The 60,948-nt window shown below is 33.1% G+C and overlaps 8 protein-coding genes across 8 annotated transcripts in view; 5 read left to right on the top strand and 3 right to left on the bottom strand.

Annotated features, from left to right (window-relative positions):
- Positions 1–564, bottom strand: part of LOC149422563 (uncharacterized) — a 1,607-nt gene extending 1,043 nt beyond the window's left edge. Inside the window, exon 1 of the mRNA XM_089633370.1 lies at positions 425–564. Within this exon, the coding sequence (XP_089489496.1) occupies positions 425–436 (12 nt within the window). The 5' untranslated portion in view covers positions 437–564. The remainder of the gene's footprint in view (positions 1–424) is intronic.
- Positions 565–6,137: 5,573 nt separating this feature from the next.
- On the bottom strand, positions 6,138–7,231 carry LOC149422564 (uncharacterized). Its single transcript, XM_089633369.1, has 2 exons — positions 7,123–7,231; positions 6,138–6,578 (listed from the first exon to the last, which is right to left on the bottom strand). Exons 1-2 carry the CDS (start codon positions 7,132–7,134, stop codon positions 6,261–6,263), a joined length of 330 nt encoding a protein of 109 aa, XP_089489495.1. The 5' UTR covers positions 7,135–7,231; the 3' UTR covers positions 6,138–6,260.
- Positions 7,232–13,361: 6,130 nt separating this feature from the next.
- Positions 13,362–14,465, bottom strand: LOC149422565 (uncharacterized). Its single transcript, XM_089633368.1, has 2 exons — positions 14,350–14,465; positions 13,362–13,789 (listed from the first exon to the last, which is right to left on the bottom strand). The coding sequence occupies exons 1-2, from the start codon at positions 14,359–14,361 to the stop codon at positions 13,472–13,474; spliced, it is 330 nt and encodes a 109-aa protein (XP_089489494.1). The 5' UTR covers positions 14,362–14,465; the 3' UTR covers positions 13,362–13,471.
- Positions 14,466–29,990: 15,525 nt separating this feature from the next.
- Positions 29,991–37,843, top strand: LOC149422566 (uncharacterized). The gene is made up of 4 exons (XM_089633588.1): positions 29,991–30,147; positions 30,706–31,048; positions 35,848–35,915; positions 37,163–37,843. Exons 1-4 carry the CDS (start codon positions 30,136–30,138, stop codon positions 37,715–37,717), a joined length of 978 nt encoding a protein of 325 aa, XP_089489714.1. The 5' UTR covers positions 29,991–30,135; the 3' UTR covers positions 37,718–37,843.
- Positions 37,844–41,684: 3,841 nt separating this feature from the next.
- Positions 41,685–42,889, top strand: LOC149422567 (uncharacterized). The gene is made up of 2 exons (XM_089633362.1): positions 41,685–41,730; positions 42,139–42,889. Exons 1-2 carry the CDS (start codon positions 41,719–41,721, stop codon positions 42,760–42,762), a joined length of 636 nt encoding a protein of 211 aa, XP_089489488.1. The 5' UTR covers positions 41,685–41,718; the 3' UTR covers positions 42,763–42,889.
- Positions 42,890–48,667: 5,778 nt separating this feature from the next.
- On the top strand, positions 48,668–49,826 carry LOC149422568 (uncharacterized). The gene is made up of 2 exons (XM_089633367.1): positions 48,668–48,746; positions 49,187–49,826. Exons 1-2 carry the CDS (start codon positions 48,735–48,737, stop codon positions 49,709–49,711), a joined length of 537 nt encoding a protein of 178 aa, XP_089489493.1. The 5' UTR covers positions 48,668–48,734; the 3' UTR covers positions 49,712–49,826.
- Positions 49,827–55,054: 5,228 nt separating this feature from the next.
- LOC149422569 (uncharacterized) lies at positions 55,055–56,068 on the top strand. The gene is made up of 2 exons (XM_089633364.1): positions 55,055–55,136; positions 55,398–56,068. Exons 1-2 carry the CDS (start codon positions 55,125–55,127, stop codon positions 55,956–55,958), a joined length of 573 nt encoding a protein of 190 aa, XP_089489490.1. The 5' UTR covers positions 55,055–55,124; the 3' UTR covers positions 55,959–56,068.
- A 3,215-nt stretch (positions 56,069–59,283) lies between these two features.
- Positions 59,284–60,243, top strand: LOC149422570 (uncharacterized). The gene is made up of 2 exons (XM_089633366.1): positions 59,284–59,334; positions 59,575–60,243. The coding sequence occupies exons 1-2, from the start codon at positions 59,323–59,325 to the stop codon at positions 60,133–60,135; spliced, it is 573 nt and encodes a 190-aa protein (XP_089489492.1). The 5' UTR covers positions 59,284–59,322; the 3' UTR covers positions 60,136–60,243.
- The last annotated feature ends 705 nt before the right edge of the window (positions 60,244–60,948 follow it).

Below are 60,948 nucleotides of genomic sequence, written 5' to 3' on the forward strand. Positions count from 1 at the left end.
TACAATTTTTTTAAAATATTGATATTAAATATTATTTACGTAAATAATAATTTCGCAAGATTTTGACAGAACACCGATATGAAGTTCGCACATAATACGCGTTTGTTTGTAGGAAGTGTCGGCACTACCAACCCAGTAAAAAAAATGAAACACAGTCGGAAGCTAGAAACGCTTCGTTGATTTTAAAATTAGCCAACAAATCTCTAATCTGACACGTTCTTATATGTTAAATAAAATGATAGGTTAGGTTAAGTTATTATGAGTTAGCTGTTGTTAGTATCACTTAAACTGGGCGAAGCCCAACCAAGTGCCGCCCACAGGGCCTAGCAGCAGAAATCCCGCGGAGCCTGTTTTTGACTGCTAGTTTTACATTAATCTAGTACTGAAATATTTACACTCGAAGTGGACAAAAGTAAGTACTTACGAATTTGAACATTTTGCAGGATTGGGTTGATTCGTCGGAATACAAAGAACTTGTGATGATTACTCGGTAACAACGATCGGCTTTTATACTTGTCGATTATGAAATAACACTGCACAGATCCACAAAAAGTCCAATTAAAGCATTGCCCTCTTCCGCCAACTGGTTCCTCGGACAAGAAGACAATAAATTACCATAAATAAACTAACCCAACTACAGCCATGCCAGTACATAAGGTTTAGTCTGCAAGTTGTCACAAGGCCAAACGCGCAAAAAATTCACCTGATATTTGACCGAAGAGCACAGAACAAGCTTTTTTAAACACGAGCAGAGACCTAAAACATATGTGGTAAAAGGTATCCATAATCCAATCCCTTAAATATAAATATAATTGATTCTTTAAATTTGGCAAAAGCTCGCTAATATTTTTTCTTGTATCGAAACCTCGGTACAGGGTCTTTAGTATTTAACAATTAAATCCAATTTTTTTGATGTCTCATTGGTCATACACAAATTATGATACCCCTGAGATTTGAAAAAAAACTTCGTTTATTCCAGCCTCTTCATATTATGATTTAACGTATTTGAGGAGCAACGTTGTTTTTATGTGGACGATGTTTTTAAGCATTGACACCAGCTTTTGAGGCATTCTCAAAAGATAATAAAAAATAATTACTTCCTTCTTTATAAACATGATAACATGGTTATTTTTTTCTATGCTTTTTGGTCAATTGGCCCAACTGAAAAATATTTAAGTCTCCCTCAAGAGGCCTAAAGCTTAAAATTTTCTTCATAAAAATTGATTTTTATTTTTTTTTATTGGCACAATTTTTTGATACATACAGGTACATATACAATTGACGCGTGTTGAAACAAAGACAGCAATCTCCACCATTGGTGTAAAATGAGTTAGATATGGCGATGGATAGAGAATCAAAAATACTATCGACTGCTGCAAAGGTTTCGGAGCATAAACGACAATATTCCATACATTTTTTAATTTTAATATTTAGTTCCACAACAAACATTGCGATTTCCTTCAGGTTACGGGACAAAAACAGCAGTTTTTGTTTGAGCCAATCAGAGACCCAGAAATATGATATTTAAAACCGCCACCCCATACAAAGTGTGAACAGCTGGTGTGATACATAAGGTATTGGAAAAATACAAAAAAAAAACATTTATTGCATTTTACTCAAAATGAAAAGAAGTGGAGATTGCTGTCTTTGTTTCAACACGCCTCAATTATACAAAATATAAGACTGTAACAAAAAAAATCCCCCAAAGGCGAAACCTGTGCGTGGGTATTATAAATTATGTATACAAAGCAGTGGTGGTTAAATAAGGAAAAAAATATAGTGCCCATAGATAGATGAATTTGATTTTACTGGAGTTTCTGCGAATTTAATAAAAGCAGTTAAAGTTAAATAGAAATTAAAGGAATTTTAAACGTTTTTCATCATAGGCGTAGTGCAAATTATAGAAAAAACTTTCTCACTTCCAGATTTTTTCTTATCCATCTTTTAACATTTATTTTATACGAGTTTAGGTTTTGGCACATATTGATGGAATTCATTAAGGAATTAAACAATTTTGGGCCAGTATAGTTAATGTGTCTTTGGCCAGCCTAGTTTTGCAATGGGGCACTGTATACACGCATATGTTATGTCTCTGGCGTGAACAGCTTGGGTTTTTACAGAAATTATAAGGACGAGTGTATATAAATTTAAGACATTGGAAACAGTAGATCCGCCTTAATTCCATTATATCTTGGTCTTTTCATTATCTTAATGATAGACTTCTCAACAGTTTTGGAGGTTTCACATGGTTATTGTATGTTCCTCCCCAGGCGATTATTTCGTAGGAAATGGATGAAAGTACCAATCAGAGATGTGCTTTATTTCAAATAAATCCATTTCAAATAAAAATGCAAAATGGGTATTTTCCATTTTGCATTTTAAATGCTTTTCTCAATGCATTTTCCATTTTAAATGTTTTTTTGCAACATACTTCCTACTATCTCCACTCATCTTTTTTTCATTAGCCCCAAATATCAGTCGGTCCTCAACCTCGCTATGAGAGATAATTTACATTTGTCAAGTTGCTCCCTGGTAGGAGCCCTGGCAATTGAGTGATACCATTACAAAAAATAGTGATTCAAATACTGAACATGGGGCCATGACGCTGTAGTATTTTTTTTATTTGGTACAAATTTTTTTACATTTCAAAGGTTTCCAGTAATGTTGGCCTCACTGGGTGGCTTGCCCGTGCTGAGGCCTTCATTTTATAATATGAAAATATAATCTAAATACAATCTACAATATAAGATAAAATAATACATTTAATTTATAATCTTGTGTGTTTGTGAGTGATGTGTGTTTATAATGGTTTTGTGTGTTACGTGTAGGTTTTATTTTTATTTTATGCTATAACATTTTGGTAATATTGTCTTTTTTGTTATTTAATCCATTTTTTGTAATTTTGTGTGTGAATTTATTTTTATTTTCCTCAATTTTAATTGCAATTTTTACCCTGTTGAAAGCTTTTATAGCATGGTATTGGTAGTGTCTTTGTCCAAAGCTAAGTTAAGTTAAGCTATTAAAAGTTAGATAGCAGTTTCTATGTTTTTACGTTGGCAACATTAGTCCCGCGCAAATTTTTTGTGGTTTCACAATCTGTAGTCGTGGTGTTTTTGGATTTACCATCATGTAATATGTTTGTTCAACATTGATGTCCATTATTAAATGACAAAATTGTTTAAAAATTCTATAATTATTTGAATTGTTTGACCTGAGAAACCATTTTGCATTTTCAATGCATTTTGAAAATAGGTATTTTGCATTTTGCATTTGAAATGCTTTTCTAAAAACCATTTTGCATTTTGCATTTTCAAATGTAAAAGTTTTGACCTATTTCCATTTTGCATTTCAAATGGTTTTGGGTACCCATTTTGCACATCTCTGGTACCAATGCATCATAAACAAACCTTATGGTTCCTGTGTTAACAATATTGCTCATACGTTTGAATTAGATTTTTTTTAATTGCTGGCAACCCGGGCGTTTATTGCAATATCATAATCATATACAAACATGAAACTAACCCGCCTCACTAGAAGATTTCTGTTCTGAGGCGGGTACATATATATTATATATGCTACAATGCATATATTTATATATACGTATATATGCTTATTAATCAAAAAATATAAATCAATATATACATGGAACATTCCATATATAGTTACATAAAAACAGTAATTTTGTAGGAACTTTAAATTTACATAAATGCTAGCGTCTAAATCTAAAAATAATAACATATCAAAAAATAATTTAAACAACAGTAGTAGGTATTGATGAACTAGGCATGCGTAAAACATAAGCAGTTTTAATAAGAAAGAGTGAATCTCTTTAAATGTAAATAACACATGTATGTAAATAGAGAATGAGAATTAGACTAAGAAGGGATTACTAGTAACTTACTGATGCATGTTTAAGTAAACTTTTTGGGTTTTTTTGAGTGTTGCAATAAATGGTTTCATTTAGGAAGGTGTTGAAAATGAGAGGTGTTAGGAAGGATTCCTGCTTCATGCCTAAGTTTATCGACAATTTTTTTCTATGTGGTTAGTCCATTTGAGTTGACAGTAAATAGTTACACCTAGGTATTTAATACATTTTCCTAATTTTACACCTTTGCAGTTTGAGCATGTTGCATGGTTACAATTAAAATTTTGGAACTTCAGGTTAAAAATATTTTTAGAGGATGACTTAGATGGGTATTTTCGGTATAAAAGGGAATAAAAATAAATCCATAGTTTTTCATTTTAACTGACACTTTAAAATAATAGAAAAGCAGTTTCTGATTCTACTAGTTTTGTCGTTTCCAGCAGCATTAGCACTAATTTATAAAGAATAAACAAAATTTGTTAAAATTACTTTATATTATTTTATTTTAAGTGCAGGAGAGCTAAGCCTCGAATTAGAGTATTTTTCGTATACTTTTTTCAAAATTTAAATCAATTATGGTTTTTCTCCTCGTGACTTTAACTCAATTATAAGACATGTTTTTCCACAAAATATTCTTATTTTAAGTAGAAGAACATAGGAAGAAGCCCCAGTTAAACATTTACGCTATGATTTGTTTTAAGAAGCACCCTAACATGGACATAATATATGTACTCAGGAAGATTTATTTTTAAATGCTTGAACAAGATTTAAAACATGCATTTAAGACATTATTTCTTAGATACCTATGTAGGTAATATTATAAATTAAAAAAATTATATTCGAAGCTTTAAAGCTAAATTATTGCATAAATTAACAAAATAACCATCACGCTTTTTCCCACATTTTGGTATAGAGAACAGATCACCAAACAACATTGTCTAGGCAAAAATTCCTTGCTTCATCCACATCCATACATACTCCTTTTTTATTCTGGTACTTGACATAGCCCAAAGCACGTATTTTTTAATCGTATAAGTTTTTTTTATGTGAATATCGCAAGTCCCAAATGCTCCAAGCCGTCTGGAGCCAATGAGATTATAGCATCCCCAAATGGGGTATGTTGTGAGGCTGAAGGATAGTGGGGAGCGAAAGGAGATGGGAAAGAGAAAGATGGGGGAGTACCTGGCACGTTTCAATTTTGAATGGTGGTCTTACACCAGGGCGATACTGAGTGTATCTTCCGCTCTGTAAGGTACGGCAAGTAAATAATTTATCATTAAAAAAATAATAAATTGTGAAATAACACAAAAATAAAATTTAACACATTTAAAATATAATATAAAATTTAACACATTTAAAATATAATATAAAATTTAACACAGATAAACCTGCAACCTTCTTCTTGTACCCCTCGACCTGATGACCCTAACCAAAAATCTATTTGTATGTATGGCCAAGATACGTTACTCACTCTGGCATCACCATCAGCAAAACCTCGGATATTTCAACAGTAAGACCATTGCATCAACCCTGCACATGACGCAGTCAAACAAGCATTACACATTACAGATAAATTACATTTAATGAATTCACCACGGCAAATCCAATAGTGATGTTTCGTAGCTCATTGGTTCGTTGCTAAACAGTTCCTTAGAACTTAACAATATCTTCTGCATGAACTTCTTAATCAAGGAAAGCAAGAATGTTAAAGTTATTTGACAGACAAATATTAAATTGAATTAAATTCTTAATTAATTAATTAAATATTAAAAAGAATTGTTGTGTTATCTTTTGTGACTGTAACAATTATTTGTGTTCATACAGGGTGTTCGGGGTAAATTACGCTAATTTTGGGGGATGACTCTACACGATAGTACGAGTTGAAAAAGCGACTTATTTCTAAATTCCAAATTCGTTTTTAGGTACTTTCAGGTTAAAAACTTGAATTGTTCGTATGTGAAAATAAATATTCTTCCATGGAAAATTATTTTTTTTTATGGAAAAATAAACATTGGAATTTAGAAAAAAGTTAATTTTCTTTTTTACTTCTACCATCATGTAGGATAACGTCACAAAGTTAGCGCACTTAATTATTAATAATTATTTTAAGTAAGTAGTTTCATCAAAAATAATTGGAGGAAAGATAAGTTGAATTTAAAACAACCCCATGTGGGATGATGACCCATCGACTTGACTAGTATCTGGGGTTGAATAATGCTGTAAAAAATCTCAATGTAAAAAATAATTAAATGAAACATAATTATAATTTTGGCATAGGTAGATTTATTGCATTTGTTAAATTTTTATTGTTTATCGTTTGCCAAAAGAAGGAGGTTGGTTGTTCTGAAATATTTCTTCGTTTAAAAATCACGTTCAGTCAGTTTTTCAGTGATATTTAAACATATTGAACTCCGTTGTATCCGAGGGGTAATCCAGCTGTGTAGGCAAGGGGAGATCCGACTACAGACTTGACCAGAGGTGCGTTGTAGGCAGACACGGAGGACACTGCGGGGTAGCCGGCGTAAGCGGGGTGAGCGGAGTAGGCAGACAAAGCAGGGTAGGCGGAGTAGGCAGACACAGCAGGGTAAGCGGAGTAGGCAGACACTCCGGGGTAGGCGGAGTAGGCGGACACTCCGGGGTAAGCGGAGTACGCTAATGGAGCCACTAATCCGGGCTTAGCGGCGCATACGGCCACGCAGGCAGCGAAGAAGAACTGTAAAAAATGTTACAATTAGCTTCATTATTATATATCCACATAAAAAAACATACTTTAAAAAACGCAAAACATTATTTATTTCGAAAGTTATTTTCTGTGTTTTCAAAGTTTGGGCGGTATCTGAAGGACTTATTTAACTGTAGCCTCGAACTGAACGTCCATTAAGTTAGCCTTCGGATGGTTGAAAGCTGCTTTTCTTAATCGTGGTATCAGAAAATATCCTTGAAACTTTTCCATTTTTTCAAATTACATAAATTATAATAAAATTCTTTGCAAACATCTGAGTTCTGATATCAAAAAGTTCATCACGTAACTACTAGCACGATTATTTAAAAAAAAACTTCTTTTATGATTTTTTTATTTAGTTTTTTAGGTATAACATTTTAGTCAGATCCAATCTAAGGCTACAAGATACTAGCGCAATTATTAGAAGAAACAAAATGTTTACAAATTTATTGATCGATTTTTTAATGAATTTAGTTAGTGAGGTATTACAATGTACTCAGATCCAATCTAAGGCCACTAAAAAGCAAGCACTTACGAATTTGAACATTTTTGTAGGATTGGGTTGATTCGTCGGAAGACAAAGAGCGTGTGATGATTCTTCTGTAACGACGATACGCTTTTATACTTGTCGGTTAAGAAATAACAATGCACGGATTCATGAAAGCAAACGCCCAACTAAACCATTGCACTCTTCCGCCAACTGGTTCCTCGCACAGGAGGACAATAAATTAACATAAATAAATTAACGCAACACCGGTCATACCAGTGAACACGGTTCCAGTATTATCTTTATGGGATCCATCCACTTTAAACCGCAGATATTTGAGGATTGATATTATTTAAAGAATATTTAAACAAATTTTTAAACATTAAAAATAGGTTATTTTTTTTTTTTTTTTTTTTTTTTTTTTTTTTTTTTTTTTTTTTAGTTTATTTAGGAAACATACAGTTTTACAAAAAATAATTGAACATAAAATATAGAACATGATTTAAACCAGTTAAGTTCCATTTATAATATTTATAAAAGCTATAAATTAATAAAAAGTAATAAAGTACATAGTGTGTGTGAAAAATGATTAAAAAGAGAATACTAAACAATACAGAAGTAATATTTTTAACTTAGGTACATAATAGTACCTTTAAGTTTTGATAAATGTAATATAATAAAATCTGAGATGGATGTATTGTGAACATCGTAATTTTATATAATATGTAAAGTACCTTTAAATTTTGATAAATATAATAGTATATAAGTTTAGAGAAAAATTGTAAAGAAATAGTAAAAGTGATTAGGAAAGTAGTAATGATAATAAAATAGTAAGAAGTATGGAGAAACAATTTTAAAAAGAATATGTCAAGAGATTTTTTTTAGATCTGCCTCGCAAGAAATCCGCATCACGGGGGAACCATCATTTTTTCTTAAAAATATGTTGCCGTTTTTTGTCCATAAATATTGGAAGTGGTTTTTAGTCTTCAGATCCCTTGCTTTCTTCAGTAAAAGTTTATTAGAAGGTGTGAGGTGGTCATTGAGGAATATGCGGCTTGCTACTCCTGGAAGGCCGATGTCTGCTGTGGTCAGGGTCCGGTGGCGACGGGCACCTGTCAATAAAGCATCCTTGCAATCCCGCCGAAGAAGACGTACGATAATATTGGAAGTAGTTGTGGATGTTGGTACAACTTTTGGAGTTGTAGTTGGCCATGGTCGCACTCTTTGGATAAAATCAATGTCATTTTTTTGTATTTGGAATCCAACCTTCTGGGATATATTTTCCACGATATTAAGAAGGTTTTCACTTTTAGAAGTTGGCACTCCGTGAATCTCAATATTACTCAGTCTATCAAATTGTTCTCGTTGATTATTTTTGGTATTTACTTCCTTAATAATCTCCTTTAAATTAATAATTTCACATTCGAGAGGGTCAATTTTAGCGATTTTACTGGTTAAAGTTAGTACTTTGCCGTTTAATGTTTCAACTTCCGTAGATAAGAATTCTACTGATTTTATAATGGGTTCTAATTGTTCCGTAAATTCCTTTAATTTTGTGTCAAGTCTACACATAATGTTTTTTTCTAACTCCTTAAATTTTTCAACGATGGTTTTTGTAAGTTGGTTTACGATTTCATTTAATTGTAAAGGTTCTTCAGCGCCTTTGTTTGCCCTCGTATTCTTCATTTTGGAATGTCGAGTTTATATTAAATTTATTATAATGATATGAGAATATTATTGTTATACCTCCAAGAATTATTGAAAGATGGAGCTAAATAATATTATTATTATTAGCTTTGTGTTTGCGCCAAGAGATGTCACTGTAGAACTGTTTTTAAAAGAGTTAAATTTTATTAATTTAGAATTTAAATAAATTGTTCGTTTTAATTGTAGTAATTCAGCAACTTTTGTTATTTAATTGGAGTTTTTATTTTATTTTTTCTTGATTACAGTTCACATTCAGTTCATTTGGTGTTTTGTTTTTTATGTTATGATCACTTAACCTCACAAAATGTCGCAATGTTACGGCGTGATTTAATAATTGTTATGGTTTATTATGGTTTAGTTTAAGTTTAAATTGTTTTAATTACAGTTAACTTTCGTTGCTGTTGTTATTAATGGATTGACAACTAACATAACCTCGAAACATATAACAGAGTGTGGCGATTAGCACAAAATTATGTTTATTTTAGTTTTATCACTTTTGTTCACTGTATTGGGATAATGTATATTGTTGAATTTAATATTTTAATTCGAGTTTCACAAATAACACACTTTACATATAGTTTACTAGATTTTTGTAGGAGCGAAATTTGTGCTTGTTCACTGTTTTAGTATTGTAGTATTGTATATTAAACTCTTAAAAGTTTTGATGAAAAATGCTCTTATTTCACATTTTTCACATTTCTTTTAGACAAACAAACATTGTGTTGGTAATAATTCATAATATTTATGGGATTAAATATGAAAACGATAGGAATCAAATAAAAATGATCTTATATTTAAATTGTTTTTATTTTGATGTATTATATAGATTGTACAACACGGATGTGCCTGGAATTAATAAATTATAGTTTATCTATCATTTTGCATCGTTAGCGGCTGTTCTCTAAAACTAATGTAAAATTAGTGGCCGGATGAAGGCTGTGATAGACTTCTTACGTCATTCTCGACTATAGCCCTAAATAAACGTCACTAATCCTAATAACAATATAGGGAAGTCAGCCACATTCACGAAAAGTCAGTAGTCAATCACTTTAATAAATAATAATACATGTTTTATTATCTTCTCTTTTTCTAACAAATACAGATAATGATATCCTCACTGGGATCTCCTATGCCGAGGATTTCATTTACGTATCAATGAAATTTAGTAATATGGATAAGATGAAATAATTCTTTTTTTTAATACAGACAATTTAAGAAAATTTCCTACTACCACCACCACACTAAAAATGTTGATGATGTGGAAAACTTTAATGGACAAGGAATAGTGTATGAATTTATTTATTTTTCATTTTTTGCAGGAGCAAATCGAAAACAAACAGCTGTCACTTTGGATTATTGTTGAATTGACGCATAAATAAACCACCCACTTCATTAATAACTAGGTGCTTGTTGTTGGTGACCGGATAACCCTTTTAAAAGTGATATAAAGTCGTGATAAGTGATGAAACAAAAACTTGGTTTAATATGTTACGTAGGTTACTATTATACATTTGTTTCATCAATTTTAATGACTTTATGTCACTATTCAAAGGTGTATTGAATTTTCATCGTGTTAAGTTATCATTGAACCCTTGTTGCTCCCAGCAAGTTGGTCCACTATTTAATCATATACAGGGTGTCCGGAAACTCGTAGTACAAGCGGGAAACTGGTGAATCTACATCATATTTGGAGTCGATTTTGTAGTATATTTTTTTTTGATTTGTGCTTTCGTTATCGAGTAAATCGAATTTGAAGTTGATTTTTTTTTTTTTTTTTTTTTTTTTTTAATCAAATTCTTATAAAATATTACTGAAGATCAAAGTACCCAACTAATTAAAACTATTTGAAAGTAAAACAAATGAAGAAACTCGGATTTGAAGCATTATTTTGAAATCACCCTTCATTTAACCCGGTGTAATCATAAAATATTTCTGCTCTGCAGGGTTAAAACATCTGTTGTTCAACCCTAAACACCAGAAAAAACTTTAACCCTAAAATAGCCGAAAAATATTTTTTTTTGGTTTTTTTTTTTTTTTGTGAAAATGCTCAAATCAAAAAACTTTATGTTTTTTTGGGTTCCCCATGTGGTGTAGATTCTCCAGTTTCCCGCTTGTACTACGAGTTTCCGGACACCGTGTATATGCCAAAATTTTTTATCATATGAAACATCTACGTCACACACACCATCGACGAGGATAGAGGAAACTATAAAAAAGGCGCAACCATAGACAATACCATTCTCGTTCGGAGCCTACCCCATTCATTAGCCGAAAATAATTTAAAAATAAAAAGTAAAATCTTTCGAAGCATCGAACTTTGATATGTCTCATCAAGTAACAGAAAAATGAAAAAATCAGTTACATGTTAAGTATTTTTATTTCAGCCAGACAATAAACTATAGCAACATATAGGTTAAGTCATTAATGTAATAGAACGATGGAATTAAGCCTTGAATGATATAATTACGATCCAATACCGCATCACAATACGCACAATCCTGGCAGGAACAAGGATACTTAATGAACTGGAGTAATGGTTTAGTCCGAAGAAGTCGTAGGTCCGCTTGACGCACTCGACTTTCTCAGGAGTGAAAGCGTAAGACAAGAGCATCTGAAGCCCTGCTGCGCACTGCGCTGGGCTATATTCTGTTTGAATACTGGGGGTAGTCGCTTTCCTTAGGGAGAATTCGATGACCCTGCCTAGAAATTATTTATCAAACTTGAAAACCTAAAATCCTTTGAAAATATATTATATTGTCATGAAATGAAATCAACTACAAAATAAAAACGTTTTCCTACATTGTTGTTTGAAATGTCGTGTCTATAAGTCACTTACTTTGAACTCAAAACCTTTTTGAAAAACCTCGGGATCAGCAGCAGAATTTGGATTTTCTGGTTCATTCCAATCAATGTTAATACTGATTCCCACTCTTCCTGAAAGCATTAAAACCTTGGATTTATATATTTATTGGTTGTGCCCGTATTTTCTTTCAATTGATCGATTAATTACACTTTTTCAACATATGAATTTGGCGGGTGACATTGTCGATGAATTACATGTAAAATAATAAGTTTTTTCTTTTACTATCCATTTTACGTTGCCCTGAATACATCGCCGTAAAGATGATAGATATTGGCGTGGGATTTGTTCATAGTATGTGCTCAAAAGTAGTCAGCAATACCTAAGAAATTATTAATGTATCATAAATTCATAAAAAATTCATTTCATTTTGACGACACAAGATTATTGTCGTTGAATGTTTATGTTGATTTTTTAACCTGATAAATTCAATGCAAGAGGCTTATCGGCATCTCCACCGCCATATCCTTGCTGGCATACGACGGGAGGTTAATTTAAAAGTCAACCACTTTTTGACTCTATCTCCAAACGCACTGAAAGCAACCCGAGCGTAATCTGCAAAGTATTTTTCGATCAGGGGTTTCGGAAACCCTCCACAATCTTGTAGCGGTTGTGGAAGATCCCAGTGGTACATCTCTCTAATATCGGATAAACAATATATTCAAATCTGCCAATCTTCACAATACAACGGCAAACCACCACAGATATCCACTAAACCAGTACTCAGTTGTCAAAATTCAGAGTTTTTCATTGAATAGTTAACTTGATGACGTTTCAGACCACAGAGATTATCTTGTATTTTTTCGGTTTCACTTTTCGACCGGAGTTATACCCCCCTACACTGACGCATAAATAAAACACTCAATTTAAGCAGAGATATCTAAATAAAATCAAACCCACCAAAACTACACGACCACGGTGTAGTTCGAAATCAAAATATTAAACAACCATAGATGTACCACTCAGCTCAGAGTTTTCAATTGGTGGATATAGTTAGGCAACAATATGACGTCACAACGCATGAAGATTGAAGTCTTTTCTACGGTTCCAATTTTAGATCGGAGTTATACCTCCTTGCACTGAGGCAATTCAATACTTGTATTATTCACGTGTTTTTGAATAAGAAAATGGGAATCCATTTTATTTATTTTTTACCGAGATCCACAACCAAACTTAAATACTGGTATTAAAAATAATTTAGTTAGTTTCCACAAAAACGATCGCAATCCAAACGGTGAGAAGCGGGAGGCTTAGCGACGTCATCCGTGCACTGAACTTCCTATGGTTCATGCATTTTGTATGGAGATTTTTTTATTCTTCGGTAAGGAATTCCAGTACATTTGTTGTCAATCTTTACTTTCTAACCAATAGCGTTTTTTTAAATTTCAAAATTTCATACTGAAACATATTTCATACTAATTTTTAACGTTAGACTTTGTTATTCTCGCCAAAACATAGATAGACAAAGCCCATACACTGTATCATCGACGTACCTACGTAGCTCACGCTGCGGCAGTACGGCGGTTTCTCCCCAGCGGGGTTATTGTCATTGCTTTTACGTTAATTTGAAATGAGTTCCTACTTAATCATTTTTTGTAGCGCTTTTTTATTTAATAATTAAATTTAAATTTAAACAACCCGATGACGAATGATAACCCATCTGAATAGTGCTGTAAAAATAAAACAAATTATTTATGGTTACTTTTACAATGAAAAAGAATTGTTATTTTGGTATGGAAATATTTATTGTATTTTTCAAATTTTCATAGTTGATCGTTTGCCAAAAGAAGGAGAGATGGGTGTTTTGAAATCACATGTTTTCAGTGATATTTAAACATAGTGAACTCCGTTGTATCCGAGGGGTAATCCAGCGGTGTAGGCAAGGGGTGATCCGACTACAGACTTGACCAGAGGTGCGTTGTAGGCAGACACGGAGGACACAGCAGGGTAGCCGGCGTAAGCGGGGTGAGCGGAGTAGGCAGACAAGGCAGGGTAGGCGGAGTAGGCAGACACAGCAGGGTAAGCGGAGTAGGCAGACACTCCAGGGTAGGCCGAGTAGGCGGACACTCCGGGGTAAGCGGAGTACGCTAAGGGAGCCACTAATCCGGGCTTAGCGGCGCATACGGCCACGCAGGCGGCGAGGAAGAACTGTAAAAAAATATATCATTAGCTTCGTACTTGTATATATTTAACTAAGCATATAAAAAACACTTTATATAATGAATCAAATTTTTTTAGAAATAAAAACTCCCGGGTTACCTAAAACCTAACAATACATAAAAAATCTTCTATTTTCACCACAGCAAGCGAAAATGTTGTTAGTTTCGTGATAGAGGACTTGAACTTACGACGCCTGGGCGGGACCCAAACGCGATGCCATCACATCTAATGACCGGTTTTTATTATTATAAGTTTATTTCATTGCTTGGGCAGCATACGAAGGATTCATGAACTGAATATATTTATGAAGTTAGCCTTCGGATGTCCTCGAAAGATTTCCATTTTTTCAAACTAAACAAATTATAACTAAATTCTTCGCAAACACCTGAGTTCTTGTGAAGCTAAATCTAACAGTGTAATCACATAGCTACTAGCGCAATTAAAATAAGAAAAAATATTAATCGATATTTTATTGTTATGAATAGAGTTTGTTGGGTATTACAATGAACTCAGATCCAATCTGAGGCCACAAAAAGGTAAGCACTTACGAATTTGAACATTTTTGTAGGATTGGGTTTTTTCGTCGGAAGACAAAGAGCGTGTGATGATTATTCTGTAACGACGATACGCTTTTATACTTGTTGGTTGAGAAATAACAATGCACGGATTCATGAAACCAAACGCCCAACTAAACCATTGCACTCTTCCGCCAACTGGTTCCTCGCACAGGAGGACAATAAATTAACATAAATAAATTAACGCAACACCGGTCAGGCCGCTTTTTTCGCAAAGGCCAATGTCGCAATAAAAAATAGAACTGGAATTTGATCGCATTCGTCCATTCAATTATCTACAGTAATCTATTTATCTACAACCAGCTATGGTCACGCAATTCTCGCAACCATTTAACAATTTTAAAAGCCTTAAGCACCATTATATAAAGCCACTTTGTAAAATTTTATTGCTAGACAATACACTAGATCGACGGATAAGCAACAGTTAAACTAGTTTTCTTTATGTTTTTAATGCTGTATCACCACAAAGTTCCTAATTATTAAGACAATATAATATTTTGTGGTATAGTTGAAATAAAATTGAATTTATTTGAAATAATTACCCCTAGATACTAAAAAATAATGATTGGCATTGTTAGTCATGGTTTATTAGAAATGAAAAGTGACAAAGTAATTAAACAGCATGTTTTGATTTTTATTGTGAATAATAAACGACTTGGTTTTATGTATCAATAAACATGCTATATTCCACTTAAGAAATCAGAATAGTATTTGAAAAAATTACCATTAATTAAGTATAATTAATTATTCGGATATACTTTAAAACGGTAAAAATGTCAGAAATGTTTATTATAAGTTTCTGGTTTAGCGTTATGTATTTTACTTATCAAACGAAAGTAAATAAACTGCTCAGTATTTTAAATTATTCAACCTTCAAACCCTGAAAACTTTATTTATAACAAATTTTTATGAACTTCATTAACCAAACAACTAATAATTATAATTATTGGATCATTTCTATAGCGCCGTTTTCATGAGAAAATCACCTTAAGGATGCCTAACAACTTAGGACGGGTTGTTCCACGGAATTCGAAAAATTCATCAATTTACATAGTTGATTTTCAAGTTTTTTTTAAGGTTCTATTCAAGTTCTATTATTATATCATTACTGGCCAGGGCTTCACAATACTTAAATATTAACAGAACTTGAATAAAACGTTTACAAAACTAGAAAATCAGCTTTTGATGAATTGTTCAAATTCTGTGAAACAATCCGTCCTTAATTTATAATTTAACTAATTCCCTATCTATTGACTTGTAACTACGATTTATGACTAGTGACTTAAAACAGACTCAGTCATATTTTTATGACCGAGTGGGTATTTACACAATACTATTTAAAAAATCACTTTCAACTATGGCTTAAAACTAGTGATTAACGACTTACATACTTATTTAATATCGCTTACTTTAGCCCTTTGACAAAATGTGTAGACTGTATAATAAGATTGAGTGTGCTGAAGTAGATATTTTTGTCGATAATTTGTATGGATTCAGAAAAAAATTCTGCTATTGTTAAATAATATGTTGCACTGATTATATTATGTATTACTTGCGTCTCTTACATTTCTGTAATATTTGTATTTCATAATTATTTTTGATTTTGAATTTTAATTTTAATTTGTTTTATTTTTTAATCTTTATTTAGGTATATGAGAATTAATGTATGTGTATTTGTATGTTAACTGAGTTTTTTATAACTGGATTGTTCTCACGTAAGTGAGATCGTCTGTAAAAACCTAGTATAAATAAATAAATTTACATTTACAAAACATATTGTTATCATCACTACCCGTGTTTTCAGAGGTAAGATATAAAAAAAACTATAAAAAGGTGACATATATAAATAATTATTACATTTACGTGAGTAGTCAAGGAGAAAGAAAAATCCCTTGGACTGAGTAATGAAATACTACTGAAAAGAAAAATTCGGTCGTTATTCTGGATACGACAATTTGTGAAAAGGTGAGTCTGCTCCGAACACAGATGAGCTGTCGATCTTTCGTAACAAATTAACTATCGCGCCGTTCCCTGCAAGGAACTGTAGGAAGACTGCTCCTTGCCTCATTCACATGCACACATCGTCTCATGCATATTCTGCTCTCATTTATGCTGCTTGATTGTGCCATGCCTTTCTCGGGCGTCTCCGACTTCTGCTACCATTCAATGTATTCTAGAATTCAAATATAAGAAATTGAATGATTGTCATCCTTCACTATAATCTCTATTATACTAAAATAAAGTCTCTATCCGCATCTGTCTGTTTGTAGTTCTTCTAAACTACGCAACGGATTTTGATCGGGTATTCACTATCATTTAGAAAATTTCTTCCGAAATATTTATATTATAAAATATATAATATGGAAAGTAGAGAAAACCAGAGCAACATTGGGTACACGTTAGCTAGTATTTTCTAAAATTAGATAATGAGTAAATTTATTTCAATCAATCAACATTCTGTTTGTCATAGTCATCAATCATTATTTTCTAGAATCAGATTAATAAGTAAATTCTGTTTTACATTTTATATTCTAGTTGACACTGCCTAACTGTGCGTTTCGTAATATTATGTAGGTATTCAATTCATTATACGATTTCATTACGACATTTTTGAGTATATAATAATGCACTTCAATCATTAAGGAAGCAATAAGTTTTATTATATTTTCAACACAAATTCTAGCCTTTGGTACATATTTAGTTGGATGATAAGTTTTTTTGGTAATATATTAGCATTTCCTTCTGAACAGGATCTTTTTGTACAACAAAAAGTTAACATTTTTATATTTTAATGAAGAACTTTTAATAACAATAATATTTATTTTATACCCAATTTACTCATTCTAGATTGTTTTTTTTTTTACCGTGCACTTCCTGATTCATAGTATTCTAAAATGTAAGCATTATAAGTATTTAATAAAAACAAAAATGCGTAGCTAAATTTTGTCACTTTATTGATGATCTAAGAAATCAGATCGGAATAAATTTCCTTAGAATCGTCATTGAATTATTACGTATAAATCTGTCAACATTTAAAAAACGGTCATGTAGCTAATATTAATTATTTATTTGCGAAGGTATACCATCACGTTTTTCATAATAATTTGGATTTATAGAAGTATTTTCTTTCCCTTGTTTTAAAAAGACTGATTTTGGAATTGGGTGTGCTTGTCATCAACAACTTTTTATTTGTATTAATTTAAATATGTGCTTATAAATCAGTCATTATTACGTTAATATTAATAAAGTTCAATCATTTTAAAAATGTTAAGTAACTAACTTTAATATACTCAAACAATAATATGTGGGTTACTAGTTCGTGACAAAATCAAGAGATTTGTCCACGAAAGATAACGAAAATCGCTCAAGGTTAAAGATTTTATCACGATATGCAGAAATAATATTGCTCACACAAATGTTAAGAATATATAATTATGCAATATCCTGAACTAAGTTATATTCAAGAATTTTCTAGATACATTTGAGACAAACAAAGATTATTTTGGTAATAAATTATTATCTTTATTGGAAGGAAAAGGAAATGAGTCAAACAAATATAATCTGAAATTAATTTATTAATATTTTATATTGTTTTTATTTAATGGTGTATTATATGGATTGTATCACACGGATATCTCTGGCATCAATAAATTATAGTTTATCCTTAATTTGGCATCGTTAGCGTCTGTTTTCTAAAACGGATGTAAAATTAATGGCTAGATGCCGGATGAAGGCTATGATAGGCCTTACGTCCTTCTCGTCGATAGCCTTTAATACGCGTCAACATAAGCAGTAACAATATAGTTAAGTCAACCTCATTCATGAAAAGTCAGTAGTCAATCATTTACGCAATACACTACTTGTGTTATTCACGTGTTTTTGAATAAGAAAATGGTGAGTTCTTTGACCTTCTAGAACCGTTCCAAGGAGCAGTGATGAAGAGTCACTGAATAGATAAGCGCATTGAAGTGTGTAGTGGGCGTGTTTTTGTGCCCAAATTCAGCAAAACTTTTCAATATTTCTGATTTTCATAATTAATTTAATAATCAAACAATTTTAATTTCCGATTTTTTTTTTCTTGAGCAGATAAATTATTTAATTGGCTTGTTGGAGCTTTATATAAATAAGCGGCATCAGTTTTTTTTCAAAACGGTACAGTAAAAATGTGCAGTGATTATCTTAAAACATCAGTTTTTTTACGATTTACGGGATTGCATTATGTGTGTAATTCTAGTCGTCCGAAAGAGGGGATGTTGTTCATGTCATCGACGATCATTTTTAAATGCTTTCATTAAAGTCTTCCTTCTCACACGTTTTGTACGGGTGAGAAAAGATTTGAAAATACTACTTATAAGATCAAATTCATTTTGTCTTTCTGGACCCCAGCAGCCAATAGTTCCAATATATTTTGTTTATCCAATAGATTTGTTTCATATTCATATAAATGACACTTCTAGCAATTATCTGTTCGGTGCTTGTATTATTCACGTGTCTTTGAATTATTAGGAAATGGGCAGTTCCAAGGATCAGTGGTACAGAGCATACATCCATTACATCACTAGTTGACACCTGAGCCGGTTACCACCTCGAGGTTTATGCGTTATGTGAAATAGATAATAACTTGGTCGCAATCACAATGCGGCCACAAAACTGTTACCTGACGGCAATGCTAAGCAGAAGCGAAAGTTCCTGAAACGGTTCCAGATCTTGAGTCAGACGAGTCACTCACATCCTTATCTGATGACCATTAATTATTCGATTTAACGACAAGCGCGTATTTCGGTAATTTCAAAAGATCAATTCTTGAACATTTTGTTGTAGACTTTAATTCAACATCCTTCTGCTCGCACACAGTAAAACTATAAAATTTTTGTTGTGATTTGAGGTTTTCACGACGAAATGTATTGTCGTGATTTTTGCTTCCTCCTTATTTAGCTATCGTTACAGTGTCTATCATCAGGGTAGATGTGTAAATTGGGTTAGGTGTGTGTTTATATAGTAAATGTATGTTATTCTTCTGAAGGCCGATATTTCAGTATAATAATTAATTAAATTAATGTGGATTTTAGCGTTTAGTTTTGGTGTAGCCGACAAGTACTGAATTCAAAGAACTAATATTAATGGGGTTTTTTGTGGATTTAAATTGCCTCCATAATTTGGCGTGCTTGATGCGTTTTGAATTCAAATCCAAAAAATCTCAGAACTCGACAAATAATCACTGTATATAGGTAAATCCTATTTGAGGAATGCTGAAAGGCGGAAGGAAATAGTGGAGGAGGAAATGTTTAAAAAAACATCCTTGTTCAAGCCATGGTTAAAGCTTCTGTATATACATTATGACCCTGGCGAAAGACCATGATTCAGAAACAAAACCTCGGTTGAAATAAATGCTTAAGCCGTCTTTAGTGACCAGATCTCAATAGTCGGGTAGGTACTTCCCAATCCACTTCTTTCCCAACTACATTTTTTAAGCTTTTATTTTCCTTCAGCTACACAACTTATTACCCCAAAATGACGTTCCCATTAACATGAGTATCACACCAACTGCCGGAGTTGGTAAAGTAAAAATAAATTAAATATTTAAAAAGATAAGTAAAAAAAACAACATAAAGGAACATAAGGCACTTCAAAACTAGTCAATTATCATTGCCAAAGTTAATTCAACTTCTCGATTCTGAATTCTGGCGTTTCATAGGGGCTATTTATTTGTAAAGGTCCTTTTTAACTCTAAAACGAGTTGTAGGTACATATACCAATCAACAGAGCGACTCAACTACTTAAGGATTCTGCACTAACCACTAACATTTTCTTCGTCACAAGACAGTTTGGTAACTATCTTTTTGGTAACGTATGTCACAAAATAGTAAGATTATCCCCATTACTTTTTACACTTACATGAACCTCAAATTTGTAGTCTGCTACCTAATATATTGGTACGTAACCGTTTTATGGAGGACGTGAATTAAAAAATTGATATAGGTACCTATATTATACATTCTTAGCTTATATCTTTTACGTATTTAATAATGTAAATTTACTCTTAGGTATCTTTTGAATTAAATTAATATAATTACTAACATTTAATTAAAAATTTCTTCATGTTTCTGAAACAAGGGTTTCTTCGTCAGGGTACAAAGAATTTTTATAGGTTTAAAATAACCAGTAAAAATTAGTTAAACAAACTTTCATTCATTATTCATTGTGGTGGTCAGTATCCAGAACAACTAAACTTTTATATTATAACTATTGTAAAATTCTCACGGCATTGACGTCATAAGGTCATTGCTTTAAGTAAGCGATGTACCTGATTTGATACGCCTCGACGACGTATGTTCGGCCAAAACCACCTCAAGCCAGGCCATTACAATGAATCGAATCAACCTCTTAACTTCACCATCAATCTCAACCTATTTTTTTAAAATATAAATTTTTTAAAGTAGGTATTTAAGAAAATAAAAATATTGTTTTAACTTATAGAAAATAAGAGGCTGATTTTATGCATTATCCTAGCCTATCTTGAGATGGTTATACTTCGTCCCAGTCCGGCGCGGCATGGAATTTGCTTGAAAGATTATAGATCGACCGAATGTCCTTGACGACCGACGAAGTATTTCACATCACGTGTGGCTAGTGACTAGTCATCCTGATGAAATTGGCTCACTTAAATGACGGACAAATATTAAAAGGTACAAAAATAATTTGAATGGCAACGATGAATTAAAGAAAATAAGTATTAGAGATGTATAAAAAAGATATGCTTTTTTAACGTAAACGCCTCACAGGTTGTGTGTAAGGCGTTCAGAGAGTCCGGCTGGAGAGGTCAATGGGTCTCTTACAACTGGCTTAACCCGGGAAACATTGCTAAATCACTAAACGTAGTGAACCACTTGGGGTGATCTATGGCAACTCTATTCGTTATCCATTGAATGGTTGCCAGGGCTGCGGTACCCACACCCGCCTTCCAAGTTGTGAACGGCTCACCTTACGTTTTTTCGTTTAAACACGGAACTGAAATTACTTTTAACGGAAAACACACAGCTTATTGGATAAATGTATTATAAACCTAATTTTCGCCTCATTTTTTATCGTTTTAAATAATAATAATTACTTTAAAATGTTTTGATGTAGTAAAGTTTTATATTTTTTTCTCAACTGCGGTCGGAATTTTTGGTGTCGTAAAGGTGTAAATTTTAATTCTTCTGTGGTTGATTTGTAGATTTTAATATAAAGCTTGCTTTTTTCTCTTTCTAACATAGTTTAAATCATATTTCTAACAATGATAGTAAGGGAGACAAAACGATTTATATTAGATCACATGAGTTCCTAAAAGCGAACAAATTAGCCTCATAGGTTAAATAAATTTAAGGACTAACAAAAACATTAATAATCATCTCTAGTAGTCAAAGTAAGCTTAGTATAAATTCATTAGATTATATTTAATTCTTCTCAAGCCTTCCACGTCCTGGCTGTGGGTATCTAATAATCTAAAACATTTATAAATTTATGATGTCCTCTCATAGCGTCCTTCGTCAACGCTTCCTATCTCATACAATAAGGCTACAACGCTAAAGCTTAGTGGTAAAAAATGAGAATAATTAACAAATAATATACGAGTTTAATCCTCCATCTCATACCTGCTCGTGCCTCTCAGAATCGTGTTTGAAATACTCTAATGATCTTTCAATGTTTTTTTTAAACAAATTAAAAATATTATATAAAATAAATAATCAACTTAACGTGACGTAAGATTTCTTATGTGAGTACTAATCGGCTTCAACACTACGAAACTCTTTTCAAATCTATTGATTTTTTGTTTAAAAGTAGAGAGACTTTTTAAAGTCAATGATGGAATCGCATGTAAAAATTATTGCGCTGTTGCGTTCCATTTAATAAAAGGACAGGTTTAAAAACGCCAAAGCGTTCGAAAGCTTTTACTGCTCCATATTTTTGGTTTAGTTTGCCTAAAAAACATCAATTTAAGCAGTTACTTTCCAAATCCATTGTTTGTAATCTCCATCACCATGATGATTGTAAAGTATATACTGCACTCTAATTGGACATATTTTTTTTTATTTTTTTTTTCGGGGGGTCCATTTTTCTTATTTCTCAACTAAATTAATAATGTAACAAACAATATATATGGAAGTGTACCTTCCTGCGTCAATTAATTTTCAAAACACCATGTTGTTAAAATTTTATATTAGAAGCTATTTTTATAAGAGTTAATTTTTGTTATAAAGGTTTGTAGAGCATTTCCATTTGAAAAATTATAAACATGTGTTTAGATTGTAATATTTTTTCCGCCATTCTTTGCAATAAACTTAATACCACCTAGCTCTTTTGACTGATATTAATTCAATGTATTTTTTTTCACAAGTTTTTTAGTATGTCCAGTTTTATTGGGGCATTTATTAAAATATGTAGCAAACAGGATTTTTGCTTCTTTTTAATGTCAATGATTGATAATTGGATATGGATTTCTCGTACAAGGTCTATTGGAACATTAGTGCATAGTTTATACAATGCTTAATATTGTAATAAAATCTTATTTTCTTAACGGCAAAGGTGTCGAGTTATATGCGTCAAAGCAAGTGTGAATCTTTTTTTCTGCCAGATGCTAAGTGGGGCTGATCAACAGAACATGACATTAAGTATCTACACTGTCATGATATAAAATTTAATAGTATATCTTGTAGTGATGAACGTATGGACAAGGAGAGGTATTGATAATACATTACATTACACAATCAATAAGTTGTGTTTTTAGGTAAAGCATTTAAAGGCGTGTAAGTTACTTGCAAGTTTATGTCTGTTGAATTGGGATACAGAGAAATTGCATGTAAAAAGCAAGTTTCAAGAAAAACACAAATTTACTTAGCTTATGTCACCTTTTGAAACACAAAACCATAGTATATTTTGACAAACAGAAACAATTGGAATAAACCAAAGTATTACTAGAAAAATTATAATAAACAGTCACTGAAATCAAATATGACTTATCTAAAACATTCATTGCTTCCTTAATGGTAAATTGTAATAAAAAACTCAGATAACCAATATCAAGTTGGCACGCTTTGATCATTTCAATAAAATGATTTATTTATATTATTTTTACAGATAAACTATGAATTTATGTATTTACTTTGACAATTTTGAAGGTTGTGCGACTAGATATTAGTGAAAAAAATCTGATCGTGCTCTTGCTAGTGAAAGTCATAAATCTTCAAACCACAACAGGTCTGTTGTCGGTTGTTTTGTCGAAAAGTGATTTATTTTTGCAAATAATATGGCGTCATTTTTTTATTGTTCAAGTTCTATCCAGACAGACCGTTAGGACTAATCTAAGGAACAGGTAGGTCTATGAACCTGTTCACCAATTTAAAACATACGCTGCTAAGTGGATACAATTTTATCCGATTTAATTTCTGGGTATTATTTACATGGAAAATATCGCGGTAAGGAATGCTTCCTTGTTGTTATTAGAAATTATTAGGGTGAACCCTAAACTACCGTTGATGGAATAACTAACCATCTTAACGGTCTCCGTAGTCAAGGTGTAAGGCTCTGGACTAGTAATCTGGAAGTCGCAGGTTGAAATGACTTTAGTCGTGTTTAGTGATCAGATCTGAATAGCCAGGTACTTCCCTACCTTCTTATTTCCATCTCCTTTTCTTCCGCACTACTTTCAGCCTCACAACATGCCCCAATTGGGGTTGCCATAGTCTAACAGGTTCTAAATGGTTGGGAGCAGTTGAGACTCTTGTGTGGTAATCACATTTTTAAAAATAAAACGATTTCCCTTAAGGGGAGTCAGAGGGGCTGGAACGTCTTACATAAACTTGAACTTTTACATGTCATTTGTTCCATTCTTCTATTATTCAGGCATTGAATAATTAATGTTATTTATTTAGGAAAATTAAAAAAAAACTAACATGTATAAATAATACAAATAAAATCTAATGACAGATTTTTATATACACATCAAATTATAACAAAAAACTAATGGTCCAGTACCCGTGGGCTAAAATGTTTAAAAAAATTCAAAATCATAAAAAAATAGATGAATAACATATAAGAACACAAATAAATGACAATATTAAAAATAAAAAAAAATAAAATTATCCTCCTTACACTAACAACAGCGATAATAACTAATATATACATCTAACTAAACTGAACAGATGTTTGTAAAATGAATGTTATGGATTCGAACAGCAATCATGGCAACAACATGATAAATTGCAGTGTGTTATCAAAAATTTAAAATTATTCAATGTTAGCTAGGATATATTTTTTAATGTTCTTGTATTACACGAAAATATGTCGATATCATTAAATTTCTCATTAAATAAGTTACACGCTCTCATTATGAAACCGTTTTGTCTTTATTCATATAGTATTTACATAGATGAATAATTGTATCTCTATTTTTCGAGCTTGGGGCTCTAAAATTAATCAGAATTAATAAAACCAAAAGGGTTACTTGATACAGAAAAGGTTTTATGATCTAGAAATATAGAAAATATATTTATTAGTTTTTCCGCCATTAGAAAATCAGTATTCTGAAATATTGGAGTGAATTGAAATGTGTAGAATACTATGGGAGGGTAGTTGGTTAGGCACCTTTATATTTAGAGTACTAAACACAAACCATTTGTTACTTGATGTTGATCCTTGGGTGGGCGATCCCAAATGTTGAAATTATCGTTTTTAATTTATTTAAATCGCTTTATACCAACTACTCTATATTATTAAAATCGTGAACATTTTTTAAACTCAGCTAACTTCAAAACCGAGGAACTTTGGGACTACAGTAAACTTGAACTAAATAAGTTTTTACGATGTTTAGCTGTTTTTTTTTAATTAACTATTTTTACAGCCTCACTCTTTTAATAGTCACCACAAAGACGGAACAAGAACACAATTGTGGGTGCGATGCATTTTGCAACGTGATCGCATATTGTTATAAATCTTTTTCTGCCAATACCTCTTTTTGTCGGATATGGCACAGCAACAATAAAATTAATTGCCAATTATGAAATCATTTTCTTATAAAATCACAGCGAAGGATGCTAATCATCCAGTTCATCATATTTTTTTGGATTTAGAGTTATGACATTCAAAATCAATATATTTGAATTTGGCTCAAATCCGGTTATCGTTTGATGTATAGAGTTACTTAAGAGAGGTGTGTGATCACGTTTTTATTTAATTTTGCAGAAGCAGAAGTGCCGATATTTTGACTGTTAAAATACGCACAGTAGACTCTTTTTTACGAAAAATAGAGAAATTAGGAAGAAATGTGATGGCAATACACTAACAGAATAGCCAAAACAGTTTTAAAAATATTTTATTTTTATACTAGATGTACCCTGCCGCGCGTTGCTGTGGCTAAGTCTGTCTGTGCAGATAGAGAAAAAAATAGCGCGTGTTGCTTTAACGTCCAAGAAATGGCGCTGTTTTAAAAAAAAATCCAAAAGATGTTTTTCATAAAAGTATGTTTTTACCTGCCACATGTAACATCTATATGTGTATTACGAATATAGGTATATGAAAAAACGCGTATTTGAATGCAAAGTTGTGTCAAAATTTCAAAGTAATCGATGAAGAATTTTCGGAGATTTAAGATTTGAACAAACGAACATTTACATTTTTATTTGTATAGATTCTTTTTTGATCCGAAAAAGAAGATATCTATAAGTTAGCTCGATGATAAGACCTTCTTAAATGTTTAATGTATGTAAATAATACTTCAAACGTATAAATAATCACGGTCTTTATGCATAATTAAGATAAAAAAAACATCATTGATGGCATACAGATTATATAAATAATAAATCTTCACCAATATGTAAGATTTTTTTTGTTACCCCGTGCCAAAAAGACATTAATTATTTTGGCGATCTCAATGTCAGAGGAGTAAAAATATACAGTTGACGTATCTGCCTAATAATAAACAAGAATATACACGTGGGCATCACATAAAAAGTTGTTACAGATCTTTTATACATATACATGAAACAACAAGTTTTGCAAGCGGATATAATTTGCATAAGACATAATAATATAATATATTTATTTATACGTAACTGGCTCCATAATTGATGGTAACAAAGAGACTTGTTTGTTAGATAATACAGAAGAAACCTACCTGCTTATTTGCGATAAATTATTTAAGTGGAATAACTTGACAATACTTTCAAGAGGCAAAACAGCTATCATGCATAAAAATACTTTTTTTAATTTTATTTTATTTTTTATTTTAAATACGTAAACGGCTATACTGCCTTTTATAAATAAACATATAATAGAGTACAAAGTAAGAAAAATAATATCATTACATTATAGTAGTTTTAAACTTAAAAATAACATACAATTATTTTGTGTATCACAACCAAAAATAACAAAAAAAGTGAGAAATATCATCATTTCATTTCAACATGTCCATATTGCATATATAAAGTTACATTATGGAAAAATAATTTTTGAGTGCATGTTTATACTGCGCTAATTTTAAGAAATAAATGTCGCCGATGTTGGCATGTTCATTTCCCAAAATGTCTAATCGACTATATATATGTTACTAGGTAACCGGAGAAATCATCACAATGATAATTCATCACATCTTTAAAAAGTTATATAAGGTCATGGAAAGTGATGAAACAAAAACTTAGTTATGTAGGTTAGATTAGGTTAAAAAAAAATTTGTCATCGTTTCTAATGACTTTTAAAACTGTGTTGAATTGTCACTGTGTTGAGTTATCATGGAACCATGTTACTATACCCAACTGATCTTTGAAAATCTATTGATTAAAATTATATCTTCATATATTTTAAACAAACGAACAAACAATAAAAAATTATTTGTTCGTTTGTATAAAATAAAAAATTCAAAGTTCATTCTTATATCTGTCAGGATTGTTTAGAGAGTGGTTTAGATGTTAGAAGAAGTCGAGGACGTCCGAGGAATGCATAACGCATTATATCTGCACTGCAAAGAGATACGGAATTAAATAAAATGTGATGTAATGTAGTTTTCTTAATAGTAATAATGTGGTATGCAGAAGTGAATGGTAGAATAATTCGGGGACGCCTGAGGAAGACTTAACACATTATCTCTGCACCGGAGTCGAATAAAATTTGCCATAATCTAGTTTGTTTAATAGTAACCATGTGATGTACAGTAATGAATGGTGGAAGTTGAAGACGCTGAGGAATATATGGCATGACCAAATGAAACAAAAACTTAAAAATAGACCCAATTTTCAGGTACACTACAATTTACAATATTCGCATCAAACCATAATAAAAATAATAATCATAAATCCATAACTCCAAGCAACGCCGGATCCACGTCAGCTAGTTGTAAATAAAATTTAAATAAAAAAATCTTTTTGGTGGAACGTTGTTTCAATTTAGAGTCGTTGTTTCAATTTTAAAAATCTGGTAAAAATAAAGTAGAATAAATATTCATATTTTGGTAGAAAGCAGTCAAGTTTAACATTTTTATAAAATGAAATAATAATAACTTTGTTTGTAATTTTTTTATTTATTAATTTATCCGAAAGGTTTCGGTTAAAACAAGCACAACATTAAACGAAACAAAAAAATACACAGTGTGTGCTAAAAATGAGCTGTGTACATAAATTCTTATTTCTGTGTTATAAAGTTATTTCTGTTACTTGTTTTTGGGGTATTATAAATAAACTAATTATTTTCAATTAAACTGTAATGTATGTGCGTCCTTCCATATACAATTTTTTAAATATATTAGTGACCATCTATTTTTTCTGCATTTTTGTATCAGAGTGTATAAGGGTAATCTTCACCAAGCAGTATGCAGGCCGATAAGTACGGAATTGCACTCGTACAGATAATAACGCTTCTACATACACAAATGTCTCTAATGTAGCTCCTATATACTATAAGAGTAATGAGATGTTACCAAGATGTGGTAGTTTTGATCCTATAATAAGTTGTTATAGTTTTGTAATGCTTATGTTAATTGTAATGAGTTGGTAACAACCAACTAATGACAACCAACCCCCAACAAGAAATGCACCAGGAGAGAATAAAAGCATTCCCATAAACTGCTTTGCTAATGTCTCTCAATGTTCAAATACAATTTAAAACAACGAAAAATTAGTACAAATGTAATGGGTATAATTTCAACAGAAGCACAGTAGCACTCTAATCAAAATGCCTTACTCAATAAATCTATCATGATACAGATCATAAGATGTCAAAACATCAACAATTATTATGACCATTGTAAGGCTTGCGCTGGCGGACATTCTACTAATGTCCCGATACTGGTTAGGAGAAGTTCACGGTTAATAAACCGGCTTTGTGCGTGGGCAGCATCCGTGTGTATATTATATTATAATTTCCAACGATTAAACAATAAAACTACTTTTTGTCGTACATCCACTCCACACGCTTTCCGAAAGAAAAAAATCTGATCCTAAAATCTATAACCCTTCAACTTTTCATAAAAATATGCAAACAATTTTTTTTCCTGCATTTAAAAATAATTATGTGAAACCGCGAAATTGTCTCAACTGCTCCCAATCGTCTGGACCAAGGAGACTGTAGCATCTCCTATTGGGGTATGTTGTGAGATAGTGGGGAGAGGAAGGAGATGGGAAAGAGGAATGTGAGGAAGTACCTGGCTATCTGGTCACTAAACACGGGCAAATTTATTTCGAGCAATTCACCAGGGTGAAACATGCCTCATATATACCAGGTATATATGATTTTAAACAGTAAATTGTGAAATTACACAAATTATTCAAATAACCTTTGCTTGCGCACGCCGGGATTTAACCCGCGCCATCCGTCTTTGCAAGAAAATCTGCGTGAAATCCTTGAATGGTTTTAATTTTGTGCGTAAAACATTAACCAAAATTATGATTATTGCCAAGGAAAAATTAACACCGATTAGCCATTATGGACTAACTATTATTGAATGTTTATGCAACAAAAATAAAGTCCTTGACTTTATTATAGATTAATACGCAATTTATGGATCGGTAGGCTATAATGTTAATTATATACAGTGTTAGTTTGTCAGCAAAAAAAGTGTAACCTTTTCGACAAAAATATTATATTATTCTAGTTTTTTTTTGCTTTCGATCCATAAAATGAATCAAAAGAAGTATTTTAGAAATGCTACGTAATTAAGATGTTGAAAACGATCTTTATATTAAAAATATGTATACCTTTATAAAATTTGCATGTTGTTTTGATATTATACTAAATGCTATTTTTTTTAAATTATGTGTAAATTTGGCGTAGTATCAACCTTTTTTTAAATACTGAATTGTTTTAATTGTAAAGTATTATATATTAAATAATAGTACAAGATTGAGAACCGTTAATCAGAGCACTTTGAATGATTTAGTAAACCACATCGTTTCATGATAATGGTAGATCAGAATTCTTCATTAACTAAGGCGGCAACCAGTTCGTCCTTTGGCAACTCCAAACTAGGAAACCATAAGCTTTACTGGCTTTTAAAATTTCCACCAAGATCTCATACAAATTCCTCCGTTGGACGAAACATTACTTTGATGGCGTGGTATTTGAATTCGGACCTTTGGCGGTTGGTCGCAATTGTCCCGACATTAGCAGGTATTTGTTTCACATGTACAGTTCTTTAAACCTGCGCGGTAATAGTATAAAAGCCTACGGCACGTGAATATTGGTATCATTCAAATTTTGTCTTTCACTTGACAATCACCGAACCCTCTACTCAACATGTTCAAGATTGTAAGTATTGCTCTGTGATCCAGTTATTACAAATGTATAATTATCAGTGAAATCTCCTACCAGTGCTAAAGGCTTCAACATTCAATAATATTCAAGTTATTTAATTATCGCTAAAACATTTGTGTAATGTTTGTGTAATAAATCTAAATATGGTTTTAAAACTACTTTGGTCTGCATACGTTCGCAAATTGTTTACGCATTTTTCGAATCAATAGCAGACGTTTAAAATTTTGTTGATACGTTCCAATAATTCAGTGTTGTGCAAAAAATAATTAAATTCAATAAAGATGCACACTTGCTATTACTATCGATTTTTTTCTAGCATTAAAGCAACGAATATCAATAAAATACAGTTTGTTAACGCATTAAAAATAGTTTCCTAATTGACACCTTTAAACAACGAAAGGATCTCTCTTTTTATCATCAGAATTTAAATATTTTATCCTGTTCAGTGTTTTAAGTTTTTCTAATTATCAGTTTTTTTTTTGTAAATTTATCGGAGTTTTTTCAAACGATTTAAAAAAAAACTGATTCTAATTTATCAATTTTATGTTATAGTTCTTCTTCGCCGCCCTCGTGGCTCTCTGCGCAGCTAAGCCCGGCCTTGTGGCTCCTGTTGCCTACTCCGCCTACCCCGCTGTCACCTCTCATGGAGTAGCTGCCTACTCTGCCTACCCCGGAGTGTCCGCCTACTCTGCCTACCCCGGAGTATCCGCCTACTCTGCCTACCCCGGAGTATCCGCATACTCCGCCTACCCCGGAGTATCCGCTTACTCCGCCTACCCCGCCGTGTCTGCCTACTCCGCTTACCCAGCTGTGTCTGCTTACTCTGGATACCCCGCATACTCCGCCTACTCTTCTCCCCTGGTTAAGTCTGTCGGATACGCCGGACTCCACTACTAATTTGTCACACCGCAAAATCTCCAACATGTTGCTTTCAACTTATCCACACCGAATTCACGAAAAACTTAGAATAAACTAAAATCCGAAATTTATCTGTTGTTTTTAATTTTGATTTGTGCATTGATTGAATGAGGACATAAAATATTATATATTATTTATTTACAAAGATCGGTAAGCATACCTACCAATACATCATAAAAGTGAAGTTCGGTGATACAAAACATTTTTATTATGACGTCGAAACAAAATTACTTTATTAGTTATTGTACATCAATTTCTTAGCTTTAAATATACATGTTGAGTAAACAATAAAGGACCTGTGAGACAAAATACGAAAAACAACCTTTAAACATAGACACCACAAATAACTACATGCCAAACAAAACATACAATTTAAAATCTTCCAATTTAAAAAAAGACCGAATAAGAAAATTGTTCAAATTAATTGATTTAATATCTGAATATTTGTGATATGTTTTTTTTTCAAAGTATGGTTATAGTCATTATTTATAACTGTCGAAAAGAGCCTATATTTCGACGACGAATTCATCACAAGAGATTAACATAACAAATATTGTAAAATTGTTTGATCGAAGTGTTATTACTTAGGTTTAACCGTTAGTTTCGGCAATGTTTTCATTTAAGGAAAACCAATTATGGTGTGTTTAGAAGGTTATGTAGTCTAAACCTCGGATATTGATTTTACGAATATGTGTTGAAGGGCAAAATGCCATTAACGATATGATCAAATCCAAAAATAGGCAGACTTTTAGCTCCAGGCTCGCTGAATAATCTTGGTCGTCATACAGAAACAAAACTTGAAACGTTCAAAAGTGCCCCGACAAAACTTACACTAGCATAGTTAAAAAGAATCTTATGTATAAATTTCACCTTAATGAGCTAACATATTCATTAATCATATCATAATTTTGCATTTCATGTAATTTTTATGAGGTACTCTCGTATTGTAACAATTTATATTTTTATTGAAGATTTGTTCCTTTGTTTCCTTCTTGGTGATACATATGAAAAAAAATCACGATTGGAAAAGGAAAATAAATAACTCTTGTAAGTATTTCTTCAGAATCCATTACCATGATGTACCTTCCTATCTACAAGATGTAGCTTGCTACTAATTAGTTCAACAGTCCATCGGATTCCATAATTTCTCACCCAAGACTCTTTCTTACATCATCACAATATTATAGTAAAAATGTATTTATTTTCCATGACATCATTTGAAAATGCAATAACTTATAATGGGTTGTTTCGAAAAATTTAAACAATTCGTCAAATTTAAATGATGATTTTCAAGTTCTTTGAAGGTTATATTCTGTTATTACATCATTATGGACCAGTTATTTCACAAACTGAAATAATAACAGAACTTGAATAAAACCTTTACAGAACTTGAAAATCAACTTTGAATTTTGATGAATTGTTCAAATTCGCGAAACAACCCGTCCTTTGAAATATAATATGATGGTTCACTTGATGGCTTAAGAATTAAACTCTGGATCGGAAACTCCATTTGAAACGCTAAATTAGGTTAATTGTTGTTTATAATATTTAAATACAGACAAGACTCCCAATTGCTCCCTACCGTTTGGAGCCAGTGATACTATGGATCAGTTGGAGGCTTTATGTTAAAGAAGGAGATGGGCGAAGAGGAAGGTGGGGAGTACTTTGCTCTTCAGCTCTGGTCACCAAACACGGCTAAAGCCATTTTAAGCAAAGGTTCAATTTTGAATCTTGATATTACACAAGGGCTATGCTGAGAATATCTTCCACTCTGGAACGTGCCACAAGTATAATATATATTATTTAAATGAATAAATTGTGAAATAACATAAAATAATCGAATAAAATTTCTTTGCCTAAGCCGGGATTTGAACCCGCAACCTTCGGCGTGCTATTCGAAAGCTTTACCCCTCGACCAAGAAGGCCGTCAAATTATCATTGAAGAGCCCGAAGAAACATTTTTCTTTGATTGTAATATAACATCACACTCAACTACCTCAAAAAACGTTATATTTCAAACCAGCTCATTGGGTAGGTACTTTACGTATGGGAAATAGATAAATATTTCATTTAGAAAATAAAAATATGAAATATGATGGAAATAATGTTAGTAAATTAAAAATGAAGTATGAGATTGATGAAAAAAACGTAATAAGGTGACAATAGCTCAGTAGGCAGCGCGCTAGTCTCGGTAAGTATAGAGAGAGGACTTAGGTTCGAGTTCCAGTTGCGAGCGTTTCCTTTTTATTTTATGTGTATGAATATTTCATATTTTCATCAAGTACTATCTGTAATTATTAAGTTGTATAATCGTTCTTCATAATCGTAGATTTTTTGCCATTAAAATTGAATTATCTTAAACTACATTATCTGTAGTTCAGATTTTCATAATTTTACATTATTCGGAAGATTAACTTGATTATCTAACAGCAATTATGTGGACTATATTTAGATGAAGATAATATAATTTGTACCTAAAAGGGTGTGTGGTGTATTGTACCGATGTAAAGGGATCAAAAAGGTCTTATGTATATTTGTAAGACCTTGATAGGCCTGACTAATTAATGAAGAACACCATTCTTATTAAAATAATTAACTTATCGTTATTGACATGACAACTTGTAACGGAAATGTTAACTATTTTTAGATCATTATGTAAAGATGTGATATAGTGTACGGTTAATATTTTGATCGTTATTTTTGTATATTTTTTTAATACATCTACCTGAATTTTTGTTTGTTTTCATGAAGGAATGAATGCAAGTTATGGATGTGGAAATTAACCCACTTTCCTACTCCGGCAGAGCTGAAACTCAGCAGATAGACTCGTTGTCGATGACAATGATGACATGCATTTTATCAACCTCAATCACACACACACAAGCGGACATATACGCATTTTTCAAAAAATTGGAAGACATTACAACAGTTATTATACGAAATAAATGTCAGTCCTACCCAACCAGGAGTTAGCGGATTCCAGTCCTCGGGAAGGAAGATTCAATCCTCAACCAAAAACAAAAAAAGTTTATACTTTGTTTTTCATGAGTTGATTTTTTTTATACTTGCTATTGGCATATTGGCATTGATTTGAAATTTCTTTTGTTGTCAATCAATGCAAATAGTTCATTTATCTTGCAGATATAATCATGACATTATTTTAGATCTACAATAGCACGTTTTTTTTATTTGTTACATTAGCTATTGAATTTTAACAATGGAAGGAAAGTAACTTTTTGAATAGATAACCTTCTTTACGATCAAATTTCATGACACCATTAACCACGGACTTGACTTGGCAAACTGAGTAATGATTAATTAATCCGATGACCATTTTTAATCAACATTCATGAATAGTGAAATTGTTTAAAATAGTTAAGTAATTTTGTTAAAAGAGTGTATATTTCAGAGCAAACTTATGTAACACATGTACAGCTACATAGATACAACCCTACTAAATATAAATACTTACTACTAACTACAAAGAAGAAAATGTTGGTTTTGAAGCAGTAAATACTGTTGAATTTTTAGCTCTGACATATTTTTTTTTGAAAATCAACGCAACTACCTTCTTTTCACATTGTAGATTCCATTATGAGCTAAGGAGATTCAAAAAATACTTTTAATTGTCCAAAAAAGATGGACTGCAATGTTGTTTGTTCACATTTCCCAGGTTCAGTAGCAAAAATATTAATAAGAAAGTGTAAAAGTATTAATTATTAGATATGAACATAGTTATAACTTTGACTCTGAAAAAATATTTTTTTTGCTCACCATTTATGAACGGTTGGAACAGAGTTTAAATATTTTTTTTTGTAAATTATTCATTTATTTTGTTTTGGTAAATCTGTTTTTAGATTGTCTACTCGTAAGTGACCTTAATATTGTAGGCTACATGATGATTTAAATAAACACATCAGTGCTTGTGGCAAATTGGGTAACTAGCGGAGGAAGGACTACTTTTCTGTACTGCATCCGCAATCTCTGTTGTGATGACGCCCCCGATTTCACGGATAGCTTTACAACCATTGTCTATAATAAGAATACATTTTTAAGACAAACAAAATCCAGAGTGCATAGCGATTGTCAACAATCTATATATCTGCGGGTTCAGTGACCTCAAGATAGTATTTTATACATAAAGGTAGATACTGTGATATTATTTTTCAGACGACCCTGTTTTTTAAGACTTGTTAATGTGTCCTATCAAAATTTAATCTTTAGTGAGAAGTTCTCAAAAAACATAAATTTACTTTTGTACAGATAAAACTTTACATATTTGCTGGTAAATGTAATACAGTCTGCAGCTAACAGCTGAATCAGAAAAACTTAAGAAAATTACAAATCAAGTATTATCGATACCAACAGCTTTTTTAAACTCTCCAGGTCCGTTTCATTAACCCCAGCTGTCAGCAAAAAAAACGCGGTGAAGTCACATAAGATCTATTTAAACTAAATGAGTGTTAAATGACTCCAAAGATTTACCTCAAAAATTGCCAATAACTTACGCTAAACAAGTTCATCCTCACACAAGTTCCAAATTTACAAAACCATACGAGAATACTACTTTATTCAAGGTATGTAAACACACAAGGCAATTAATAAGAAATTCAACGAATTTACGTTTTGGATCCTTTATTGATGATTTTTGTTCGGTTGTTAAATTCTACCTATAAGCAGTTGGTCGACTATTTTGTGCAGAGGCGTTATGAATATTTTATAACTCCAGATCTGTGGAGCATTTTGTAAAAGTATAAAAAGCTTCCACGACCGAAGCTTTTTATCATTCGATTTTTGTCTTTCTCCCGACAATCACCAACCCTCCAATCAACATGTTCAAGATTGTAAGTATAATTTTCACAATATAATTTTGGCATCAAAATCAATAACTTGCACTTTTTAATCATTGTTATTAATCAAACTTATTTCTAATTTCAAAACATTGTCAATAATAATAAAAAAATGTTCTCACAGTGTAAGAAAAGTTGTGTTTTGTCTTTAAATAATTGAACAAAACAATAGTTTTAATGGCTAAATATTTCGAGAAGGAACTGATTTTAATATTTTCGCGGACATCTCATATTGAAATATCTCAAATCTTTGCATTTCAGTAAATAAGAAATACTACAGAAATTTTCTTTTGTCTTTCAATTCGCTGACGTAAATTATTAAACGTTCGGTTAAACCGAGTTCGAGGATTTTGTTTATTAAGAAGGTCAAAACGTCTTAAAATATTGAAATTTGTACCGGTAGACAAATGAAATAGATAATTAGCATGAGAATAACGAATGGACTTCGTGTCAAAAACCTATTAACAAATATTTAGTGATTGATCGGCAACATACTTTGTTCCACTTATGGCCAATTTTATAGTTCTGTAAACATGAAAGAACGCTACTTGAAGTACTTTAAGTAACTCAAAAGTAACCTAATAACTTTTTATCTGAATTTTAAATTATTTTTTATGCATTCTCCTTAGACCGTTCGCACTCTATTAACAATAATTTTATACTGCTTCTAGAAGTTATAATATTTTATGCCTCTTACATTGTTTGAAATAATACAAATACCCGCTGAATTTACGAAAAAATCCTTTTTATTCATAAGGCTAGTACACACGCTCGTTCATGCTCGATGGTTTAATGCTCATTCAAATATGTCTCAGCGTGTGTACTATCTCGCTCGATGCTCTTTTGTTCGTTATCGAGCCAACACAAAACGATTCAAGGTTCGTAATTCTTGCTCGGTAATCGACAGAAATTTACGATTTGTTTGAGCGTCTTGGTGGTGTCGAGCTGCTCGAACGCGTGGCCGTAACAACGAGCATATTTCCAAGTTTACATGTTCGATCAAGCCAAACCGTCGAGCATATGTGTGTACATAGCATTACAGTAATCACACTTCAAGTTTCAGCTCAGGTTAGGTTAGGCTAGTAGATATGGGTCTTACTAATAAACGTGTTTTAAATTGTATACAACTGATAATTAATGTAATATGAATAACACTTTTGAAAGTAAAATGGGACATATGTAGACGTTAAAGTTAGTGCTCTTGTTAAATTTATTTTGAATTTGATTATTTTTGTTTTCAGCTGTTCTTCGCAGCCCTCGTGGCCCTCTGCGCCGCCAAACCCGAGCCCGCACCAAAGCCCAAGGCTGACATCATTACCCCCCTGACCTATTCCGCCTACCCCGCCGTGTCCACCGTGGAGCAGGTTGCCACCTACCCCGCTGTCTCCACCGTGCAGCAAGTAGCCACCTACCCCGCTGTGTCCACCCTCAACCAAGGCGTAGCCACCTACTCCGCTCTTCCAGTACAGACCGCGTACGCTGCTCATGCTGCGTACCCTGCTGTTGCTGGCCACGCTACTTACCCAGCTGTGTCTACTTACTCCGCCTACCCAGCTGTGTCTGCTTACTCCGCCTACCCAGCTGTATCTGCCTACTCCGGCTACCCAGCGGTGTCCTCTTACTCCGCTTACCCATCAGTGTCCGCCTACCAAGGAGTTCCAGCTGTGTCCGCCTACCACGGAGTTCCAGCTGTGTCCGCCTACCACGGTGTGCCCACCTACTCCGCCCCATTGGTCAAGTCCGTTGGCTACACCGCCGGAGTTCCCGTCACCTACACAGGACTCAACCACTTCTAAATAAATAAATAAGTTTCACCGTCACAAAAAAACATTCATATTAGAATTATCTTCATGTTTTCCACACAATTTAAATGATTAATGCTGTAGTGAATTTATCAACAATAAATAGTATTTCCGTTGAAACTATGTAATTGTTATTACATTACCAATATGTTATGCCTTTTTGAACTAAACTGTGCTTAACACAGAAATATCGCTAAATACATCAAATTGTCACAAAAAATTAAACAAAAATGATGTTTTGTTTTTAATTATTGAAGACAATATTAGCGATTTCTAAACGAAAATCTGAAACAGAAAAATCAGAAGAGGATACGGTCATATCTAGGACTCGAACCCAGAACCCTTGTCTTGCCGGGACACTTGTTTTTACATTTACATAAATATTTTACATTACATAAAACATTAATAATTTCCCTCGGGGCCAATATCATCTTTGAGGATGCCGTGTGGAGGTCTTTTCGAGGAGAGGAAAAAGTCTTGAAGAGACCCATGTTGTAGGAGGGAGGAAACACAAAGGCCGGCAAATCGTTTCACAGTCGAGGAGTTGAATTCAAGAATCAGTTGTAGGAGCGACCCGTTCTCGTGTGACAAATGTCAACCATGCTTTTCCCGGCTATGCACCGGTGCCGTAGGGATCAATGACGTTAGTTCCTTGGAGCATCTTTCATAGTAATACAGGTAGAAAAAAGAGAGCATCCTACCTGATGCCTGTGATCTAAGGGTTGCAATTCGTTTGCTAAGAGAGGGGAATCTATCAAACGGACCGCTTGTTTCTGCATAGTCAACGTTTGCACTTGCGATTTGTACCCCCGATGCCCCCGATAAGCTGATCACTTGCACTAAGCAAATCAATAGAACACAGTTTGAAAAGATTTCCATTAAGGGGACTAGATTGCAACTTCGATCGCTTTTAGACATGATTGGGTTATGAGACATTAAATTATAATCTTCTTAACCAATAAATATTAGACACGTGTCCACATGTCTCGGGTCGTGTTTGACCTTGTCCCTCGTGGGTTTGTTTTCATAATTTCCACTTCAACATATTTTAATAAATTTACTAAATATTTTATTTAGAGTGACGCTGCTATACAATGGGCGTTGTTGTATGAGTTGTAATAATTATATTATAGTACAGTTTGGCTTAAATCTGTTTCAAATAGTATGCTTTCATTTCCTTCGTTGGTAGAGTAATCTCTTTGAATTTATGAGTAGAAAACTTGAATGTAGTTCGACTATTACTTCGTTTTTTCCGGAAGATTGTGTAATGTGAAATGATCATATTATTTCTCAATTAAATTGTAAGTCCGTTTGCTCCGTCATATTTCTTTTGCTAAACCAATCCGAATTGCGATTTTAAGTGATTTATTATTTAAGATGGTATTGTTCTGAATTTGAATTTTATTAATTGAGTCCCAATGGTCGAGTGGCTAAAGAGGCTGTCCCGGTAAAACAGAGAACTAGTTGTGACCGTTATCTTTTAATTTTCTACGTCTTCTTTTATTTCATACTTTGTTTAGATTTGTTAATACTATCTTCTTCTTCAATGATATTATAATACATTGATGGATAGAATGTTCAAAAGTTAAATTATTATTAAATTGTTCCAATAAAATTTAATATTCATTTAGACTTTTAGAAATAGTCAATGATATCCCAAATAAATAAAAATCTGATAGGTTTATCCGAGAAACAATCTAGGTTACAAAAAAATCGTAAGAAATTTATGAAAAAATATGGGAAAAAATTGTTGCAAGATGGTATTGTTACTTCTGAATTTGAAATATGAGATCGAAAAATATGACGCTAAATACTTAGGTCCCAATGATCGAGTGCCTGAAGACGCTGTCCAGTAAGTCAGAGATCCTGGGTTCGATTCCGAGTTGTGACCGTTATCTTTTTATTTTCTGCGTCTTGTTCTATTTCATGTTTCGTTTACATATGCTAATATTTTTTATTCTTCAATGATTTATTGTTTCACTGTCATAAGCGTTTCACGCAAACGAGTACATTGTTTAAGATACATAAAACGCCAATGTTTGTTAAGATGGCTATCACCAATGTAACCCAGCGTAATGTAAAAAGCCCGCGCCACCAAATTCACGAATAAAAATGAACATATCATTTTTGCAGCAAAACGAAAACGCACATTTAAAACGTTATAGAAAATTTATTCGTAAATATAAAAATAAAATAAAAATACCTTCCCATTTTTATTTTCTTTCGATAATGAAAAAAACTGAAAATGTCCTCTTGTGGTACTTGTGCAGCTGAAAGTATTATATAATATTTGCCTCAGGACTCAGGATCATTGTTAATCAAAAACATATAGCGTCAATTTTGGTATATTTTTTGGTGCCTAATTAGAGAAATGATCTGAAATTTACCTTTCGAATAAACACGGTTAGTAAATTTTAAAATCACAAATCTATTTTAATAATAATAATTTGACAAATTCACGAAATCTACTAAATGTAACAGAGAATAAAATGGCAACTGTGAATAATGCAATGAAGAGTGTTTTTAATATTTCTTTTCATCTGCATTTAAAATCGAATCTTCTACAAGCTTATTTTCTTATAAAAGTGTGATTGTCTGAAATGAAATGTTTGTATAGCGCCCCTGAGGTGATTTTTCACAAAAACGGCGCTGTAAAAGTTGTATAATTATTATTATTATCATCAGAGAGACCATCAGAAATTTACTTTTCGAATAATCACCGTTAGCAAACTTGAAAAAACACGATTATTAATAAATATAATACAGTCATAATATGGTATGTATATATCAATCCATTCAGTTACTTTTCAAAAATCTAAAATTTTATACAATACCTTGGTTTCTATTATTTCACGCCTATGAAAATCTGCGAAGAAATATCAGATAATCAGCATGTATTTAGGAAAAATTTGCGCCATAGACTCAAACAACTAGATGTATAGATTTAAATAGTAGGTGTGACATAATCTATATTAATAAAAAACGTTGCTACTAAATTTAAACCTACCTGCGTTAAAGTTCAGGGATACATATTTAACCAGACCGGGGGCAATATTTATTAATAGATGTTTTTGTTTCATAATGGCTTATAACTTCCTTGAACATTTCGAAATAAATTTACAAAATCAGTGATAACTTTTATCGTTTTTTTTACTACTGTAATTTGTCGGTAGGTTTGCCTGGCGGAAAGAAACTATGATTTAATCTTACACCGTTTTGTTTTCTGATTGCTTAGTGGCAATTCGTAATTTAATTGCTTTTTATTCAATTTTTTACAAAGCTCTATAAAAGAAAACAATACCTTTCTATTTATGATATTTGATGACTAGAACAATTATTGAATGTACATTTTTTTCTTTAAGTTTTGAACACATCCATTTTAAAAACATACAATAAAATCACGGCTGTTGTTTTCAGATAAATTTTATTAAACATTTCATCCGTACAATGTAAAAATGCGTAGTGTTCATTTATTTTTGTATAGGTACTATTAAATCATTATCTACGTTTGATTACTGCACTGTAAATATGTAAGTGCCATTTAAAATGTCTCTTTATCTCTGCTCTGTCTTCATTACAACTAAATCTAACGCCTCGATTATTTTTTTCTAATTTGCGTTATTTTTATTTTCTTATCCATTATTTACGTATAAAGTTGATTAAGAAGCTGTTTGATTGGTTGAAATATTCACAACTTGGTAAACATTTATCAACCAGTTAGTTGACAATGTCCTTGGAGTGTCATATAATTAGTTTACAAACCAGTTCACAGATGTATGAAAAATGCCATAAACACATTTTTTATTAGTTCATTGTTTTAATTTTACCTAAGTTTAGAAAAGAGTCATTTTATTCTAAATTTAAAAAAAAATAATTATGTATTCATATTTATTCAATTCCAGCAGTTTTGTTTGTATATAAGCCATCTTCGAATCCATTTTGGTATCAATCAATTCTTGTCTTTCATCAAACAATCACCACGTTCAGTACTCAAGATGTTCAAGATTGTGAGTATAGAATATTTTAATCAGTTGTCGAAGAGCGATTAGTAATTACTTAATAAATCTTTTCTTTCGATATTTTTTTAGTGTTTTTTTTTTAATCGTAATTATATAAGTTTAGAAGTCAAAGTATTTGACCTATACCGACAGTAATACTAGGCTCATGCCCGTATCATCTTAACAATTGAAACATTAATTTTTCAAATTATGTATTATGTTTACGTTTTTTTAACGTTGCAAAGTGTGTTAATGCACCCTTTCGGAAAACGAAAGATCCCTAGTTAGGTTGTTGGCACCTTAAAATTTTTCATTTATTTTGTGTTACGTGTTTTTCTAATCTACACTATTTGAATGTTAGTATTTTTTTAAATACTTCCTATTTAATTATTCAGCTTACGTTGTTTTCTTTCACAGATTTTCTTCGTTGCTCTGGTAGCACTGTGCACTGCAAACCCTGAGCCGAAACCCAAAGCAGGTCCTGCGGCAAAACCAAAGGCCGATCCTGCACCAAAACCCAAAGCTGACTTCTTTGCTCCACTGGCCTACTCTGCCAACACTTTGGGAGGAGTGGCCACCTATCCTAAATCATATCTGGGAGAAGTTCAAGCCTACTCTGGTCTGCCTGAACATTACCAGCAATACCCAGCAGCCTACAACACGTATTCTGGAGTAGCTCACTCTGCCTACCCAGAGGTTGCAGCTTATTCCGCCTACCCTGGATACTCCGCTTACCAAGGAGTGCCTACCTATTCAGACTTTTCGGGAGAGTCTGCATATAATGGTGTTCCTACTTTGTCTGCTTATTCCACCCCATTGGTGAAGACTGTTGGACAAGCTGCCTATCCAACAGCTTATTCTGCGTATCCCGCGTACCCTGGTCTGTCAGGCTACTATGGTGTCCCAGCTGTATCCGCATACTCCGGTCTATCAGGATTCTCCAGCTACCCTGAAGTGTCTGCCTACTCTACTCCATTGGTTAAATCTGTTGGATACCCCACTGGTATTCCCGTTGGTTATTCTGGACTGAACAACTATTAAATAAATATGAATTAAGACACTGAGCTCTCAACACATTTTTGTTGCAGTTATGAGTTTCCAGGATTCATTATTTTTACACCAAATAATAAAACTAGCATTAATATTGTTGTTATTTACAAAAATAAAGTAAAATCTGTTATAATTTGAGTTCTTCTATTTATTTAGTTATTCAATCTATCCTGTACATACAAAAAAAACCTTGAACATACGATTTTTAGATGCCATACTCTTCTAGATTACATACCTATGCACTTACTAAGTTTGTACTCGATCTAAACTAGAAAGAGGTAAAAAATTTCTCGAATTAGCTCTGGGCGTAATGACATTCATGTAGTATGTTCCGGTTAGCGGAAGATTCCGGCCTAAATGAAATTCATGTAGTGTGTACTGTAATATAGGATTGATACTTATTTCCTCGAGAGCCAAATGGTAAGTGAAAGATCCCGGCCTTAATGAAATTCATATAGTATGTTCGATTGAGACTGATTACCTCTATAGCCAAATGGTTAGTGGAAAATCCCGGCTTAAAAGAAAATTCATTGAAGTTAAAGCATGCTGTAGTGCTCATGTTCTGTAAAGTTTATCTCTCATTACGCGTCTTTCAAACTAACAATTAAAAAATATTTATATCTTGTGGAATTATGTTTTTCATCAAATAAAGTACTATTACACTTCGAAAGATTTGGTAGATTTACAGTTTAGGATGCGGGTATGGGTATCGTCGTCCCGGAAATCATTTATTCAACCTCTGAACTATGCGTCCCTTTAAACACTGGCCTGAAGTAGTCAACGTTTAGATTAGCAACATTATCAGCTATAGACAGACTTATGGAATCTAGGCGCAAGCCAAATACTAAATTTGGTGATCGCGCTTTCGGAGTATCTGGGCCGAAGGCTTGGAATAAACTCCCCCTGGAACTAAGATGCGTTACAAGTCCAACAGAATTCAGCTCTAAACTAAAAACTTACATTTTTAAACTCTCATATCCTTAAATTAAATATTCCTGGTTGGGAGCAATATTCTTGTATTGCCTATAATAATCCAAATAACACTTTTTCATTGGATTTACATTATTCGAAATTTGTTGTATACCGGTACTACAGTACAAAACCTTGTACTGTGGTACAAATCATCAATTTTGCTTTCCTTTACCGAAACACGTTCATTGAAGAAAATAAATACATATTATGTATCAAAATATATACCGGAGTGTCCAATTGTGTCCCGTGCGTGAGAACCATCTAAATTTCTCAAAGAAATAATAAACACTGTTAATCTCAAGTGACATACCAGGTAAGCATGGTATTGTATATTATCTGCCTGTACAACATATAAATAAAAACGAATAATAACATATGTACATTCAAGCATCGCGTTCATCAATCAAATGCACTGTGCATAGCTTGCGATCGATGAACCAGTGGACGCAATCTGTTGCCATAAATTGACAATAGTTTGACTAGTATATAGTTACTAAAAATAGATAGACCATTGTAAATATGTATTATATATTTGTACAGCGTCCTTGACGTTTTTTTCACAAAATCGGTGGTATGCAAATAATTCAAATATTATTATTATTAACCTACACCTCTGCAATAGAACACTCCGAGTGGTTAGCTATGTTTGGTAGCTAGCAGGGGTAGTCGGGTTCATAGGGTGAGGTTTGTCCGGGTCTTCGCGTCGGATGCGTTTGCCCACAAAGAGACTGGTTGAAGGAGATATTTCAACTTCTTAAACAGGTCTGCATACAAACGTTGTCTTGTACAGCAGTAGGAGAGATGAATTCATACGTCTATCACTACTGGACACTAACCCCCAAATTTCTCCCCCTTATACTTTTTTCCTCCCGAGAACTTCAGCTACTGCCTTTTCTAAAAATATCCACCACAGAACATCCTCAAAGATGACATAGGCCCTTAGGAGAAATATTATCTTCAGTGCCCCAATTCAAGAAAAATATCAGTATTCAATTTTCCGAATATCTGACCTATGCAATTTACAAACACCTGTGTACTGTTGTTACCAATTGCCTGTGAGCAATAAAAACATAATTGATAGCTTGGTTAAAATAATAAATTTAAATATAAAATTAAATCAAGTTATAATATCAACAAAATGTTTGGTTAAATAATGCAGCTCCGCCATAGGATATTTTAAGAAGGAGGTAAGTAGGTAGGCTACCGATATTGACATAATCGTGAGCTTATGACAGCTGTGCTAAGGGTGAATTTCCCCAGCACAATATAAAAAATAGCATTTTTTTCATTATAGCAAAAAAAAACATACCATTGAAGAAGACGAAGATACACAAACAAATCTAAAAGACACAGGAAATCAAAATATAGCAGTCACAACTAGGAATCGAACCCCGGATCTCTTTCTCTTTTCGGGACAGCCTTAACCACACGAGTCTTGGAACCTAGTTATTTAACGTCATATTTGTCGAGCTCATATTTAAATTCAGAATCAACAATATCATCTTGAAAATATATACAATTATCAAGATTAATAACCAGGTCCCAATGGTCGAGTGGTCAAAACGCTGTCCAGATAAGACAAGATATCCTGGGCTCGATTCCTAGTTTATTTATTTCTTTATTCTTGGCTAATTTATATAGCTCCGCTTTTTTGAGACATCACCTCAGGGGCGCTTTACAGTTGATGCAGGTATTTAAAGAAGTTAAGTTAAGCAAAATGAACTATAGGAAGAGGTGACGCTAAGATAGAATAGATAGACTCTGCGGCAAGAATCCTAGGTGGTTAAGAAACTGCACCAGCTGCTGCAGCATGAGAGTCCACCGCGTCCACCAACAGTGCCAGCACGAGGTTCGTCATCCGTGCAGGTATGTGTCTGCTGCTAATAAAGCTGAAACAATATCCTCACATAGATAACAGACCTTGGCAGCACATAGATTTCACAGATGTCACCGTATTTTCTTTTATGTGAGCATGAAAAGGTTCTTCCCGTGAAGATGTACGTCATTTTAATGTTGAAAGTATTACTCCATATCGGCAGAAGACAAAGGGCGCGGCTTCAGTTCGATTTCTCAGGGCGTAGGGACGCGGGGGTGTTACAGCGGGGGTGCGGCAAACGCCAGATGATTATCTTGTACGGGTCATCTTGTAAAGACGATGGTCGTGGGTGATTCAGTGACCGAAACACGGACAGGTCATATGGCCCACAGTCGTATATAACGGCGCCGGTGAAGGTGAAAGTTATGACCGTTATCTTTTTTATTCTTCTAAGACTTGTTCTATTCCACGTTTTATTTACATTCATTAGTATTATCTTCTTCTTCAATGATATATTATATTGATGGGTATTTTTTAAGGCTTGCCAATGATGTAATTACCTATGTGAAAAGTTCTTTTCATTCACGCTACGCCGTCAAAAAAATTGTTCACAATATTATTAAATAAATAAACTATTAAAAAATTACATTTTTCAATGGAAAAACGTTCGGAATAATCCTTGAAAAAATAAAGTCACTACACAAACAATTATAAATCTGTACGGGATTCCAAAATCCTTAACAATTTTAAACGTGGGAAGGATTAAATTATTATTTTACCATTCCGATGTTGAAAACATCAAGATAAAAATGCAACTTGGATAAGATCTTTACGAGTACTAGCATAGAAGTACTAATTTATGTGTTGTTATGTGAAAAAATAGGTATCCTTATTAAACACGACTTGGAAGTTGCGTTAAAGTTCACGGTTGCTAAAACCGGATCAATGCGTGACTTTTTAACATACCCACTGAACCGATCTAGGTTTATTTAAAAGCTAGGTACATTTAAAAGCCAAATTTTAATTTAAAGCTTACAACGAGTTCTGATTTAAAATCCGTTGTTCACATATATTCTTTTTCGTGTGAATACTGCACAAGTGACCCAACTGCTCAGTACTCTCACCTGTCGGAGACAGGGGGACTGTGGCATCCCCAATAAGATATTTTCAATCTTTAGAAATAATTTTTTTTTTAAATACGATATTTATGGTATTTTTATTTTATTTTTGTGTTGACGAACAAATTTTCTATAATGATTTAAAATGTATGATTTTCGATAAGCCGCTGTAAATTTTTATTCGTAAATTCCGATGCGTTGACTTCACACTGAGCGATATTGATGACAGCCGTCGTACCAGAAGTTGGAGGTTTCTACGTCATAATAACATTATAGACAGTCGCAACCGGTTAGAAATGTGCGGTTTTTAAAATCAATAATTATGAATTATTGAAAATATTAAAAATTACAAATTTCTAGTACGATAATCATAATCAGAAAAATAAACTTTAAAACTTCCACACATTTTAAATGGTATTCTAAGTTAGTGAAAATACCGCATTAGGGTACATTGTGACTATAATGGGAGTGGGAAATGGTAAAAGATGGGAAAGGGGAAGGAAGTGCCTGCTTTATTACACGGCTAAAGTAATTTCAACCAACTTTTCGAATCTGAATTATGTCTTTCACCAGAGCGATACTGAGAGTATCTTTCACATTTAATACACATACGAAATGGTGTGTATCGGTTATTTCAATGGATTCTACTTTGATGAATCAGCAGCATAATGACCAGTGGCGGTGAACCCCCATTAAAAAGATGATAAAAAATATTTATGTAAGTCAAACTTGCATTACATCAGCACATTATAAGCAGTTATTAAATTTCCGCCTTTAAAACGCGATCTTCCCTTTTCCTGCGTTATAGAATCAGCACAGAACAATTCATACAAAACAACTAAATAACCCTGACGGTGTAATCGCTAACCTATGCCAAATTAAGACTATCATCATGCGGCGTGAAGCTACGTGAGCTCCGGATATTGACGGATGGCGCAGCCGGCCGGTCTTATAAGGATGCAAGTTAAATGTTATTTTGTGTGTTATGTTTTGGTATTTAACTTTCTATAGTAGTTTTACTAAATTTTTGTACATTTTTTTTCTTGTTACTGCATTTTTCTAACAGTTAGCTTAATGACATCTGTAAATCTGATAGGTAAATTAACAGATTGTAATGTATCTAGGAATTCAACTTTTTTTTGATAAGACGCTATATTTTTCAGTTACTTTTACGAATGTTTCGGCAAATGCCAATTGGCAATGTAACTTTTAGTGGTCATTATACATTGACTGCTGTAAAAACATTATGAAAATTAATTCCTATAAAACTTTCCTCGCTATCTAGAAAATGTGTCGAATATCAAGTGATTTAAAAGCATTATAATAAGTACCCCCATCACCAACTTTACTTAAATTATGTGACTGCCTATATATTAGACGATTCGACGAAGGACAACAACAGTAAAAACGTTTTGATTAAATATATCTTCTTCTGAATTAATAAACCCCCAGTTAACAAACCACGAACCGCCACTGATCATAACCACAAAAGTACTGATAAACTTAAGGCTTCGATAAGAACAGAACATTCAGGATTGACATCTGCAGCATGAGAACGGTTTGTTTCTCCTACTCGTTCTTATGTGAAATGTCGAATGTGGAACGAACTACTGGTATCAGCTTTTCCACTCCAATTTAATGAGTATATCCAGGCAAGAGTAATCGGTTTTAAAAGCAATATGTCATAATTATCACTTTTGATATCAGAATGTTGACTATAACAATGAAAAATAATACCAGGGAGTTACTTAATACATTTGTAAAATATATCGATTACAACACTAAAACCGTATTGTTGATCTAAGCATCTGAGCTAAGCTGTTGTTTAAATTTAAAAGGCAGATTTGTAATACACACCACAAAGCTGGTATCATGATTGACGAAATATTTTATTGAACTTTGCGGTGAACGCTGTCTTATAATTCGAGCTCCCCATAGAGGGACCTTTTTTAAGTCGTTATGAGCAACTTATTTATTAGTATAAAAGCCTGACAAATTTGATCTATTGTATCATTCAACTTTTGTCTTTCACTCGACAATAACCCAACTCTTTCAACATGTTCAAGTTTGTAAGTTAATCTCAGATCATTAAACAATCTCAATCACAAAATTAGCTTACAAAAATACAGCTGTGATGTTATTTACATTTTTAAACGAATGGGGTGCGCTTGATAAATGTATTTAAATTTGTTTGTAATTTGTACCCACTTTGAAAATAAGTATCAAATCTTCCAGGTTGTATCTTAATTTATACGAGTATTTAGTACTTTTCAGATCTTGGAACTTAATGTTCATTGACCGTTTTGAAAAATTACCGAGATGTTATAAATTCTTTTTTTCAAACATCACCTCTCACCGTCAATAGAAGTGTATTATTATATAGCTCAGTTGTTAGTGTAGTCTATGGGATAGCAATAGATCAGAGAAGTTGCAAAAACTTGGTTTCTGATTTTTTTCTCCTGTTTATAACCCGGTGTTCGTCATCTAAAATCATTTTGTATTATTTCAGGTTTTCTTCGCTGCTTGCGTGGCAGTCTGCGTGGCTGAGCCCAAGCCCAAGCCAGGCCTCGTTGCTCCTCTGACTTACTCCGCCTACCCCGGAGTTTCTGCCGTCTCTCACCAGAACACAGTTGTTCACTCAGCTGCTGTGCCTACCACCTACTCTGCCGCCTACCCCGCTGTAGCGACTCATGGTGCTTACCCTGCTGTGTCCGCCTACTCCGCCTACCCAGCTGTGGCTTCTCACGGTGCTTACCCTGCTGTGTCTGCCTACTCCGCGTACCCTGCTGTAGCTTCACACGCTGCCTACCCAGCGGTGTCTGCTTACTCCGCCTACCCAGCTGTGTCCGCCTACTCAGGTCTGTCAGGATACCACGGTGTCCCAGCCGTGTCTGCCTACTCAGGTCTGTCAGGATACCACGGTGTCCCAGCCGTGTCTGCCTACTCAGGTCTGTCAGGATACCACGGTGTCCCAGCTGTGTCCGCCTACTCTGCTGGAGTTCCCGTCGCCTACTCAGGACTCAACCATTACTAAGCGTGTTTTAGAAAATTTTAAAGAAAGTTAACGCCTATTTCGATATTCTTCAAATTTAACCTGTTATATATTATTATTTTCTGAAATATTAAAAAATAAATTTAACCTGACAAAATTTGAGGTGTTTTATTAGATTTTAAAAAAACTTCGTTGATGGGGTTTTAGGATTCCACCGGATTTGAATGCTGAAATATGTATTCTGTGGAGGTTTTTATGCAGTGGAGAACTTTAATGAACTTTATATAGCAATATCAATAATATTATTTTTTATTGGCATAATACTGTCTTTGTACCAATACAATTTATACTTATTTTATATTTTTATTAACTTGTCAGCAATATAATAGTAACAATTTACAACAATATTCCATAAGGTTTCGTTAAAAAATCAACATTAACTCATTACTATAATTCACCAGTAAAGATTGAAAGACATGATAACTTTTACAGGTAGGTTGGAACAAGAAAATAGTGAAGTAATATTCATCAACTAAACTGTGTAATACTGTATAATGGAATTCCTTAAAACGTAAAGATAAATTATCAAAAAAAAACTACTAACCACTCGAACCACTTTTGGCAGAATATGGCAAATTTTCAAAAACATTTTGAGCGATCGCTTGTCATAATGTGCCAAATTTATAGAACCCAGAAATTTAAGATTAACGGTGAAATTTGGGTGGATTCATTGGCTTTAAGCCGCAGTAAGCAGTGTTTCCATATTAATGAATTTAATTAAATATATACATATTAATTTTCGAATATATATATATATATATACACCCATCGCTCGAGTAGTAATGTAAAAAATATAAGATAGAAAAACAAAACCGACGCATGGATAGATTGGTTAATTCTTTGTTAATAAATATATTTTATTTGAAAATAATGTAATGTATTGATATAACCCCTGAATTAGTAAGAAAGACATTTAAAATCGTTAAATTCCCATTTAAAAATAATAATAATAATAAAGGTTTATTCCGGTATGTGGGGAGGTTAGTGTGTGTCTCACAAATTCCATATAGAGATACAAAAAATATGATCTAAAACAAAAAATAGAACAAAAAAACAAAAACAAAAAACAGATGAAATGAACATAAAACAGAATAAAGTGATAAAAATAATAAAAAGTTAAAGCCTATATAGAGCTGTGACTATATTAGGCCCTAGTTTTTTCTCCAGTGTGCGTCAATGTTGGAGGTTGGAGTAAGGCGGGCTTCCATGGTGAGGATTTTTCCGGAACTGCTTATCCTTTCCCTCATTCCTGCGACCTTGGATCTAATAAGGGCTGCATACCCGGGAACTCGCCCCTCCGTGAACATACGGGAAGCGCTGCAGTATCTGGGGAGACAAAACATTGGGCGGAACGCGTTATTATATTGGACTTTTTTCTATACTACTCTTTTTGTAGTTTGCCCATAGTTCGCACGCGTACAACGTTGCGCAGAAGGAAAGAAAGAGCGTCCAGTTACAGCGGTACTGCAAAGGCGAAATCTTCTACTGAGCATGTTTGCTTTAACGCTGAGAGCTCGTCTTTGTCTATCGATATCATCATTGTCCACCGTGACTAGTATGCAGTTAATTTGCTTGGTTAAGCACCATAGTATTATATCTTTTTGTTTTGATTTAGTTTACAATTCCTTAATATTTTAAAATAAGTACCTTAAAGATTGTGTTTCATGCCTATACGTATTTATAATGTGCACTAATAAGGTAGGTACTTACCCGAATACACAGCAAATGGAATTTATTTTATTTTGTTAAAATACTTCAAAATTAGAATTGTCTATGTCTCAATCTTCTCTATGGGACCTATTGAAGTATACTGTCGTGTATTGCATACATAGACAATCTTAAGCCTTATATGAGCTATACATACACCACCACCCTGTTCATTTAAGCCTTTTCACCTAAGTCCATTTTATTAAAACACAATAGTATTTCTTATTTTTTAATTTTTTTCTTATTTTTGGTAAATATTCGGGATCGCAGGCTACGCTTAATAAGCTTTATTTAAATAAGCCTTTTTGATTGACCTTAATTACTATAAAAGGCAAAAATCTGCATTTTGATTATGCAATATGTGTAAAATGAAAATTGTATGGGACGACAACCATTTCCAATAATCTCTTTGAACGATATTTTCTAATGTTGGGATTCCCGATACTACGCACTGGGCTAGAAGAAACGTTAGCACCATTTAATCCATGAATATTAAGTAGACACTATTTTGACCTGGGAACACTAGAAATAAAATAAAATCTTCTTCTTCTTCCTAGCACTATCCCAACTCATTGCCTAGGTAGGCTGTTGGGGTCGGCTCTTAGAAATAAAATAAAATAATTATTATTAAGGCAAGTTTTTTAAATAATTTTTCAATATTTTTGAATTAAAAAGACCTAACCTGACTTAACTTAACCTAACCTATATCTACCTGATCTAACCTAATCTAAGATATACTAACCTAACCCAACCTAACCGAACCTCACCAAACCTTTACTAACCTATACTAACCGAACATGTATTAACCTTACCTAGCCTGTACTAACCTAACCTATGCTAACCTAACCTATACTAACCTTACCTAACCTATAGTAATTAATACTAACCTCACCTAATCTTTAATAACCTTACCTAAGCTATACTAAATAAACCTAATCTAACTTATACTAACTAACTAACCATCACGCCGTTTCCCCGTAAGAGAGGACGAACCGTCAAACAACTGGGTCTTGGCATACACTTCTTGCCTCATTCACATTCATACATCGTCTCATACATACTCTTCTATTATTTTGACTCTTGACATGGCCCGACTCAAGTATCTGATTCACTTGGTCGTGCCACGTCTTCCTCAAGCGTCCCTTACTTCTGCTACCATTCACATTTACTCATTATATTCTCTTTATACTCCTTTCTTCACTCATTCGCTCTAGATACCCAAACCATCTAAGCGTTCTTTTCTTGATCTTACTCATTACGCTTACATCAGCCTTGCACTATTTGCTGAACTCCACATTTCTCACACTATCATACATGGTTTTACCACACATACATCTCAGGGATCTCATTTATACAGCATTCAGTCAACCTTCATCCTTTCTATGCCAGTTCTATGCCTCACTTCCATACATCAGGGTAGGTACCAGCCCTCCATTGAGGACTGCAAGCTTCGCTTCTTTGGACATTTTTTTTGTTAGCGCCAACTGCGTTCAGTTCTCCACTAATGGAGTTACCTGCATTTACCCTTCTTTCAATATCTTTGTCAGTGAATATGGAATTATACGATTGGGATCTGCTGTATTTAAGTATATACATAACTCAAAGATAATAGAATCTGAACACCATTCAAAAAGGAATCATAAAGTCCATACTGAAAGTTCCCGTAAGAAAGCCTTTGATTGAAATTTTCAATAGTTTTATTATACCAAGTGTACAACAAATTTATGCAAAAAATATACCATTGAAACTATTCAAAAATACTGAATCATCCACGAATACTGTTTATTGGCACACTAGATTAAATCACAATGACATAAAACAATATTCCGTGTCATAAAACCACTTTCGAAAAAGAAACTACATTTATTTTGCGACAAAACTCCACAATATCCTTTCAGCAGAAATAAGGTGAATAGAAAATTATTATCATTTAAAAGTAAGAATAAAAATCTGGTTGAAAGATTTTAATGAAAAAACATTAAGAACTAAAATAAAATAGAACTGAATAACTTTAGTCCGCCTCAGCACAGATCAGCCAAGTCAGTAGGACTAAGAAATACAATTTACTCTACATTTATTTGGGATCATATTTTGAATGTACAATGTTTAAATAGTAGCTAATAATAAACACAATGGTCCATTAGGTACAAAGTTTTGTTTTCCGAAATATATAATACTGTATTTTTTTATTTGAAAAATTTTATACAATCGAGATTAATAAAAGGATACAGTCTCGAAAGCAAAACGCCGTTGTTTGCAGAACTTGATATAAAAACATTAAATTAATTAGAGTTGGACAATCCAAAAAAATTGTCGAAATTAGTATAAAACATTGATAAAAACTTTAAGTGCCTATTCCTATGGAATATGGAAGAAAACTAGAAGTGCCTCGTGGGCCTGTTTCGTGATCCAAATATTTGTTTAATCGGAATGGTTTTCCGATGCAAAACTGCGTTTACCAAATTCAAATGAGATGGAGATCTTTAATATCCATATTCTGTAAGTGAGACAGAACACGGGGCTACTGGGCTAAATGTAATTTTTTTTCCATTCAAATTTATATGGAAGGCACTTATAATTTTCATTTTATTTTATGCTACAATTCTTACACTTACGTAAATTATTTAAAATAAATTATGGTTCAGTTTTCAGCTGAATTAAATGTTGTAAACAGTTTTCTGATACATACATGATATACAAAGGTAAAAAATGATTCATAAGGACAGTTGACCACAAAGTTTGTTTCACAATGTAACTAAATTAATCCTTTCTCTTTTTTCATCAAATAGATAAGTTATGTAGAGCAATATTTGCACTATAAAAAATTTCACTATTTTAATCTAAATACATAAATTAATTGTACCAGTCCTAAAATCTTCAAAATAAATCTACAAGAAAAATTATAATTCATTTTAGATTTGGAAGTTACCGTATTACAATTGTTGTGACTAATTATAAAGTTAATGCGTTAGGGTAATATAGTGTTTCAAAACCAATCGTATCTTTACGCTTCAGAATCATTATTGTATCAATTATTAAATAAAATATGAAGCCATTAACTCGCTCATTATATTGATAAGTGTTCTTAAAAAGTAGGTCACTTATCTCGATTAGAGATTTACGTCATAGAGCACCATATACATTACAAATTGAACATAGAACATTTGTACAGCATCCACTAAAATCAGATTCTTTAACTTCTTTGCGGAATATTCTCCCCCGACTGCTTTCGTAAACGAAATAAACTGTAGAGCCTTTAAACTTAGAAATGCATTTTTATCGTGAATCATAACTAATAGTTCATCTTCAGTTCATGACGACACATTTCTTCAGTTTATTGAATTTAATATATGCGGACCTTGAGAAACCGAAATGGTTCGTATTTTAAAGTGATATATCTTCAACAGCTTCTTAGTTGACACCTTCGTTAACAGGCGTATTATAGCTTCTTTAAGATAAAAAATTCAATCAAAGTTCACTGTAAAACCTGTAAAGTTGAGTGACTCGACACCGACTATACCACGAGTCCGGCTCCACGCGGTAACATTTTTTTACGAATTGATAATAACTTTATACAACTGCAGTTTTTGCCGACCAAGTTTTCTAACAGTATAAAAAGCTACAGATCCTGAAACATTTTATCAGTCAACTATTATCTCCCAAACGACTACCACTAAACTCCATCAACATGTTCAAGTTTGTAAGTTAAAATATAACATTTGCGATTTTTTTTGTAATAAATAATGTCCTTTTGCTTTATGATATGTAGATGGCAAAGGCTATTGTTCTACATTGATTATAATTGGACCTGCTTAAAATAAACAAATTGATCATGTTTTTTATGAAAATCGTTAAATTTTCTCCTGGTTTAATAAACATGGAAATGCCATCAATTTTTGTCCAATTTCGCTGTTCGTAAAATATTTATAAATTGAATAAAAACATTTTATTTCCTTACCAGGTCTTCTTCGCTGCCTGTGTAGCCGTTTGCGTGGCTGACCCTAAGCCCAAACCCAGTCTCGTTGCTCCCCTGGCTTACTCTGGCTACCCTGGAGTGTCTTCCATTGGAGGACTGGCCTACCCAGCCGTGTCTAGCCTTGGAGGAGTAGCCTCTTACCCAGCCGTCTCCACCCAGAACACCGTTGTCCACTCTGCTGGTTTACCCACCACATACTCTGCCGCTTACCCAGCTGCGGCTGCCTACCCAGCAGTGTCTGCCTACTCCGCCTACCCAGCAGTGACCGGATACTCCGGCCTCTCGAGCCTGTCAGGCTACCACGGAGTACCTGCTGTGTCTACCTACTCTGCCGTCCCAGCTGTGTCATCCTACTCCGGTCTGTCGGGCTACCACGGTGTCCCAGCTGTTTCTACCTATTCTGGAGTCCCAGCCGTGTCCGCCTACTCCGGCCTCTCAGGCCTGTCCGCCTACCATGGTGTCCCGGCCTACTCCACCCCATTGGTCAAGTCTGTTGGCTACACCGCTGGAGTTCCCGTCGCCTACTCAGGACTCAACCACTTTTAAATACAACTTTGCAAACAAACCACTTGTTAATCACATCTAATTTGTAACCTGCCACAATATTGTTAAGTTTATGATATTATATTCTCACAATAAAATCAAATCTGAAACAATTCCACTTTTTTAATTTACAATTATTTTAATGTTATATTTACTATTAAAGCAATAAAAAATTAGGTAGATATAAAACAATAATTCCTTATTAAAAGAAAGGTGCAACTTTGAACTACCTAGAGTTGGTGACACTTTCAAATTAAAGCTTCTTAGTTGGTAAAGTTACCATTTGTAAAATTCACGAGGGTGCACAAAGTTCAATAGGTAAAGCGCAACTTTTCTTGTATTGTTGGTTAAGGCCGTAAATATCAGGGAAAGCTTATAAATCCCTAGAGCTTTAAACTATATTAAAATAGATAGTTACCGGTACCGTGAAATAAATCAGTTTATTAATTAATAAATTATCGGTTACTTCTGCCTTAATTTCTTTGATTCAAATCACTGAAAAAAAAGAAATAGCTGTTCGCACTCCAGAAATATAGGTGCGTGAATCCTTAAGAGCTTTTCTCTGAGTAATTCCTAGTGATATTGAATATTATCAAAACTTTAAAATTAATAATAATATTGGAATGATTTGTATAGCGCCGTTTTTGTGCAAAATCACTTCAAGGGCGCTGTACAATATATAATAGATTTCTATAATGATCTATGTTATTACTAACTATATATGGAGATAATATACAGTACCATACTTACCTGGTAGGTCACTTAAGATTACAAATAAATTAACATAAACTAATTGTTTATCAGTGAAATATAGATACAGGATTTAGGACATAATTGAAAATTTGGATAGAATTGGACTTTCTCTCGGAAATGGTATATTTAATTTGAGGGTATGAATTTGTTACTTTAGTAAAATTTATTGGTAGGTTAACCCAGGTTGACGAATAAAAGTGGTGAGTTTAGTAAAGTAATTTAAAGGCGAGATAAGTTAACTGGTCAGTGGCTAAGTTGGCAATGCGTCGAGTTCCCACCCAGGCGTGTTTATTTCAATATTCAAATATTGTCAGGTTATTCGAAACACGGAAATCATTGTCTTTCTTTTTTCAAAAAATATTATTGCAACAAGTAAGGATTTAAGGAAAATTCATTGAAATATCTTATTAATGCTAAAATACAATAATAGTGATAATAATAAATTACAAATGTTTTTAACATGTATGTGCATAATAATAATAAGCACTACCTAAATTAATAATAACTTAGTAAATTCCATACACAAGCAAATGCTTTCAATGGAAGAGTAGTAAAAACACCCAAGATGTAAAATGAATTATGTACCATGTAAACATATTATTAAAAAAAAAAAAAAAAAAAAAATTGGAAATTAGAGTGTGAACAGTTAACAAAACGGAGAAGTGAGGAAGTTGAGTTTTCAGATTATACTTATTTGTTACCTGGCATATTTCCATTTGAACATAAAACCATAATAATTCTTCATAGCTTTCATTGGTTGATTCAGAAAACGACAGTTACGTTTGTACTTCTATTTTAAACATAATAATTTTATTGAAAATCTTGTAAATGACAAACTAATTTATTTAAAATAATATAAAAACTTACATAATATCATGCAATGTAATTTGTCAAACTTTCTTCAATGACGTAAAATATGTCGATATCGTAAAATATTTGATTCAGAAGCGATTTTATACCCTCATTCGCAGGTTGGAAGGAAGAATTATCTATGATGACGCTATATCAGATACATAGAAACTAAAGCACTCTAAAAAACGGGATTCTCGATGTAGACTCGCAGAAATCTGAATAAGGGGAGATGAATTTAAGCACACACTTCACGAGATTTAAAAGTAATCGCATATTACTTCCGCTGTATATATTCATAGCGCCCTTGGTGTACATTTTTTTCAAGACATTTATTTATTCAATATATATATTGAGTGTAACAGCAAGTACCCGAAGGATTTTAAACAGCAATTCCGATGCGTATTTGGAGTTAAAAGCGTACATGTCATTTTGCAGTCCGATGATGTACATTTTTTTCATAACAACAAATTCGTCACACCTCGCCACTAGGTAGTTGGGTACAGCCTGGCGGATTACGTGATACGTACTCCATCTTATTCCAACTGCACGATAACGGACGAGACAGAGGAAATTTAAATTGATAAGAATATGTCATCGTCCAATAAAATTGCATCTAGATTTTTTACTCCAAATAAAATGAGGAATCGTTGTTTAAAATCATTGTGGTACGTGCTGTTACACCCCGTTTACACAATCCAAACAGAGTAATAATTTATGTGTAGATATTCTCGATTCTGAAAAAATAATTCAGGATTCCGGGTAAAAAAATCGCATTGCATCTCATATATTCTGCCTAATAATAAGGTAGGCGACACATTAGGTAACATGCATGATGGCTTGGAATATTTAAGCATATTGCCCGCCATACACTATCAATGGGAATGTATGGCGAGCGATATGCTGAAATAGTCCAAGCCACGAAAATGTAGCTCTTTTATAACGTGATCTGTCACAGGCATAAACACTTTATGAATCTTTCGTTGCTATAAACGAAGCATCACACATTATGATGGATGACGACAATGACAAATATATTATGGTAGGAGACTACAATCTACCTCGTCTAATTTAGTTACCAATAAAAATGTCAACGCGACTCATGTACGTACAAAAAAGAAGGATTTTTGAATATTATTGTCATGCGTTACTTTTTATTATATTGTTGTTTTATATAATTCTGAAATAAAGTTTCATTTTAGCTTTTTATTTGGGTAATGGCTGTTTAATGGGTAATTATTGTGACTTCATTTTTTTTCCTCGAATTAACAATGTTGAAAATATATGGGCATTTAAGACAAAACTTTAAGTGAAAAATAAAAAAAACCTTTTATCACTAAAAATAGAGTTTCTACTATCTAGACAGCAGCCTCGAAGATGACACAGGCACTAAGAAAAATATTGGTGAATCCTGTGTATATTTAGATAAAGAATACTCTGAAATGGTAAATTTCAATTCTTTCAATAGAACATTAAAGTCTTTTAAATTTAAAAGGCAGTTAAAAATAAAAATTTTATGCATAAATGCCTACATAATATCACAGAAGCTGACTTTTTCGACGGTCTCATTAAAGACATATAATATTAAACATACAATTAAAGTTCATAGTATAACCAGTAATCTTGAGTGATTCAACGCCGACTTTTTTTGTACGATTGCAGATAAGTCGACAATATTTTCTTACGGTATAAAAGGCTACAAATCGTGAATCATTTTATCAGTCAACTTTTGTCTTTCAAACGACTACTACCAAACACAATCAACATGTTCAAGTTTGTAAGTTCAAGTTCAAATTATTTCAAAATAACGTACATTATCTGTATGATGTATAAATTGATGCTATTACAATGGGTTAAATCCCAAGGTTTGTATTGAAAACCGTTCAAATCCTGGTGAGAGAAACCTTTAAACAGCATACCCACCAAACATCTTCAATGGTTTATTATTATGAATTAACACAATTAATCAGAGAAACATTAAAATAATAATTATAATTTTATTTGTTTGATTCGTCAGGTCTTCCTCGCTGCCTGCGTAGCTGTCTGCGTGGCTGATCCTAAGCCCAAACCCAGCATTGTTGCTCCCCTGGCTTATTCTGGCTATCCTGGAGTGTCCCCCATTGGAGGACTGGCCTACCCAGCCGTGTCTACCATTGGAGGAGTAGCCTCTTACCCAGCCATCTCTACCCAGAACACCGTTGTCCACTCTGCTGGTTTACCCACCACCTACTCTGCCGCCTACCCATCTGCGGCTGCCTACCCAGGAGTATCTGCTTACTCCGCTTACCCAGCAGTGTCCGGATACTCCGGCCTCTCAGGCCTGTCAGGCTACCACGGAGTACCAGCTGTATCTACCTACTCTGCCATCCCAGCTGTGTCTGCTTACTCCGGTCTGTCCGGTTACCACGGTGTCCCAGCCGTGTCCGCCTACTCTGGTGTCCCAGCCGTGTCCGCCTACTCCGGCCTGTCCGCTTACCAAGGTGTCCCTGCCGTATCTGCCTACTCCACCCCATTGGTTAAGTCTGTTGGCTACACCGCCGGAGTTCCCGTTGCCTACTCAGGACCCAACCACTTCTAAGTACAATATTACCAACCAACTCTTTCAAATTAGTGTCTCCCCAATGTAAACCCTACCACTTATATCTATCTAATGTTTATTTATTTGCACAATAAACTTAAATCTGACACGTATCGATTTTTTTTACAATCATTAAATACGTCACACTGCATTTTGAAATAAACAGCAATTCAAAAATCTTCCAGAATAATAAACAAGGATAACTAGATTACGCTGAGGTGGCTTGGAGTTCAACACCTACGCGAGAAACCGTTGGTTGAAATATATTATTAGTTTTTATTTCAGCACGACTGGGTTGATCTTTCAATACACAATCATTCAAAAACATACAACAGAAATAAAGAAATAAATAATGTATGCACACTTTCAACTTACATAATACTCACACTACAGGGCATGGCAATGGATCCAGATAGTCCTGCTGGTGAAGTCAATGGTCTCCCTCAAGCAGTCTCGCCGGAATTGCCCGCCAGATTTAATGATATCCTCCCTGGGATCTCCCATGCTGAAGATTTCATAAGCATATTATTAAAATTTAGTAGTATGGTTAATATAAAATATTTATAAATATATATATATATATATATATTATTTAGTGTTTTTCTGAAACGATTATAAATATATCACGTGGTATTTTTTGTTCAATTGAGTGGTTTCAGTTTCAGTCTGTATTGGGTGTCAGTTTATTATCTATTTCTGATCTCCATATGTTTTTTTATTGTGTTATTTCATTTGAAATACTGTCTAAGTATCTGATAAATCAATATTTTTTAAAATGATCTATTCCAGATGTCGAGTTAAAAATACATAAAA

This window comes from Hesperophylax consimilis, chromosome 7 (genome assembly GCF_061612785.1).
Source record: "Hesperophylax consimilis isolate HC1 chromosome 7, BYU_Hcon_1.0, whole genome shotgun sequence".
Classification (NCBI taxonomy): Eukaryota; Metazoa; Arthropoda; class Insecta; order Trichoptera; family Limnephilidae; genus Hesperophylax; species Hesperophylax consimilis.

Bases quoted from the DNA above. Each gene is read 5' to 3' on its own strand.
- LOC149422566 (XM_089633588.1), top strand. The intron at 31,049-35,847 runs AATTTGTCACAC...CCACGACCGAAG, and splicing joins ATACGCCGGACTCCACTACT to CTTTTTATCATTCGATTTTT. The intron at 35,916-37,162 runs GTAAGTATAATT...TTTTGTTTTCAG, and splicing joins CAATCAACATGTTCAAGATT to CTGTTCTTCGCAGCCCTCGT.